The sequence below is a fragment of the Bombina bombina genome, chromosome 4 (assembly GCF_027579735.1).
Source record: "Bombina bombina isolate aBomBom1 chromosome 4, aBomBom1.pri, whole genome shotgun sequence".
Classification (NCBI taxonomy): Eukaryota; Metazoa; Chordata; class Amphibia; order Anura; family Bombinatoridae; genus Bombina; species Bombina bombina.
Genome location: NC_069502.1, coordinates 89,759,192 through 89,831,280, shown reverse-complemented (window position 1 = coordinate 89,831,280; position 72,089 = coordinate 89,759,192).

Sequence of the window (72,089 nt, the reverse complement as noted above, 5' to 3'; positions counted from 1 at the left end):
AATAGAGTTATATCATTTGAACAAGCATAAGGATGGCCCTATACAGAATATTGTCCTTGAGGTTCAAGCTCTAAAATCAAACCTGTGATTTATTACTTAATCTTCTTGACCACATGTGCAGCGTTATTATAGTATCATGTAGCTATCTTACATGAAACAGGCATCCAATACTGAGTTTATATGATTAGATAGTAGTATGACAAAGAAAGTTTTATAAAGTGTTTCTAATTTAAACAGGTGAGGTACTCATAGGAATAAACCTAAGCCATGGTCATAGAAACAATAGGGGCAGGTGAGCAAAGAAATAGTGTCAAAGAGTCAGCAGGGAAATAATTATATCCAGTCAGGGACTATTAGATCAGACAAAGCTGCACTATGTCTATGGTGTCTGAGAGCTCATCCTAGGGTATGCATACAAATACTATAACATTGGTCTGGGGGTCTTTTAATACAGTTTCCCACTTATTTGAGTAGATTTTACCAAGGCATTGGTGGAATAGCAGGTTACTTGTCACAGGGTAGTTAAAGAGAACCAACCTGTCATAAAATGTGCAAAATAAACAAATTTGAAATCTAAATAATAATCGCCAACAGGGCTAAACCAGACAATAAACAGCTCCAGATTAAGTCTATCAAAGATGAGCAGGAGGGAATCACAAGGGCTCTGTGTGTGCAGGGGCAAGAGTCTCACACGTTTTATAATGCACAAATTCTCGTATCCGATGCAACACTAGCCGATGCTTGTCACTGTGATGCTTTGACAACAGAGCAACGTTGTGCAGGGTTCCAGAGCTGTGTCCCATCAGAGCGGAGTCTCATAAACAAAGTCACCCAACACCGGTGGGCCAGTAAACCCCTGATTGTCCCCTCCAGCGGTCCCCCAAGCATGTAAGGTAGCATAGGGAATCTAGAGCTTCAGATGTGTAAGACTGTGATGCAGCAGCTAATCGCACCCTTCCATACAATCCGAGAGTAGGTGGAAATATCATGTTTGTATACTTAGCCAACCCGGATGATACGCTAGTAGGGATCTGCCTCAAGGTATGGGTTGAGTGTAACGGCGTCTCCGCGGGATAATTGCTGATCACTGAGGCTGGCTTTACAACAAGCATATAAAGAGGATCCTCAGAGAAACCCACCGCCGCCACTACTGGCTCTGTAATGCCGTGCGCAGTTTCCGATTCCTGGTGTGTCGTGAGATTGACGGCTGTATCTGGGTGCATTATCGGGCAGGGCGAGAGAGGTGTCGCTGAGCTTTTCAGTAATTGTCCCTCTGGTCTCTCTCCGTGCTCCATCCGATGCGTCTCCGGGTTCACATAAGCGTGATCGCCGAGGGGCTCTGTTAGGAGGCGGCGCCATTTTGGAGAGGGACCCGTAATCTTGGTATCTACCAGTAAGGTTTGCAGGGTAGATTCAAGTTTGTTCAGTGCTGGCAAGAGCCAGTCCTGTATGGCCATTAAAATGTCCTTATTTCGGAGTTCCATTTTAGCTGGGGGGATCTCCATGCTTGTGTCTATCTTCAGCTATGTAGCAAACAGCACGCACCACAGCTTTCTCCTTCTCTATACTTTTCCGTCGTTCCCGGGGCCAACAGATGTGAACCTTGATCCTTATGAGTGCCCGAACATCTGAAACCGTTAAGGGCTAGCAGGATGGCAAAGAATTGATCCTATGATAGGAAAATAGTTTGATCTCAAGCAGAGCCGGTCTGACTTGCGACCATCTTGATACGCCACCCACCGGAAGTCCTAGAGCAAGTAATTTTAAACAATTTTCCAATTTACTTTTATCACCAATTTTGCTTTGTTCTCTTGGTATTCTTAGTTGAAAGCTTAACCTAGGAGGTTCATATATTAATTTCTTAGACCTTGAAGCCCACCTCTTTTCAGATTGCATTTTAACAGTGTTTCACCACTACAGGGTGTTAGTTCACGTATATCATATAGATAACACTGTGCTCGTGCACGTGAAGTTATCTGGGAGCAGGCACTGATTGGCTAGACTGCAAGTCTGTCAAAACAACTGAAAAAAGGGGCAGTTTGCAGAGGCTTAGATACAAGATAATCACAGAGGTTAAAAGTATATTATTATAACTCTGTTGGTTATGCAAAACTGGGGAATGGGTAATAAAGGGATTATCTATCTTTTAAAACAATAAAGATTCTGGTGTAGACTGTCCCTTTAAATATAATGTTTCAGAATACCTCTAGATAAATACCTTGTCCAAATTCTACAAATATATATACTTTTGTGTAGCAGTTTTGAATTGACTGTTTAGATTACAGTCCAAGCATAACACATTTTAGAAGTAAACCAAAAATTCCTTCTCTGTAGTATTTGACCTATATTTGCTATACATTACTTGGAATCATAGACATATGGGGTCTTCCTAAACTTAGGACAACATAATTAATTTATTTGGAGGTATTTTTCTTTAGCTACACTAGTTTTGTAGAAATGTTTTAAAGAAAAAATAAATTCCAATGTACTGTTATTTCATGTACCCATATAGGGTATTGCTAGAAGCTCCTATTTGCCTGTTAAAAACAGTATATAATATGTATGGGTGAAAATAGAGCAGAGTGAAGCGCCGTATAGTTAACTTCGCTGAATTTGGCTGAATCTGAGTAGTCAATATATCCCTTTAAAAAAAATAAACATCTGCTTTGAATGTAAGAAGAAATTAAACCCCTCCCCCCCCCAGTAAATTACGATTTTGTCAATATATTATTTGGCTCTTGGCCAAACATTCTTACTATTTTAAAGGGACAGTCTACACCAGAATTTGTATTGTTTAAAAAGATAGAAAATACCTATATTACCCATTCCCTAGTTTTGCATACCAACGCAGTTATATTAATATATGTTTTACCTCTGTGATTACCTTGTTTCTAAGCCTCTGCAGACTGCCCCTTATCTCAGTGCTTTTGACAGACATGCAGTTTAGCCAATCAGTGCAGACTCCTAAATAACTCCACGGGCGAGAGCACAATGTTATCTATATGACACACATGAACTAGTACTGTCTAATTGTGAAAATCTTTCAAAATTCTCTGAGCCAAGAGGCGGTTTTCAATGGTTTAGAAAACAGTTTGAGCCTACCTAGGTCTAGCTTTTGAAAAATACCACTAAGATAACAAAGCAAATTTAATGATTAAAGTAAATTGGAAAGTTGTTTAAAATGTCATGCCCTATACGAATCATGAAAGTTTAATGTTGACTAGACTGTCCATTTTTTAAAATGTTTTCTGTAATTTATGTATGTTTTTCTACTTCCTGGGGTATATTCTTTACAATCCAGAAACCTGGTTAAACAACATTCTACACAGTGATTGCTTGAATAGTATCTGTCCTTAATTGGTCACTGCAAAGGATATAAAATAAAGATACTAAAGAGACTTGTTTAAACATTGCAAATTGTGCCAACCAAATGACACCTTTAACTATTTAATACTTGTTTTGTACACATATCTTTTACAGAGCAGTTCTTAATTGCTAGTGTATGTTATGTATATATATACAGCATATACATAATGCTACTGTCCCTTTAAAAGACAGCCATCTCTGTATTATATTTATTAACACATTGGACATTATTTTTCATGTCTGTAATACATTCTCAAGACACACTTCAATCCTGCATTTTGTTAATATGTTTGCAGAGGATCCCTCACAGTTCTTTTTCTGCTTCATTAAAATGGATAGCTTTACCTGTGAAGAGTGACAGAAGATGCTTGCTAATGCAGGTTTGAATGAAAGGAATTGGTAGCATAGATTTGTGTATAAAGCTTGCTGTCTATGATATCAGCATCCCTATGAGATTGTCATTTACTGAATAAAGAGAAACATATTTGTGTGTGTGTGTGTGTGTCTGTGCATATTGGTATTGTGGTGAGAGTGGGAGGTGACGTCACCGGATGGGGGCATAGCTTATAGTCGCAGTTACCAAGTTAGATGTGTTGTACAAGCTGTTTACTTCTATGCTCTGCAATAAAATAGCATTTTACCTTCTATGCTGTGTCCTGCATCTCATGACATTGTATCAGAAGTACTTGCCTGCGATTCTGCTTCCTGAGTAATGATGATGTCGAAGTTTACCCCACTTGAGCCTTTTGATTTCTCTCAGCCTGCAGCTTGACCCACATGGCGTCAGCAGTTTCAGCACTTCAGGATTGCTTCCAAGCTGGACAAGGAGAGTGGTGAAGTACAAGTTAATTCTCTTTTATACTCTATGGGGAAAGATGTGGAGCCAGTGTTCAATGCCTTTACATTCCAAGAAAGGGAAGGATTTGGCTTTGAAATAGTTATGAACAAACTCAGTGCTCACTTCGTGCCCAAAAGAAATGTGATTCATGAGAGAGCTTGTTTTCACAAACGTGCTCAGCGTGTGGGAGAATCTGTGGAGTCATTTGTGTGCAGCCTGTATAAACTAGCTGAATTCTGTGAGTTTGGTGTTGCTAAAGAAGAGCAAATCAGGGACAGAATAGTCATAGGAATTGCAGATGCTGAAGTCTCACTAAAGCTACAGTTGGAGGCTGAATTAACATTAGATGGCGTTATTAGGATGGCTCGCCAGAGTGAACTGGTAAAAAAGCAAAGTGCTGATCAGAGGTCTGAGAGCATTGTGGATGCAGTGCAGCAGTTCAGGAGAGCTGCAGGTAAAAGGCACAGTGTAGTAGACCAAGTGCAACAGATAGGCCCAGAAGTGGTTGGGCGCAGCAGGCTCGCTGCACGTGGTGTAACCGTACCCATGATCAGAATGTCGTATGCCCTGCTAAAGTTACAAAGATGTAGAAAGTGTAACCGAATGGGCCATTTTGAAGTGGCATGTAAAACTGAATACATTAAGGAGATGCAGGTGGATAGTGACCAGGAGGGTCATGAAGTGTCCTTTGTAGGGTCTGTTGTTGAACGGTCTGGTTTAGATGAAGATTGGTGGGTTACCCTTACTGTAATGGGAGCCAAGGTTGCCTTCAAGATTGACACTGGAGCAGACATCACTGTAATGTCCATTGCAGCATTCATAAAACTGCCTCAACAGCCTCAGCTGGCGAAAGTTACAACGAAAGTTCATAGTCATGATGGCCTCATCGATTGTGCGTGGAAATTTCTTGCCAGTTGTGAGTACAAGCAGAGGAAATTCACCATGTGGGTACATGTTATTAGAGGCCAGTAAGTTAACAACCTATTGAGCAGGAAACCAGCCTGTGGTTTAGGCCTTGTCACCAGAGTGAATGAGATTTCGGAAGACATGTTTGGGGAATTGGGCCTAATGAATTGCAACCCAGTCCGAATATCACTTAAAAATGATGCAGTCCAGTACAGCATTACCACTCCTCATAGAATTCCATTCTCGCTCATGCCTCAAGTGGAGAATGAACTTCTGCGTATGAAGAATATGGGAGTTATTGAAGAGGTTGTTGAAGCAACTGACTGGTGTGCCCCCATTGTGCCTGTTGCGAAGAAAAATGGGAAGGCACGCATCTGCGTAGATTTGAAAAGACTGAATGAGGTGATGAAGAGAGAGAGATATTTGCTGCTGATGCTTGAGGCTATTGAACAGATAAAAAGTCCTTCTGATGTACACGAGCTGAGACAAATATTGGGCCTTGTGTATTATGTGGGCAGGTTCCTTCCAGATTTATCCACAATACTACACCCTATCACAGAGATGTTGAAGAAAGATGTTGCCTGGGGCTGGGGTCCTCCACAAGAAGAAGCTTTTGTTCAGGTCAAGTACTTGCTGTGGTCTGCCCCAGTGTTAGGTTTCTATGACCCTTTTAAAAAGACTGTGGTTAGTGCTGATGCGAGCAGTTATGGGCTAGGGGCCGCCCTCCTGCAAAACTACAGAACAAACTACAGCTCATCGCCTACTGTTCCCGTACACTGGTGGCTGCTGAGTCGAAATACGCTCCAAATTGAGAAAGAGTGCCTGGCTGCAGTTTGGCCTGTAAGCGCTTCCAGCGTTACCTAATGGGTTTAAAGAAATTTAATCTGGAGACTGACCATAAACCGCTAGTCCCACTAATCAACTCTTATGATATAGCCAAAACACCCCTAAGATGTCAGAGACTTCTGATGAGGCTGCTCAGGTTCAATGTTCAGGCAGTGCATGTGCCGGGGAAACAACTGGTAGTGGCAGATACACTTTCCAGGCCCCCGCTGGTTTGCTGCTGAAGAATCTTCAACGGAATCAGATGTGAAGGTGTATGTGGATTCAGTTTTGGCATCTAAATCCATTTTGTCAGGAAAGCTAGAGCAAATAAAAAAGGAGACACGTTTAGATACAGACCTTCAAGAAGTTATTAAGTAATAAAAGAAGGTTGGCCCGAGAGCCCGGGCAGCCTGGATGTCTTTAAGTTCTTACCAGTCAGGGAGGTCGCAGCTCACGGAGCTGGATGATTTAGTACTTTTCCAAGACCGCATTGTCATTCCTGTTAGCATGCAGCAGGAGATGTTAAAGTGCCATAAAACATGTTGCGATCTGTGCATATTCTAAAGGGCTAATTAAGTAAAAAAATAGTTTGCATAAAAAAATTGTTTAAAAATTGCTGGCAAGTATTTTAAAATCATTTTCAAAAATAAGCAAATGACTTACATAGCTGTGGACTAGACCGATCCACCCCCCTTATCAGTGTTTAACATCAGAAACACAAGCATTGTATTTTAACTGAGTTCACAGAAGCTAATTTGCTTTTAGGCATACTCCAGCAGATAATGACTGTTAAAATCTTGCATTCTACCATATCAATGGTGGATAAATATGCAGCTTAAAAGGAATTGTGTGGGGGGGAGTTAGAGCTGTACAATTCGGACACTTAAAAGAAAGTGTTAATGGTGAGGCACTGCAGTATAAAATTGCAGGTAAAGTAATTAAAGGTTATATTATTATATTTTGTCTCTATCCAAACTTGTTTTATGTCCCTTTAAGCAAGATTCATGATGGCCACTTGGGCATTACAAAGTGCAGAGAAAGGGCAGCTGGAAGCCACGTGTCAAAATGTGTCTTTTGCCGGGAACGCCAGCCTACTCAGAGAAGGGAGCCCTTTATTTTTTACCCTGCTGCCTGCAGGCTTATGGCAGAAAATAGCTGCAGATTTGTGTGAACTGCATGGGAAAAAGTACCTAGTTGTGATTGACAACTATTCCAGGTATTTGAAGATTGCACCCTTGAATGAGATTACCAGTCAAGCCGTTATAACTCGTCAGTGGGGCATACCAATAAAGTTAGTGAGTGATAACAGAATGCAGTTTGCTTTCATGGAGTTCAGTTCTTTCAACAGTAAATATGATTTCCTCCATTCTACATCAAGTCCACATTACCCGCAGGCCAGTGGAATGGCTGAAATGGCAGTTCAAACATTAAAGTTCATTTTGAAGTAATCTGAGCCGTACATAGCTCTCTTGGACTATAGGGCGAATCCCATTCAAGCCACAGGCTTTAGCCCGGCACAGTTGATGCTAGGACGACAGATCCGCACTACACTACCCTCTGTGGGCATTTTCCAGCCAGCGCGCTCTGTTCTTCGGGACGAGGTCCTTAGGAAGGATGAAGAGGCAAAATGGGGCTACCGATTCTTCTACGACAGAAAACACTCTGTGAGGCCATTGCACAAGCTGAATGTGGGCTAAAATGTCAGAGTTAAGCTGGATTATGAGAAGAAATGGAAGATGCCTGCTACGGTAATAGGATGCTCTTCAGAACCAAGGTCCTATGTAGTCTTTACTAAAGGAGGGACAGTCAAACGTCGAAATAGAAGACATCTTCAACCAGAGCTACAGCCAGTGGGATCCCCTGTTTTAAAAGGAGTACCTTCCCCTCAGCAAGACCACAGTGGAGATACTTCTTTGCTTCCAGCAGACTCTCAATCACCTTCTTCTGTATAAGAGGACAGTTCATGTTAAAAAACGTTAAGTGGAAGAGTTTTGAAACTTCCAGCCCGCTACCAGGATTAGCATGTAGTTAGAGTAGTGACCAGAAGAATGGGCAGAATAATCATATGGTCACTGTGAACTAGGGTAGTCTACCCCGATGTTCAAGTCAGGATTGTATTTCTTGTTGTTCATATATATTCTCTTTAACTTGTTATTTGCTGTACACTAAACAAAACTATATTGTATGCTTCTTGTATACCTTGTTATTTGTTGTACTCTAAAAAAAAAAAAGTATGATTTGTCCTTTGAAAAAGGGGAAGATGTGATGAGAGTGGGAGGTGATGTCACCGGATGGGGGTGTGGTTTATAGCTGTTATAGTTTATGTCGCAGTTACTAAGTTAGATGTGTTGTACAAGCTGTTTACTTCTATGCTCTGCAATAAAATAGCATTGTACCTTCTATGCTGTGTCCTGCATCTCATGACAGGTATTGTTGTACATTTGTGTGTTTGTATGTGTGTGTTTATTTGCGTGTATGCGTGTGTGTCTGCGTATTTGTATGTATACATTTGTATTTGTGTGTGTCTATGTGTATTTGTATGTGTGTGTTCATGCATGTTTGTGTGTGTCTGTGCACATTTGTATGTATGCGTGTGCATGTATGTTTGTGTGTGTTTGTGAGCATTTGTATGTTTGTGTGTACATTTGTGTGTGTGTGTTTATTTGCGTTTATGCGTGTGTGTCTGCGTATTTGTATGTACACATGTGTATTTGTGTGTGTCTGTGTGTATTTGTATGTGTGTGTTCATGTATGTTTGTGTGTGTCTGTGCACATTTGTATGTTTGTTTGTATATTTGTGTGTGTGTGTATTTGTATGTGTCTGTTTATTTGCGTGTATGCGTGTCTGCGTATGTGTATGTACACATGTGTATTAGTGTGTGTCTGCGTGTATTTGTACGTGTGTGTACAGGTATGTTTGTGTGTGTCTGTGCGCATTTGGATGTGTATGGGTGTATTAGTGTGTGTCTGTATGAGTTACTTAATTAATTAGTTAATTTATGAGTGACTATGTGTATTTGTTTATGTCTGTATATTTATGTGTATGTGTATGTGTGTTTTTGTATGTTTGTGTGTACATTTGTGTGTGTGCATATTTGTATGTGTGTGTTTATTTGCGTGTATGCGTGTATGTCTGCGTATTTGTATGTACTTGTGTGTATTTGTGTGAGTGTGTGTGCATTTGTATGTGTGTGTGTGCATGTATATTTGTGTGCGTCTGTGCGCATTTGTATGTATGTGTGTGCATGTATGTTTGTGTGTGTCTGTGCTTGTGTGTGTCTGTGCACATTTGTATGTTTGTTTGTACATTTGTGTGTGTGTGTGTATTTGTATGTGTCTGTTTATTTGCATGTATGCGTGTCTGCGTATGTGTATGTACACATGTGTATTTGTGTGTGTCTGTGTGTATTTGTATGTGTGTGTTCATGTATGTTTGTGTGTGTGCGCATTTGTATGTCTGTGTGTGCATGTATGTTTGTGTGTGTCTGTGCGCATTTGTATGTCTATACATTTGTGTGTGTGTATTTGTATGTGTGTTTATTTGCGTGTATGCGTGTGTGTCTCCATATTTGTATGTACACATGTGTATTTGTGTGTGTCTGTGTGTATTTTATGTGTGTGTACAGGTATGTTTGTGTGTGTCTGTGCACATTTGGATGTGTATGGGTGTATAACTCTGTGTCTGTACGCATTTGTATGTGTTTGTATTGTTGTGTGTGTATTTATGAGTACCTGTGTGTATTTGTTTAAGTCTGTATATTTATGTGTATGTGTGTGTGTCTGTGCGTATTGGTATGTTTGTGTGTACATTTGTGTATTTGTGTGTTTCTAAAGACCGATGTTCCATAACTTGTCCGCCTGCTCTGAGGCCGCGGACAGAAATCCACCCAATTGAATATGATCGGGCGTATTTGTATGTGTGTGTTTATTTGCGTGTAGGCGTGTGTGTCTGCGTATTTGTATGTACTCGTGTGTATTTGTGTGTGTCTGTGTGAATTTGTACATGTGTGTGCGCATGTATGTTTGTGTGTGTCTGTGCGCATTTTTATGTGTGTGGGTGTATTAGTGTGTGTCTGTACGCATTTGTAAGTGTGTGTGTGTGTATTTTTGTGAGTGTATTTGTGAGTGTCTGTGTGTATATGTTTATGTCTGTATATTTATGTGTATGTGTGTGTATTTATGAGTGCCTGTGTGTGTGTAGTTGGAAGCAAACCTAGTGAATTCACATTGCTGCTCCTTTAATAAAGGATGCCAAGAGAATTAAGCACATTTTATAATAGAAGTAAATTCTAAAGTTGTTTAAAGTTGTATGCTCTATATGAATCATGAAGGAAACATTTGTATTGTATGTCCTATTAATAATAACCCTATTGGGTGGGGGGGTGTGAGTATATTGTACATGTAGATACAATGGGGCCGAATTATCAAGCTTCCAGGCTCGCCAGAAACAGAAGATATGTTCCATAACTTGTCTGCCTGCTTTGAGGCCGCGTACAGAAATCAACCCAATCGAATACGATCGGGTTGATTGACACTCCCTGCTAGCGGCTAATTTGCTGCAAATCTGCAGGGGGCGGCATTGCACCAGCAGTTTACAAGAACTGCTGGTGCAATGATAAATGTCGACACCGTATGCTGTCAGCATTTATCGATGTGCAGCGGACATGATACACTACATCGTATAATGTCCGCTCGCACTATGATAAATCTACCCCCATGTGTTATGTATATGTAAATATTTTAAAATGTATTTAAAATATTTTCTTTATTTAAATAAATGTGTTTTTAACTTTTGGCTTCTTTCTAGGAATTAATAGTTTATTGAAGAAAGTAGCCTCTGCTTTTTTGTTGTACTAAAGTGCATTTTTTCAGCTTTGCACTTTGTAAAACGTGTTTTTTGGAATTGATGGCTTTTTTAATATTTGGTTCTATAGCCAATGTAAGTTAACACTGTACTGATTGTGTTTTACTTCTAATGTTGTTGCTACACTGTAGCAAATGTGTTATTAATATCAGAAGCAGAACTAATCAACAGATGGCCCTAGGGCAAGTTTTGTTTCTGGTCCCCCCAAATTTAACGCAGTTATGCAGTAGTAATAATATACACCCTGCTCTGTATAATGATTTCTAGGATAGATAGACAGATAAGTAGACTGCAACCTGCACTAATAAAAGGCTTAATTATCCATTAGGATTGTACACATTCTGCACACACCTGTATTTAGACTGGCTGCTATGGGCCCCACTAGCCATTTGGGTCCTGGTGCCACTGTGCATGCTGCGCCAATTGTAGTTCCACCCCTGATTAATATAGAACACATTTAGTACAGTAGTACAGTAGCAATTAAAGAAGTAAAATACATCCAGTACATTGTTAACTTTGGCCATATTCTGCTAAGACAGTCACCAAGTTACATGGTGTTCCTATCTTAACTGGTCCTAACGCTACAATTATTTGCCTTTGTGGGCTGAATTGTTCCTGCTTCTCGTTTTATAATAGAATGAGACCTGGCTTTATATACAACTCCAATGCACTGTCATGAATACACCTGAGCTTGGGTGGGGGCTTTAGCCAATGGATTATAGCCAGTCTTCTTTTTTTTACAAAATACAAAGCCACAAAGTTTAGTTTAGCACCTTACAAAAATAGAGTTTAAATTCATCTTTGGGAGTGCTGATAAAGAGACCAAATAATTACACAAAACAGGGTGTACTGGCACACAAAACATTTTTAAATGCTGCAAATATCACCTGCAAGAATCACCTATTCTTATCTTAAAACATTTTACGTGCTTTTTTTTGCAGGTTATAATTACTAGCCTGGTGTTCCAGCGCAAAAGAGTTTGTCCTTTTTCTCCTCTTGTAGCTTTAAGAGCACTAAGCCTAGGTAGCCTCCTATAACCCTAATTAAAAAGAACAGCTACAATAAAGTTAGTGACTACTGCCTTTTATCAGCTAGCCGCAAAATAACTGGCCCAAGTTATGCTCTAAATTATCAAAAGCTCCCCTGGAATGGAGACCTCACAGGCACAGTCTTCTCTGAATTTTCTAAGAAAACAGGTTGAACCTGGATGTCCCCTGTGAACTGTAAGTTGCCTCCCACAGAATTTAACAAGACTCCCTGGAAAGTATGTACGATGTTCAAGTCAGGATTGTATTTCTTGTTGTTCATATATATTCTCTTTAACTTGTTATTTGCTGTACACTAAACAAAACTATATTGTATGCTTCTTGTATACCTTGTTATTTGTTGTACTCTAAAAAAAAAAAGTATGCTTTGTCCTTTGAAAAAGGGGAAGATGTGATGAGAGTGGGAGGTGATGTCACCGGATGGGGGTGTGGTTTATAGCTGTTATAGTTTATGTCGCAGTTACTAAGTTAGATGTGTTGTACAAGCTGTTTACTTCTATGCTCTGCAATAAAATAGCGTTGTACCTTCTATGCTGTGTCCTGCATCTCATGACAGGTATTGTTGTACATTTGTGTGTTTGTATGTGTGTGTTTTATTTGCGTGTATGCGTGTGTGTCTGCGTATTTGTATGTATACATTTGTATTTGTGTGTGTCTGTGTGTATTTGTATGTGTGTGTTCATGTATGTTTGTGTGTGTGCGCATGTATATTTGTGTGCGTCTGTGCGCATTTGTATGTATGTGTGTGCATGTATGTTTGTGTGTGTCTGTGCGCATTTGTATGTTTGTGTGTACATTTGTGTGTGTGTGTTTATTTGCGTTTATGCGTGTGTGTCTGCGTATTTGTATGTACACATGTGTATTTGTGTGTGTCTGTGTGTATTTGTATGTGTGTGTTCATGTATGTTTGTGTGTGTCTGTGCACATTTGTATGTTTGTTTGTACATTTGTGTGTGTGTGTGTGTATTTGTATGTGTCTGTTTATTTGCGTGTATGCGTGTCTGCGTATGTGTATGTACACATGTGTATTAGTGTGTGTCTGCGTGTATTTGTACGTGTGTGTACAGGTATGTTTGTGTGTGTCTGTGCGCATTTGGATGTGTATGGGTGTATTAGTGTGTGTCTGTATGAGTTACTTAATTAATTAGTTAATTTATGAGTGACTATGTGTATTTGTTTATGTCTGTATATTTATGTGTATGTGTATGTGTGTTTTTGTATGTTTGTGTGTACATTTGTGTGTGTGCATATTTGTATGTGTGTGTTTATTTGCGTGTATGCGTGTATGTCTGCGTATTTGTATGTACTTGTGTGTATTTGTGTGAGTGTGTGTGCATTTGTATGTGTGTGTGTGCATGTATATTTGTGTGCGTCTGTGCGCATTTGTATGTATGTGTGTGCATGTATGTTTGTGTGTGTCTGTGCTTGTGTGTGTCTGTGCACATTTGTATGTTTGTTTGTACATTTGTGTGTGTGTGTGTGTATTTGTATGTGTCTGTTTATTTGCATGTATGCGTGTCTGCGTATGTGTATGTACACATGTGTATTTGTGTGTGTCTGTGTGTATTTGTATGTGTGTGTTCATGTATGTTTGTGTGTGTGCGCATTTGTATGTCTGTGTGTGCATGTATGTTTGTGTGTGTCTGTGCGCATTTGTATGTCTATACATTTGTGTGTGTGTATTTGTATGTGTGTTTATTTGCGTGTATGCGTGTGTGTCTCCATATTTGTATGTACACATGTGTATTTGTGTGTGTCTGTGTGTATTTTATGTGTGTGTACAGGTATGTTTGTGTGTGTCTGTGCACATTTGGATGTGTATGGGTGTATAACTCTGTGTCTGTACGCATTTGTATGTGTTTGTATTGTTGTGTGTGTATTTATGAGTACCTGTGTGTATTTGTTTAAGTCTGTATATTTATGTGTATGTGTGTGTGTCTGTGCGTATTGGTATGTTTGTGTGTACATTTGTGTATTTGTGTGTTTCTAAAGACCGATGTTCCATAACTTGTCCGCCTGCTCTGAGGCCGCGGACAGAAATCCACCCAATTGAATATGATCGGGCGTATTTGTATGTGTGTGTTTATTTGCGTGTAGGCGTGTGTGTCTGCGTATTTGTATGTACTCGTGTGTATTTGTGTGTGTCTGTGTGAATTTGTACATGTGTGTGCGCATGTATGTTTGTGTGTGTCTGTGCGCATTTTTATGTGTGTGGGTGTATTAGTGTGTGTCTGTACGCATTTGTAAGTGTGTGTGTGTGTATTTTTGTGAGTGTATTTGTGAGTGTCTGTGTGTATATGTTTATGTCTGTATATTTATGTGTATGTGTGTGTATTTATGAGTGCCTGTGTGTGTGTAGTTGGAAGCAAACCTAGTGAATTCACATTGCTGCTCCTTTAATAAAGGATGCCAAGAGAATTAAGCACATTTTATAATAGAAGTAAATTCTAAAGTTGTTTAAAGTTGTATGCTCTATATGAATCATGAAGGAAACATTTGTATTGTATGTCCTATTAATAATAACCCTATTGGGTGGGGGGGTGTGAGTATATTGTACATGTAGATACAATGGGGCCGAATTATCAAGCTTCCAGGCTCGCCAGAAACAGAAGATATGTTCCATAACTTGTCTGCCTGCTTTGAGGCCGCGTACAGAAATCAACCCAATCGAATACGATCGGGTTGATTGACACTCCCTGCTAGCGGCTAATTTGCTGCAAATCTGCAGGGGGCGGCATTGCACCAGCAGTTTACAAGAACTGCTGGTGCAATGATAAATGTCGACACCGTATGCTGTCAGCATTTATCGATGTGCAGCGGACATGATACACTACATCGTATAATGTCCGCTCGCACTATGATAAATCTACCCCCATGTGTTATGTATATGTAAATATTTTAAAATGTATTTAAAATATTTTCTTTATTTAAATAAATGTGTTTTTAACTTTTGGCTTCTTTCTAGGAATTAATAGTTTATTGAAGAAAGTAGCCTCTGCTTTTTTGTTGTACTAAAGTGCATTTTTTCAGCTTTGCACTTTGTAAAACGTGTTTTTTGGAATTGATGGCTTTTTTAATATTTGGTTCTATAGCCAATGTAAGTTAACACTGTACTGATTGTGTTTTACTTCTAATGTTGTTGCTACACTGTAGCAAATGTGTTATTAATATCAGAAGCAGAACTAATCAACAGATGGCCCTAGGGCAAGTTTTGTTTCTGGTCCCCCCAAATTTAACGCAGTTATGCAGTAGTAATAATATACACCCTGCTCTGTATAATGATTTCTAGGATAGATAGACAGATAAGTAGACTGCAACCTGCACTAATAAAAGGCTTAATTATCCATTAGGATTGTACACATTCTGCACACACCTGTATTTAGACTGGCTGCTATGGGCCCCACTACCATTTGGGTCCTGGTGCCACTGTGCATGCTGCGCCAATTGTAGTTCCACCCCTGATTAATATAGAACACATTTAGTACAGTAGTACAGTAGCAATTAAAGAAGTAAAATACATCCAGTACATTGTTAACTTGGCCATATTCTGCTAAGACAGTCACCAAGTTACATGGTGTTCCTATCTTAACTGGTCCTAACGCTACAATTATTTGCCTTTGTGGGCTGAATTGTTCCTGCTTCTCGTTTTATAATAGAATGAGACCTGGCTTTATATACAACTCCAATGCACTGTCATGAATACACCTGAGCTTGGGTGGGGGCTTTAGCCAATGGATTATAGCCAGTCTTCTTTTTTTTACAAAATACAAAGCCACAAAGTTTAGTTTAGCACCTTACAAAAATAGAGTTTAAATTCATCTTTGGGAGTGCTGATAAAGAGACCAAATAATTACACAAAACAGGGTGTACTGGCACACAAAACATTTTTAAATGCTGCAAATATCACCTGCAAGAATCACCTATTCTTATCTTAAAACATTTTACGTGCTTTTTTTTGCAGGTTATAATTACTAGCCTGGTGTTCCAGCGCAAAAGAGTTTGTCCTTTTTCTCCTCTTGTAGCTTTAAGAGCACTAAGCCTAGGTAGCCTCCTATAACCCTAATTAAAAAGAACAGCTACAATAAAGTTAGTGACTACTGCCTTTTATCAGGCTAGTCGCAAAATAACTGGCCCAAGTTATGCTCTAAATTATCAAAAGCTCCCCTGGAATGGAGACCTCACAGGCACAGTCTTCTCTGAATTTTCTAAGAAAACAGGTTGAACCTGGATGTCCCCTGTGAACTGTAAGTTGCCTCCCACAGAATTTAACAAGACTCCCTGGAAAGTATCACATTTAACAAGAGAGTACACTGATAAAAATGTTCCATTTAAAGAAAATCTATTTCAGTGCAGTTTTACTATTTTTCTATTAGTGAAGAGATCACTCAATGCAATGAGATCTCATCAAAGGTATATACATTTATACATATTAATATGTTTAAATTTGTCACCACTTTTGCCTTGTCCCCTGAGACTCCTGGTTGTCAATAGCCATTCACAGATGAGTACACTTGCTTGTGAACATTCTCATATTGTGTACAAGGTTTTGGTGATGTCATGGATATGTTTGGCAATTAGTAAGGGGCTTGTGATGAGCATTGTGACAGCAAGTGATAGGACGAGTGATAGCTTCTATTAACAAATGATAGCTTTTGTCTGTAACTTGTATAGAGCATTTAAGCCAAGAAGGAATGGCTGTAGCTTCACTGACAAGACGGCTGTGCTCTCCCCTTTTATATGCTAATGTCCATGCTCCTAAAGCTCAAGGTGTGCCGTAAACAAGTACATGCATGTACACTCACTTTGCATATTAAGAGGGATATTTATCAAAGCCTCAACTATGCTGCATTCGCCGGCACCAATACGATTGCCTAACATCGCGGCCGCGGACCTGAATACGCTCTCCATAGTTATAAAAAAAGCTGCGCACCAAGTACGGGGCGAAGAGCATCGGACTGTTGTTAACTAGCAGTCATCGAGCTCGCTGCTATTCGGCTTTTTGCGAATTTATACCCTGTCACTAAATGCCTCCACTATACTAAAATATTTACCCCTATCTCGCCGCTCCCCCACACCGCCACCACCTAAATAAATGTATTAATCCCTATTCCGCCGCTCCCGGACCCCGCCGCAACTTTAATAAAGTTTTATTTTTAGATTAGGGTCTGGGCAGGTAAAAAGAGCTAAATGCCCTTTTAAAGGCAATGCCCATACAAATGCCCTTTTCAAGGCAATGGGGAGCTTAGGTTATTTTAGATTTTTTTAGATTTTTTTACTGTTGGGGGTGTTTGTATTTTTTTTTACAGGTAAAAGAGCTGATTTCTTTGGGGCAATGCCCCACAAAAGGCCCTTTTAAGGGTCATTGGTAGTTTAGTTTAGGCTAGGTTTTTTTTTATTTTGGGGTTGCTTTTTTATTTTGATAGGGCTATTAGATTAGGTGTAATTAGTTTTTATTTTTGATACTGTGGGTTTTTTTTAAACTTAGTGTTTGTTTTTGTAATTTAGCGTTTTTAGTTTGTAATTTAGTAATTTTTGAGTAGGGTTAGGGTTTTTTAATATGTAATATAGTTAATTTAATTGGTAGCTTAATGTGCATGGGGCGGGAGCGGGTGGGAACGGCTACACTACAGCAAATTTGTTATACAAAAGTGGGCTAGAGTAGGTTAATAATTTAATTTAAAAAAAAGGATCTAAGGGATCTGGGAGGGGTAGAGGATTGGTCTTTGGGGGGGAAGCTACACTACAGAAAAAAAAAAAAGTTAAAAAAAAAGCATTTTTTGGTAAACTGGGTACTGGCAGATAGCTGCCAGTACCCAAGATGGCGCACAATAAGGCAGAGGGGTAGGGTTAGAGAGCTGTTTGGGGGGGATCAGAGAGGTTGGGGGCTAAGGGGGGATCCTACACAACAGCATATGTAAATATGCTAAAAATAATTAAGGCCTAGATTATGAGTTTTGCGTTAGAGGCTATGTGGTGCTAACGAGCAGTTTTCCCTCACCGCTCACTTACCTACAGCGCTGGTATTACGAGTTTTCAAAAACCCGTCGTTAAAAGACAAGAAGTGAGCGTTGAGCAAAATTTTGCTCATTACCGCACTCCAATACCAGCGCGGTGAGCTGGTCATACATGCTTGTGCACGATTTGCCCATAGGAATCAACGGGGAGAGCCGGCTGAAAAAAGTCTAACACCTGCAAAAAAGCAGCGTAAAACTCCTTAAATCAGCCCCATTGATTCCTATGGGGAAATAAAAGTAATGTTTACACCTAACACCCTAACATGAACCCAGAGTTTAAACACCCCTAATCTTTCACTTATTAACCCCTAATATGCTGCCCCCGACATCGCAGACATCTACATTATAATTATTAACTCACAGTGTAAAATCTCACCAAGCAAGGTGAAATGAACCAGACCTTCAATGAGCCGAGGTATAAAACGTAACTTTTGTTTACGATACATGTAAAAATTCTTTGAGTATAGTACTAATATCACAGCTAGTGAACCAGCTTGCTAGCATTCACTTACTCCAACATGTTTCGTGCCAGACCGGCACTTTGTCAGGGATAGGGTTAACTCTGATAGGTTCAGTTTAAAAGACATACTCTGTCCAATCATACGTGGTGTAAATCTCTCAGCCTATCAAATGATATTTGGTGTGACGTAAAGCTTACTTAGCTGATAGAGAGCCGTATTATATGGTATGTCTAGTAATTCATAAAAATATATAACATAAATTAACGCTATTGCATAGGTGGCAAAAAGAAAAAAGAAAAAAGAGGACCTGAATAATGTATTGGGTTGTTAGTGACATTTACGAGCGCATAAGTAAAAGCCATACATATACTTGCTGTAAACACTGACATGCAGTGTTATATAGGCTGTTAATTTAAAATAAATGCGCTAAAAATGTTTCGAAAGGCCTAGAACTGATCGGGGGAAATTGAAATGCTAACATTATCAAGGTCTTTCATTAAAATATATATATGTACAGAACAATTGATATAAGTGTGATTAGTAATTGTGATACAGATAAAGACGTCAGGACTATACATCGTATTTACAGACCACTGGCAACATAGGCAATGAAAATAGCAACCTTGTGCAATAATAAAGAGTGACATATCTATATATTATAGATGTGTGATTATATAAACACTTCAACCACAATAAGAAATAAAAAATTATATTGATCTTCAAATAGTATTCCGCAAATAAATGTATAAAATATAAGTGAACTCGCGGATACATATTTAAATTAATATTTTGAATAATATTATAAGTGCCTGCTAGTGACATATTTTAAATAATTCATCAACTTCAATTTCTTATTTATATATATATATAAATAATGAATGTAATAAATAAGTAAATCAATATTCAACATTAAGTGCTAAACTACTAAAACTAATAAAAAGGAACTCTGAGTGGTATATGCAAAACAGTGTCATGATTAAGGAAAGAAGTTTTTTTGTGTGTATAATTGTATTTATAATTATAATACAACATTAGATATCAAAGTGATCTGACTTGTCTATATAATCAGTCGTGTAAAAGTTGGCAATATTGTCCTAATGTAACTTTCAACAGCATTATTGTCCAGTGTATAGTTTAATGTCTGATTTTTCGTTAATCCCTTTGGGGGCCCCTGTTTGTAATTTAAAAATCCAATATATTTCACTTTTATTTAGTTTAGTTTGTCTATTCCCCCCTGTTATTGCTTTAGGAATATGATCTATTGCCTTGAGAGAAAAGATGTTAAGTGGAATTACATTGTGAGAACGAAAATGCCTCGCTACTGGGGTTTTAGGTAGTTCTTCATCAAAGGATAAGAGATGCATTCTGGAGGTGCGTCCTACATATTGTTTTTTGCAAAATTAACATGTAATAAGGTATATTACAAATGTGGAATTACATGTAAGATTATGCTTCCTCCTTTGTTTAACTTGAAGAAAAACAAGTGTCTATGTCAACATACTCGCATGTTTTACATAGTCTCGTTCTACATTTGAAGAAACCTTTTTTAGGTTCCAACCCTGTTCTTTTTTTATCAAGATTCTTATTACCAAAATGTCTTTTGAGACTACCTTCAATTGTGTTTGCTCTTTTAGGGACACATTTTATATTATCTAGTATATCCCTGTCAAGTAATTTATCTGATAGAGCAGATTTGCTGGTACTGTCTGCTATATGAAGTGGTAAATACTACTGTATTCTGAAAAGAATCTAGATTCGTATGTGTTTTATCTATCAATAGATCACTTCTATCCATTAAATTAACTTGTTGTGCAATATTCTGAAGAGTAGTTTTGTTATAACCTCTATTCTCTAGTCTCTCAGTAAGTTCTTCAGCTTGTTCTATGTATCTTGTGGTTTCCGTACAGTAGGCGCATATATTGCCCCTTAGGGATGCCTTTCTTAAGATGTTCTGGGTGGTGGGAATTGGCTCTTAATATAGTGTTGCCTGATGTGGGTTTTCCATAAGTTTCAGTTATAATCCTATCCCCTGATAGTGTAAGTAAGACATCTAGGAAAGGAAGTTCACTGGCACTATTGTGTGTAAATTTTAAGTTCATATCGTTGTTATTGATGTAATTCATAAATAGCTGTAGTTGTTCAGTACTTCCCTTCCACACCAATAAGAGGTCATCTATGTACCTAAAATAGGCTTTTATATGCTGTTTGAACTGATTTGTTTCAGTAAAAATTTTAATCAGTTCAAAAAAGCTTAGGGACAGATTTGCATAGGATGGGGCAAATTTTGCCCCCATCGCTGTGCCACATTTTTGTACATAGAAATTTCCCATGAACACAAAATAGTTATGTGTCAATAGGAATCCTATGGCTTCAATTAGAAATCCAATAAATTCAGTATTGTAGTTAGTTAATACACTCAATGGCCTCTAACAAGGTCTGGCGGACCTGATCCAACAGTGTGGATCAGGTCCTCCAGACCTTGCTGAATACGGAGAGCAATACGCTCTCCGTATTCAGCATTGCACCAGCAGCTCACAAGAGCTGCTGGTGCAATGCCGCCCCCTGCAGACTCGCGGCCAATGGACCGCCCGCAGGGGGGTGTCAATCAAGCCGATCGTACTCGATCGGGTTGATTTCCGGCGATGTCTGTCCGCCTGCTCAGAACAGGCGGACAGGTTATGGAGCAGCGGTCTTTGTGACCCCTGCTTCATAACTGCTGTTTCTGGTGAGTCTCAAGAGCTTGATAGATAGGCCCCAATATCTGTTGTAATGCGAACAGCCCTTGAGCATGTGGAATACAAGAGTAAAGTTAAGAGATGTCTATTGAGACCAAAATTCAGCCATTATCAACAATTGTTTCATTTAACATTTTGAGAAGGTGTTTAGTGTCCCTTACATGACCTGGAATAATAGATACAAATGGTTGAAGTTGTTCATCAATGTATGCTCCCAATTTTTCTCCTAGACTGCCTATATCAGATATGATAGGCCTACATGGAGGTTGGAGGGGGTCTTTATTAACTTTTGGAATGTGTTTAAATACTGGGATTTGAGGGTATTCAACTGTGAGTCTTTCTGCTGTTGTTTTGGTAATGAAACCCCTATGTACAGACTGTTTGAGAAAACTATCTAGTTCCTTCTGGAATTTAATAGTTGGGTTGAACGTAACTTTGTATAGGTATTTGTATCATCTAGCTGTCTCAGTGCTTCAGAGGTATAATTATCCCTGCTTTGAACGACAACTGACCCTCCTTTATCTGAGTTGGTGATTACTAGATTATGATTGTTTTTTAATCTATATAGTGCTCATCTCTCTTGTACTGTTAAATTATTTGTCTTTCTATTTTTCTCTTTTAAAGTTTTCTGGTGTAAATCTATTATCTCATTTTCAACAGCAATGTGAAAGGCCTCTAATAAATCACCCCTCATTTGTACTGGGTAAAATATGGCTTTTACTAAACCGTTGGCAACAAAAGTGAGTACACCCCTAAGTGGAAATGTCCAAATTGGGCCCAAAGTGTCAATATTTTGTGTGGCCACCATTATTTCCCAGCACTTCCTTAACCCCTTTTGGGCATGGAGTTCACTAGAGATTCACAGGTTGCCACTGGAGTCCTCTTCCACTCCTCTGTGACGACATCACAGAGCTGGTGAATGTTAGAGACCTTGCGTTCCCCCATATTCCATTTGAGGATGCCCCAGAGATGCTCAATAGGGTTTAGGTCTGGAGACATGCTTGGCCAGTTCATCACCTTTACCCTTAGCTTCTTTAGCAAGGCAGTGGTAGTCTTGGAGGTGTGTTTGGCGTTGTTATCATGTTGGAATACTGCCCTGCGGCCCAGTCTCCAAAGGGAGGGGATCATGCTCAGATTTAGTATGTCACAGTACATGTTCTCATTCATGGTTCCCTCAATGAACTGTAGCTACCCAGTGCCAGCAGCACTCATGCAGGCCCAGATCATGACAATCCCACCACCATGTTTGACTGTAGGCAAGACACACTTGTCTTTGTACTCCTCACCTGGTTGCTGCAACACACGCTTGACACCATCTGAACCAAATAAGTTTATCTTGTGGTCCTTATTCTGCTTGTCTTCAGCAAACTGTTTGCAGGTTTTCTTGTGCATCATCTTTAGAAGAGGCTTCTTTCTGGGACGACAGCCATGCAGACCAATTTGATGCGTATGTGTAAGGGTGCCAGGAATCAGACTTAGAAGAGAAGTGCAAAAATAATCACACCTTTATTAATAACAAAAAAAATAAAAAGTCCACAAGTCAAATAACAAGCCAGGTGTCAAAACCAGAGCTGGTAGTCAGATGAGCCGAGTCAGGAGCCAAAGCGAATAGTCAGATGAGCCGGAATCAGGAACAAGGAAATCAGCAGAGTCAGGAACAAGCCAGGGATCAGGAACCAGGAAGGACGTCAGACAGCCAGGTAATACACAGGAACTCTCACAAACAGGTCTGAGACAACGCAAAGACAAAGCATACTGAACAGAGGCCCTTTAAATAATAAGTGATGACATCACAATTCTGAGACTGCATCCTGTCTCACACAGATGATGCACACCAGTCTGGCCATAAAAAGAAGTGCAGGAAATGAGCAGCATCCCCTACAATGTACCATAGTCAGGAAGAGACGTGAATAAAATGGCTGCCAGCAGCACATGGCAAACAAAACAGGGAAAAAACCCTGACAGTACCCTCCCCTCAACGACCCCTCCCCTGCGGGAGGACAAAAGGCTTATTGGAGAAACGGGGATGGAAGGCATGGAGGAGGGCGGGAGCATGAACATCAGAGGAGGGAACCCAAGAACGCTCCTCCGGACCGTAGCCCCTCCAGTGAACCAAATACTGTACATGGCCCCTGGACATACGAATGTCAATAATGCTGCTGACCTCATACTCCTCAGGGAGCTCGACAATGAAGTCCATGGAAAGATGTGACAAGGATGCTCACCATTAGCAATAGGTTGAAGAAGACCCACAGGAAGATGTTGAGGAGTCTTATTCTGTGCACAAACTGAGCAGGAGGCAACATACACAGCAACATCAGAACGAAGTCCTGGCCACCAGAATTGTCGAGTGACAGACCAAATCATTTGGTTCTTGCCTGGGTGACCTCCAGCTTTAGGATAGTGGTAAGTGTGCAAAAATTTAGTTTGAAGATTCTCAGGAACAAAACACTTACCACTAGGTTTCTCAGGAGGTGCATTGGTTTGTGCAGCCAGGGTCTCCTCCCCCAAGGGAGAAGTCAAAATAGTACGTATGGTAGCTAAAATATGGTCAGGAGGTATAACAGGAGTAGGTACAGACTCCTGCTTGGACAGAGGCGAAAATTGTCGAGAGAGGGCATCAGCCCTACCATTCTTACTACCAGGCAGGTAGGAGACCACATAATTAAACCAAGACAAAAATAGCGCCCATCTGGCCTGTCGGGGGGTGACAAACGTTTTGCTTCAGATAGATAAGTTAAATTCTTGTGGTCAGTAAGAATGAGCACTGGCACGCTAGTACCCTCGAGAAGATGCCTCCATTCCTTGAGTGCCAAAATTAAGGCCAGTAATTCCCTGTCGCCAATTTCATAATTGCACTCCGCTGGAGACAATTTTTTAGAGAAGAAACCACACAGATGCAAGGAACCGTCAGGCGTAGGATGTTGAGACAAGAAGGCACCTACTCCAGTCTCAGATGCATCAAACTCAAGAACAAAAGGCAGGACAGGGTTAGGATGAGCCAGAACTAGAGCAGCCGCAAAGGCATTCTTAAGACTATCAAAGGCCTTAATGGCAGTAGGTGACCAATGGAGTGGATCATTCTCTTTACGGGTCATGTCTGTGATAGGTTTGACCAAGTAAGAAAAGTTTTTAATAAACTTTCTATAGTAATTGGCGAACCCCAAAAAACATTGAATAGACTGAAGACCAACTGGCCGAGGCCACTGCAGAACTGCAGATAACTTGTCAGGATCCATAGAGAACCCTGCAAAGGAGATAACATAACCTAGGAAGGTTACTTGAGTCTGATGGAACTCACATTCTCGAGTTTACAAAATAGGCCATTCTCACGTAGTCTCTGAAGAACCCGTGTAACATCAGAACGATGAGCCTCAAGTGTGGGTGAGTGTATGAGGATGTCGTCTAAGTACACCACAACACACTGTTGCAACATATCTCGTAGGACATCATTAATAAATTCCTGGAAAACAGCAGGAGCATTACATAGGCCAAAGGGCATTACAAGATACTCATAATGCCCGCTCCTGGTGTTAAATGCTGTTTTCCATTCGTGGCCCTCCTTGATCCTAACGAGATTGTACGCTCCTCTCAAATCAAGTTTAGTAAAGACCGTAGCTATCTTGAGGCAGTCAAAGAGTTCCGTAATGAGCAGAATAGGGTAAGCATTCTTAATGGTAAGACGATTAAGACCCCTATAATCGATGCTTGGTCTTAACTCGCCACCCTTTTTCTTCACAAAGAAGAAGCCAGCCCCTGCAGGAGAGCAGGATTTGTGGATGATCCCCCATGACAGAGCATCGGCAACATACTCCTCCATAGCACAATTCTCTGCAACAGACAGAGGGTAAACCCGGCCCGAGGAGGAAAGGCTCCGGGTTGCAGGTCTATGGCACAATCGTAAGACCGGTAAGGAGGCAACGTACCGGCACGCACCTTGTCAAAAACGTCTAGGAACTCTCGGTACTCCTCTGGCAATTGAGATACCGAAGAGGTGCACAAGACTTTAACTGGTTTCCGAAGACAAGTGGAAATACATTGCGGGGACGACAAAATTTTGGACCTCGCCAGTCGAGACAGTCGAGACTGTGCTTTTGGAGCCAGGGATAACCCAGAACAACCGGAAAATGCAGAGAATTTATCACTTGGAACTGGAGGGTTTCAAAATGGAGAGCCCCAACAGCCATGGACAACGGAGCAGTTTCGTGAGTAACGAGTGCGGGCTGAAGGTGCCTGCCATCAATGGCCTCAATAGCAAGCGGAACGGACCAAGGCAAAACAGGAATGGAGTGCTTTGATACAAAAGCACTGTCAATGAAATAGCCCGCAGCACCGGAGTCAACAAGAGCCTGGGTGACTATGGAGGAGTCCACCCAGGAAATGACAACTGTGACCAAAGGTTTCTCCTTAAGCGGTTTCCGGGGACGAGGATAAACCTGCCCCCGACAGGACCTTAGGTGTGAGCATTTCCTCACCGTGTAGGACAAGACTTCAAAAGGTGGCCCTGTAACCCACAATTGAGGCAGAGCCCCTCCCTCCTCCTAAAGTCCCTCTTCGCCACAGAGAGATGCATTAATCCCAACTGCATCGGCTCAGCAGTACCTGGTGACTCGGGACCAGGAGGCATGGGAGGAAAGGGAGGCATGGGTGGGAACGAACATGTAGGAGACAACGGAACAGGAGGCTTCCCTAAGTGCTCTTTGAAAAAGGGTCTCTCTCTGAGTCTGATGTCAATTAGGATCAAAAAGACACCAATACCTCAAGATCCTCTTGTAAATCTCTGGCAGCAACTTTGTCTTTAATCGCATCCGAGAGCCCATGAAAGAAGGTGTCAACAAGGGCTTAATTGTTCCAACCAACCTCTGCGGCAAGCGTACAGAACTCAATAGCATACTGAGCCACAGATCTTGTACCTTGCTGAATGGACATGAGTCGTTTAGCAGCAGAGGAGGAGCGAGCTGGAACATCAAATACCCTTCGAAAGGAGGCCACAAATTCAGGGTAATTTGAAATCACAGGTTTATTAGTCTCCCACAAGGGACTAGCCCAGGCAAGAGCTGTGTCAGAGAGTAACCAAGATGAGAAATCCCGCCTTAGCTCTGTCAGAGGGAAACGCCTGAGGTAACATCTCAAAGTAAATGCCCACCTGGTTCAAAAACCCTCTGCACTGAATAGGATCGCCTCCATGTCACTGAGGTAGAGGTGCAGAACTGGACATGCTCCTGGTAGGACTAGGTGCAGCAGCGGAAACAGGAGCAGCCATAACTTGTGGGACACTTTGGTCCAAATGTGCAGTGCGAGTCAGCAGGGTTTGCAGGGCTAGTGCAAATTGATCCAAGCGGTGATCCTGTTCATCCATCCTGGAAATGATGGCAGGTAAAGGTGGATTATTAGCACCATCAGGATTCATGGTCTTTGCGTAATGTCAGGGTGCCAGGAATCAGACTGAGACGAGAAATGCAAAAATAATCACACCTTTATTAATAACAAAAAAATTATAAAAAAAGTCCACAAGTAAAATAACAAGCCAGGAGTCAAAACCAGAGCTGGTAGTCAGACGAGCCGAGTCAGGAGCCAAAGCAAATAGACGAGCCGAAATCAGGAACAAGGAAAACAGCAGAGTCAGGAACAAGCCAGGGATCAGGAATCAGGAAGGACATCAGACAGCCAGGTAATACACAGGAATTCTCACAAACAGGTCTGAGACAACGCAAAGGCAAAGCTTACTGATCAGAGGCCCTTTAAATAATAAGTGATGACATCACAATTCTGAGACTGTATCCTGTCTCACACAGATGATGCACATCAGTCTGGCCATTAAAAGAAGTGCAGGAAATGAGCAGCATCCCCCACAATGCACCATAGTCAGGAAGAGAGGTGAGTAAAATGGCTGCAAGCACATGGCAAAGAAAACAGGGAAAAAACCCTGACAGTATGGTCTGGGCACTGACAGGCTGACCCCCTCCACCCCTTCAACCTCTGCAGCAATGCTGGCAGCACTCATACGTCTATTTGTCAAAGACAACATCTGGATATGACGCTGAGCATGTGCACTCAACTTCTTTGGTCGACCATAGCGAGGCCTGTTATGAGTGGAACCTGTCCTGTGAAACCCCTATATGGTCTTGCCCACCATGCTGCAGCTCAGTTTCAGGGTCTTGGCAATCTTCTTATAGCCTAGGCCATCTTTATAGAGAGCATCAATTCTTTTTTTCAGAACCTCAGAGAGTTCTTTGCCATGAGGTACCATGTTGAACTACCAGTGAACAGTATGAGAGTGTGAGAGAGCGTTAACACCAAATTTAACACACCTGCTCCCCATTCACACCTGAGACCTTGTAACACTAACAAGTCACATAACACTGGGGAGGGAAAATGGCTAAATGGGCCCGATTTGGACATTTCCACTTAGGGTTGTACTCACTTTTGTTGCCAACGTGTTAGACATTAATGGCTGTGTGTTGAGTTATTTTAAGGGGACAGTAAATTTACACTGTTATACAGGCTGTACACTTATTACTTTTAAAGAAAGTGAATTTGGAGTAACAGTGCTTAAACCTATATGAATATGAATGTATTTAAATATGAGTATCAATTAAGTATGTGAAAACAATTGTTTAGTCACTCCTTATTATTAGTTGCAGGATATAGCACATCTGTGTGGGCCTAAATACATAAATAATAAATTAATAGGTTCTAGACTTGTATAAAATAATGAGATAAATAATTTATTAATTTAAATTAATCCTTAAAAATAGAAATTCTAAATTGATGCGATGCTAGAAATCTAAATTATTACAATGCTAAAAAGTATGTTAAAAGTTAGTGAAGCTGGCCGACTTAATACACAATACACAAATTTACGCCTAGATTTAGAGTTCTGCCTTAGCCTTAAAAAGCAGCGTTAAGGGGTCCTACCGCTGCTTTTTAACGCCCGCTGGTATTTAGAGTTTGGCAGGAAAGGGTCTACCACTCACTTTTCTTCCGCGACTTTTGGCTACCGCAAATCCTTTTACGTCAATTGCGTATCCTATCTTTTTAATGGGATTTGCCTAACGCTGGTATTACGAGTCTTGGAAGAAGTGAGCGGTACAGCCTCTGCCGCCAAGACTCCTACCGCCTAAAAAAGTCAGTAATTAAGAGTTTTATGGGCTAACGCCGGAACATAAAGCTCTTAACTACAGTGCTATAAAGTACACTAACACCCATAAACTACCTATGAACCCCTAAACGGAGGCCCCCCCACATCGCAAACACTAAAATAAAATTATTTAACCCCTAATCTGCCGACCAGCATCGCCGCCACCTACATTATACCTATGAACCCCTAATCAGCTGCACCTAACATCGCCGACACCTATATTATATTTATTAACCCCTAATCTGCCCCCCCAACGTCGCTGCCACCGACCTACACTTATTAACCCCTAATCTGTAGCTCCGGACACCGCCACAACCTACATTATAGCTATGAACCCCTATTCTGCTGTCCCTAACATCGCCGACACCTATATTATATTTATTAATCCCTAATCTGCCCCCCAACGTCGCCGCCACCTACCTACACTTATTAACCCCTAATCTGCCGACCGGACATCGCCGCCACTATAATAAATGTATTAACCCCTAAACCGCCGCACTCCCACCTTGTAAACACTATAATAAATTTTATTAACCACTAATCTGCCTCCCTAACATCGCCTCCACCTACCTACAATTATTAACCCCTAATCTGCCGCCCCCAACGTCGCTGCTACTATAATAAAGTTATTAACTCCTAAACCTAAGTCTAACCCTAACCCTAACACCCCCCTAAATTAAATATAATTTAAATAAAACTAAATAAAATTACTATAATTAAATAAATTAATCCTATTTAAAACTAAATACTTACCTATAAAATAAACCACGAGATAGCTACAATATAACTAATAGTTACATTGTAGCTATTTTAGGATTTATATTTATTTTACAGGCCACTTTGTATTTATTTTAACTAGGTACAATAGCTACTAAATAGTTATTAACTATTTAATAGCTACCTAGTTAAAATAATTACAACATTACCTGTAAAATAAATCCTAACCTAAGTTACAAATACACCTAACACTACACTATCAATAAATTAATTAAATAAATTACCTACAATTATCTAAAATAATTAAACTAATTAAACTAATTAAACTAAACTAAACTATAATACAAAAACAAACACTAAATTACAAAAAATAAAAAAAATACAAGAATTTTAATCTAATTACACCTAATCTAAGCCCCCTAATAAAATAAAAAAGCCCCCCAAAATAATAAAATGCCCTACCCTAAACTAAATTACAAAGTAATCAGCTCTTTTACCAGCCTTTAAAAGTGCTTTTCACGGGGCATTGCCCCAAAGTAATAAGCTCTTTTACCTGTAAAAAAAATATAACCCCCCCCAACATTACAACCCACACACCCCTACTCTAAAACCCACCTGATCCCCCCTCAAAAAAACCTAACACTACCCCCCTGAAGATCACCCTACCTTGAGCCGTCTTCAGCCAGCTGGCCACCAATGGGACAAAAGAGGAGATCCAGACCGGCAGAAGTCTTCATCCTATCCGGGCGGAAGAGGACATGCGGACCATCAGACATCTTCATCCAGGCGGCATCTTCTATCTTCATCCTTCCGGAGCGGAGCGGAGCCATCTTCTATCCAGCCGACGCGGAGCCATCCTCTTCTTCCGATGTCCTAAGGCCGAATGAAGGTTCCTTTAAATGACGTCATCCAAGATGGCGTCCCTCGAATTCCGATTGGCTGATAGGATTCTATCAGCCAATCGGAATTAAGGTAGGAAAAATCAGATTGGCTGATTGGATGAGCCAATAGAATGTGAGGTCAATTCTATTAGCTCATCCAATCAGCCAATCGGATTGAACTTCAATCTGATTGGCTGATTAAATCAACCAATCAGATTTTTCCTACCTTAATTCGGATTGGCTGATAGAATCCTATCAGCCAATCAGAATTTGAGGGACGCCATATTGGATGACATCATTTAAAGGAACCTTCATTCGGCCTTAGGACATCAGAAGAAGAGGATGGCTCCGCGTCAGCTGGATAGAAGATGGCTCCGCTCCGGAAGGATGAAGATAGAAGATGCCGCCTGGATGAAGATGTCTGCCAGTCTGGATGTCCTCTTCTGCCCGGATAGGATGAAGACTTCTGCCGGTCCGGATGTCCTCTTTTGTCCCATCGGTGGCCGGCTGGCTGAAGACGGCTCAAGGTAGGGTGATCTTCAGGGGGGTAGTGTTTTTTTAAGGGGGGATCTGGTAGGTTTTAGAGTAGGGGTGTGTGGGTGGTGGGTTGTAATGTTGGGGGGGATTGTATTTTTTTTACAGGTAAAAGAGCTGATTACTTTGGGGCAATGCCCCACAAAAAGCCCTTTTAAGGGCTGGTAAAAGAGCTGATTACTTTGTAATTTAGTTTAGGGTAGGGCATTTTGGGGGGCTTTTTTATTTTATTAGGGGTCTTAGATTAGGTGTAATTAGATTAAAATTCTTCTAATATTTTTTTATTTTTTGTAATTTAGTGTTTTTTTTGTATTATAGTTTAGTTTATTTAATTGTATTTTATTTTAGATAATTGTAGGTAATTTATTTTATTTAATTAATTTATTGATAGTGTACTGTTAGGTGTATTTGTAACTTAGGTAAGGATTTATTTTACAGGTAATTTTGTAATTATTGTACCTAGTTAAAATAAATACAAAGTTGCCTGTAAAATAAATATAAATCCTAAAATAGCTACAATGTAACTATTAGTTATATTGTAGCTATATATTAGGGTTTATTTTATAGGTAAGTATTTAGTTTTAAATAGGATTAATTTATTTAATTACAGTAATTTTAGTTTTTTTAATTTAAATTATATTTAATTTAGGGGGGTGTTAGGGTTAGGGTTAGACTTAGGTTTAGGGGTTATAACTTTATTATAGTAGCGGTGATGTTGGGGCGGGAGATTAGGAGTTAATAAATTGTAGGTAGGTGGCGGCGATGTTAGGGAGGGCAGATTAGGGGTTAATAAAATTTATTATAGTGTTTGCGAGGTGGGAGTGCGGCGGTTTAGGGGTTAATACATTTATTATAGTGGCGGCGATGTCCGGTCGGCAGATTAGGGGTTAATAAGTGTAGGTAGGTGGCGGCGACGTTGGGGGGGCAGATTAGGGATTAATAAATATAATATAGGTGTCGGCGATGTTAGGGAAAGCAGATTAGGGGTTCATAGCTAAAATGTAGGTTGCGGTGGTGTCCGGAGCGACAGATTAGCGGTTAATAATATTATGCAGGTGTCAGCAATAGCGGGGGCAGCAGAATAGGGGTTAATAAGTGTAAGGTTAGGGGTGTTTAGACTCGGGGTTCATGTTAGGGTATTAGGTGTAGACTTAGGGAACAATGGAACTGCGTTAGGAGCTGAACGCTGCTTTTTTGCAGGTGTTAGGTTTTTTTCAGCCAGCTCAGCCCCATTGTTTCCTATGGGGAAATCGTGCACAAGCACGTTTTTCCATCTTACCGATACCATAAGCAACACTGGTATTGAGGGTTGAAATGGAGCTAAATTTGGCTCAACGCTCACTTTTCTGAGGCTAACGCAGCCATTCAGAAAACGCGTAATACCAGCGTTGTTTAAAGAGTGCGCTGGAAAAAAAAGGCTTGTTAGCACTGTAGGTCTTTACCGACAAAACTCTAAATCTAGGCGTTATAGTCTTAGTTTACCTCAGAGTCAAAAATGAAAAAAGTTAAAAACTTGCTTAACTTCCCCGTACAAAGTCTCGTATAATGGGATCAGTAGATTTTAAAAGGTTGTAGTTTCAACAGTCCCGGTGGTTTTATATCCTTGATAATTAATTAAACATATTGAGACACGGTTCATTTCATGCTGTTATATCCATTAGTGATAGAAAAACAGGATTATGCAATCTTCTTTGGAATATAAGATATATCCGTTTAGATATCTTTAAATGGAAGAAGTCAGTACTCACTGTCTGCCCAAGGTGGTCATGCAAACCAGTCCTGGAGCCCGTTAGTAGTGCTCCTGCTGGTTAAAGATGTTCCAGATTTCCTCTGTGTTGTCATTAGGCCCTACGGTCCTACGTGTACTCACCCGGGTTCAAGTGGTGTTATTTGACAATGCTTGAAAGGTTGTTTGGCAGTTTTTAGCGTCAAATATTTAAATGCAAATGTCTTCTGTTTCCAAATATCCTCGGTGTGTTCTAAGCAGTTAAAGCTACGCGTTTCAGCCATGTGATTCGGCCTTTTTCAAGCTATACTGCTTTAGGTCTGTGCTCTTTGTATTTTATACCCTTTCTGGGTTTTTATTTAATTGGGCACAGCTGAAAATTGGTAGAGGTGAGTAATCACCAGCTGTGAGCTTCTAGTTTATGATCGTATATAGAAAAGACGAGGATGTTTTATTCCTAGAGATTATGCAGCAAACCTTCATTGTTACATATGTTTGTTTGTTAACAGTAGAATATGTAGGAGAAAAAAAAAATATTTTTGTATCTATAATTGCCCTACATTATGCAATGTTTAGTATTATAGGAATACATTTGCTATCAAAAGAGTAATAAAGAAATATTTTTAAATATGAATATTTCTTAAAGCATACGAATAGTTGTTAAAACATATTTTAAAAAAACAAACAAACATATATAAATTCACTTAAAAATCTTTATAGAAATTTCACCTTTTTGTCTACACTCATTACTTTACATTGTAGCAAAGTGTCATTTCTTTAGTGTTGTCACACGAAAAGATATAATAAAATATTTACAAAAATGTGAGGGGTGAACTCACTTTTGTGAGATACTGTATATATTTATATGAATATATAAATGTATAGATATTTACATACTGTAGATATACACTGTAAATATATATTTAAAAATAAAAATAATTTTTTCTCCTAATGAAGAACATAGGAATTTGAAGTATTTGGATTAAAAAAACCCCATAAAAACATATTTTTAAATATGTATTATATATGTGTTATATGTGTATGTGTATATATATATATATATATATATATATATATATATATGTAAAATTAAAGTAACATTTTGAAGAACAAAAGTAGTTGAAGTTTTTCTATTAAAAAAAATACAAAAGCTGTCATCTTGGCAAAGGGAGGTACAATAAAGTATTGACTAAAAAGGTGCCAATATTGTTTTGGTGATAAACCTGTGTTGTGTTTGCAATTGTTTGATATCTATGAGAGCAGAGTATTTTTGTGTATTTTCTTAACAAAAGATCAAAAGGTTAAACAATAAAGACACAGCCTTTTTTGCTCATATTTACCAAGGGTGCCAATATTAGTGGAGTCTTTTCATTTGCAATATAAAGTTTGTATTATCTGAAATTACTGTAATAAAAGCTGTATCAGTGGCAAACACATGTATTCTGTTCATACCCTGTGTTATAGTTTTCAACCACAACTACTCAGGGACTTATTAGTGTTATTAGTTCATGATGACTAATTTTCATTATAGAAGCCACTATTAGCTCTCTATAAATGTGAGGAGTTTTATTATAGTTGCACAGGCTATCCAAGGCATGTGTGCAGGGCCGGCATTAGGCCTTTAGGCCCTCCTCTCTTTCATCTCCATTACTCCCTCCCCTTCCATATCTATTACCCCCTTTTATCAACAATACCCCTCCTTTCGTCTTAATTTTCCCTTTCCTTCATTTCCATTACCCCTTCCTTTCATGTCCATTAGCCCCCCTTCCATCTCCATTACACCCCTTTTACTCCCCAGTCATCTCCATTCCCCCCTTTCAGGTCCATTAGCTCCCAATCCATTTCCATTATCCCCCCTTCCCTCCCCCTGCTATCTCCATTTCCCCCTTTCCTCCCCTTTCATCTCCATTCCCCCTTTAGCTCCCATCTCTCCCCCTTTTAGCCTCATCTCCCTCCCTTTAGCCCCAATCATTCCACCCCCTGTTTAAGCCACATTCGTTCCACCCCCTTTAAGCCCCATTCATTACCCCCCTTTAAGCCACATTCCCCCCTTTTATCCCCATTCATTCACTCTCCCCTCCTTTAAGCCCCATTACTTCCCTCTCCCCTCCTTTAAGCCCCATTCCCTCCCCCTCCTTTAAGCCCCAATCATTCCCTCCCCCCTTTAAGCCCCACTTATTCCCCAAGACTCCAGTATGCCTGCACCACTCTTTTACTGTCTTCCAATGTGCGGCGGCTGGCAGAGTAGTGAAGGGGCGGGGATTATCCTCGCTTCCTTCACTAGCATTTGCGTGTCGGAAGATTATTCACACTGTGCCCTTCACTTGTTCTGGGCGCAGCATGAATAATCTTCCGACACGCAGCTGCTAGTGAAGGAAGCGGTGATAATGCCCATCCCTTCACTACTCTGCAGCCACTGCGCAACGGAAGACAATGGAGCAGGCGCACTGGAGCCCTGGGTGACAGTCCTGAGGGACAGCGAGCTGTGACGGACGCACAGGAAGCGGTACGCTCTGCCTTACCCACTCTGTGAAGATTTGCGGCACACAGGAGAATGGGGATGACGTCATACGTTCCGTGGATGTGTGCAAGATATGGCGTCTTCGTCCAAAATGCCAGAAAGTGAAAATACAAAGTACAAAAAGTCCCAAGCACACTCCACACTGTGATAAAACTTGCAAACTTTTATTTGAATCCATTAAAAACAGAAGAGTATACAGCTCATAGAACCACTAGGAGAGGACAGCTGGGCTCCTATGCAGACATGTTTCATGCTGGTAAGCGGACGCACAGCTCGCACACCCCAAATGTCCCCAAATTGGGCTAGATTATGAGTGGTGTGCTGTTGTGCGCGAGCAATATCGGTTAGCACGTCAGAAGTAGAACGTTAATTACGAGTTGAAATTAAATGCATGAGCACAACTTTAGAGCTCTGGTTAACTGACACGAGAAACAAAAAAGTTGCATAAAAGACATCAAAAAATCATTTAAAAGTACAGTTACAATCAAGATAAAACTTTCTGATAAAAATTATTAAAAGAATAATGCATTAAAAAGTTATAAATATATGAGGTCTCAGGTGTTAGAAATAAAAACACAGGCAAAGGGCTTTAACATAGAGATACATACATACACATGTCTAAATATGTATATATATGTATATACAGTATATGTGTGTGTACATATGTTTTATGTATTGATATGTGTATATATGTATTTACAGGCATATAAACACATAAATACATATGTATACATATATAGACATAAATAAGTGCATTGTAGCCCTTTGCAGTCAAATTACTGAAAACATGAAAAATCATATTTATGCAATATTCATATTTAATAAAGTGATTAACTGTGTATGTACTGTAAATATTTCACATTCCAATGTTCTTCACATAGGGGAATATGTTCTAAGTATTTTTAAATATATATATATATATATATATATATATATATATATATATATATATATATATATATATATATATATATATATATATATATATATATATATATATATATATATATACAGGGAGTGCAGAATTATTAGGCAAGTTGTATTTTTGAGGATTAATTTTATTATTGAACAACAACCATGTTCTCAATGAACCCAAAAAACTCATTAATATCAAAGCTGAATAGTTTTGGAAGTAGTTTTTGGTTTGTTTTTAGTTATAGCTATTTTAGGGGGATATCTGTGTGTGCAGGTGACTATTACTGTGCATAATTATTAGGCAACTTAACAAAAAACAAATATATACCCATTTCAATTATTTATTTTTACCAGTGAAACCAATATAACATCTCAACATTCACAAATATACATTTCTGACATTCAAAAACAAAACAAAAACAAATCAGTGACCAATATAGCCACCTTTCTTTGCAAGGACACTCAAAAGCCTGCCATCCATGGATTCTGTCAGTGTTTTGATCTGTTCACCATCAACATTGCGTGCAGCAGCAACCACAGCCTCCCAGACACTGTTCAGAGAGGTGTACTGTTTTCCCTCCTTGTAAATCTCACATTTGATGATGGACCACAGGTTCTCAATGGGGTTCAGATCAGGTGAACAAGGAGGCCATGTCATTAGATTTTCTTCTTTTATACCCTTTCTTGCCAGCCACGCTGGGGAGTACTTGGACACGTGTGATGGAGCATTGTCCTGCATGAAAATCATGTTTTTCTTGAAGGATGCAGACTTCTTCCTGTACCACTGCTTGAAGAAGGTGTCTTCCAGAAACTGGCAGTAGGACTGGGAGTTGAGCTTGACTCCATCCTCAACCCGAAAAGGCCCCACAAGCTCATCTTTGATGATACCAGCCCAAACCAGTACTCCACCTCCACCTTGCTGGCGTCTGAGTCAGACTGGAGGTCTCTGCCCTTTACCAATCCAGCCACGGGCCCATCCAGCTGGCCCATCAAGACTCACTCTCATTTCATCAGTCCATAAAACCTTAGAAAAATCAGTCTTGAGATATTTCTTGGCCCAGTCTTGACGTTTCAGCTTGTGTGTCTTGTTCAGTGGTGGTCGTCTTTCAGCTTTTCTTACCTTGGCCATGTCTCTGAGTATTGCACACCTTGTGCTTTTGGGCACTCCAGTGATGTTACAGCTCTGAAATATGGCCAAACTGGTGGCAAGTGGCATCTTGGCAGCTGCACGCTTGACTTTTCTCAGTTCATGGGCAGTTATTTTGCGCCTTGGTTTTTCCACACGCTTCTTGCGACCCTGTTGACTATTTTGAATGAAACGCTTGATTGTTCGATGATCACACTTCAGAAGCTTTGCAATTTTAAGAGTGCTGCATCCCTCTGCAAGATATCTCACTATTTTTGACTTTTCTGAGCCTGTCAAGTCCTTCTTTTGACCCATTTTGCCAAAGGAAAGGAAGTTGTCTAATAATTATGCACACCTGATATAGGGTGTTGATGTCATTAGACCACACCCCTTCTCATTACAGAGATGCACATCACCTAATATGCTTAATTGGTAGTAGGCTTTCGAGCCTATACAGCTTGGAGTAAGACAACATGCATAAAGAGGATGATGTGGTCAAAATACTCATTTGCCTAATAATTCTGCACTCCCTGTATATATATATATATATATATATATATATATATATATATATATATATATATATATCTATAGCTATACTTATATATCATCATATAGATATATATTTTAAAAAAGAAATAAAGAACAGCTCCTCATAGTGCAGTTATCCAATATAAGAAAAGTGGGTAGGTAAATGCTGTCAACTGCTTAATCTCAAAGGTGTTTGCACAAAATGTATTGCAAAATGGGCAGGCTGGGCTGATAACGGCAGCAACTCCTTTCTGTTTGTATTAGTATGTATTTAGGGTAAGGTTACCTTTTAAGAAAACACAAGGCTTCTCATAGTGCAGATGTGACTGATATTTGTGGTGACTTCAAATAAATGTGAAAAAGGGGTACTCACATTTGGGTATGCATGGTGTGATCGTGCAAGCAGGCAGGCTGGATATTGTAGATACCAGCTGTCTAAACTGATCAGTCAGTTTGGTCTCTCTGGAAAGATCAAAACAATGTCGCAAATAAGAATTATGTGGAGCGCTTCAAATTGTGTATAAGTAGTAAAAAAGGAGAACTACTTAAAAATACAAATTTATTGTGATAAAATCATATAAAAAGCATGCAAAACATGTCTCAGCTTTCTGGCTGTTTCGCATTTAACAATTAAAAATGAGGGGCGCTTTATATATATATATATATATATATACATCATCCAATTAGTTGTCATGGAAATCAATACTAACAATAAATATGTATATTCTGGTTTGTAATATACTTTTCTCAAAGGTAAGATCTGTATATATATATAAAAGTATTGAGTGGCAAAGAACATTTAAATTGGATATATATAATATACAATAGTATGTAACGTGAATCATAATTAGCATTTACAATAGCTATCCATTATACAAACAGAGTGCAATTTTTTTACGGATTACCATTGGTTTGTAGTGAATCACATGGTAGCTTCAAAAAGAAGCGTGCTTGGTTAAGAACAAATTACTATAGAATATGATCCAACCGTTTACCAAAAAAAACATTTTATATATATATATATATATATATATATATATATATATATTTATATATATATATATATATATATATATATATATATATATATATATATATATATATATATATATAAAACACAAAAAACCCAGCACTCACTAGCAGATTCACAGCAATGTTTAAAAGCAAAACTGGGGGAAGTCAGTTACATTTGGCGCCAAAGGATCAAGCCCAGGACCACGACAAGGTCTCCCCCTTCCTGGGACCCTAAACCAGCACCCACACGATGCATACTTCCAAACAAACCAACTGGGAACCTCCCAGGGTGACACAGGCTTTTGTAACCTCCCCTATGTAAATACAAAACACAGGAATGGACCGCACTCACAGACTGGACTGGGTACACATTCTAAGCCACTGTTAACTCCACAGCCCTGAACACTGACAGACAGCTGCAAAGTTCCCAGCAACCCAGGCAGTTAACCCCAGAGCAACCTGGGTGTCAGGTCCGCAGGGGAGCATTACAAACATTAACACAAAACACAAAAAACCCAGCACTCACTAGCAGATTCACAGCAATGTTTAAAAGCAAAACTGGGGGAAGTCAGTTACATTTGGCGCCAAAGGATTAAGCCCAGGACCACGACAAGGTCTCCCCCTTCCTGGGACCCTAAACCAGCACCCACACAATGCATACTTCCAAACAAACCAACTGGGAACCTCCCAGGGTGACACAGGCTTTTGTAACCTCCCCTATGTAAAAACAAAACACAGGAATGGACCGCACTCACAGACTGGACTGGGTACACATCCTAAGCCACTGTTAACTCCACAGCCCTGAACACTGACAGACAGCTGCAAAGTTCCCAGCAACCCAGGCAGTTAACCCCAGAGCAACCTGGGTGTCAGGTCCACAGGGGAGCATTACAAACATTAACACAAAACACAAAAAACCCAGCACTCACTAGCAGATTCACAGCAATGTTTAAAAGCAAAACTGGGGGAAGTCAGTTACATTTGGCGCCAAAGGATCAAGCCCAGGACCACGACAAGGTCTCCCCCTTCCTGGGACCCTAAACCAGCACAATGCATACTTCCAAACAAACCAACTTGGCGCCAAATGAAACTTACTTCCCCCAGTTTTGCTTTTAAACATTGCTGTGAATCTGCTAGTGAGTGCTGGGTTTTTTGTGTTTTGTGTTAATGTTTGTAATGCTCCCCTGCGGACCTGACACCCAGGTTGCTCTGGGGTTAACTGCCTGGGTTGCTGGGAACTTTGCAGCTGTCTGTCAGTGTTCAGGGCTGTGGAGTTAACAGTGGCTTAGGATGTGTACCCAGTCCAGTCTGTGAGTGCGGTCCATTCCTGTGTTTTGTATTTACATAGGGGAGGTTACAAAAGCCTGTGTCACCCTGGGAGGTTCCCAGTTGGTTTGTTTGGAAGTATGCATTGTGTGGGTGCTGGTTTAGGGTCCCAGGAAGGGGGAGACCTTGTCGTGGTCCTGGGCTTGATCATTTGGCGCCAAATGTAACTGACTTCCCCCAGTTTTGCTTTTAAACATTGCTGTGAATCTGCTAGTGAGTGCTGGGTTTTTTGTGTTTTGTGTTAATGTTTGTAATGCTCCCCTGCGGACCTGACACCCAGGTTGCTCTGGGGTTAACTGCCTGGGTTGCTTGGAACTTTGCAGCTGTCTGTCAGTGTTCAGGGCTGTGGAGTTAACAGTGGCTTAGGATGTGTACCCAGTCCAGTCTGTGAGTGCGGTCCATTCCTGTGTTTTGTATTTACATAGGGGAGGTTACAAAAGCCTGTGTCACCCTGGGAGGTTCCCAGTTGGTTTGTTTGGAAGTATGCATTGTGTGGGTGCTGGTTTAGGGTCCCAGGAAGGGGGAGACCTTGTCGTGGTCCTGGGCTTGATCCTTTGGCACCAAATGTAACTAACTTCCCCCAGTTTTGCTTTTAAACATTGCTGTGAATCTGCTAGTGAGTGCTGGGTTTTTTGTGTTTTGTGTTAATGTTTGTAATGCTCCCCTGCGGACCTGACACCCAGGTTGCTCTGGGGTTAACTGCCTGGGTTGCTGGGAACTTTGCAGCTGTCTGTCAGTGTTCAGGGCTGTGGAGTTAACAGTGGCTTAGGATGTGTACCCAGTCCAGTCTGTGAGTGCGGTCCATTCCTGTGTTTTGTATTTACATAGGGGAGGTTACAAAAGCCTGTGTCACCCTGGGAGGTTCCCAGTTGGTTTGTTTGGAAGTATGCATTGTGTGGGTGCTGGTTTAGGGTCCCAGGAAGGGGGAGACTTTGTTGTGGTCCTGGGCTTGATCCTTTGGCGCCAAATGTAACTGACTTCCCCCAGTTTTGCTTTTAAACATTGCTGTGAATCTGCTAGTGAGTGCTGGGTTTTTTGTGTTTTGTGTTAATGTTTGTAATGCTCCCCTGCGGACCTGACACCCAGGTTGCTCTGGGGTTAACTGCCTGGGTTGCTGGGAACTTTGCAGCTGTCTGTCAGTGTTCAGGGCTGTGGAGTTAACAGTGGCTTAGGATGTGTACCCAGTCCAGTCTGTGAGTGCGGTCCATTCCTGTGTTTTGTATTTACATAGGGGAGGTTACAAAAGCCTGTGTCACCCTGGGAGGTTCCCAGTTGGTTTGTTTGGAAGTATGCATTGTGTTGGTGCTGGTTTAGGGTCCCAGGAAGGGGGAGACCTTGTCGTGGTCCTGGGCTTGATCCTTTGGCACCAAATGTAACTGACTTCCCCCAGTTTTGCTTTTAAACATTGCTGTGAATCTGCTAGTGAGTGCTGGGTTTTTTGTGTTTTGTGTTAATGTTTGTAATGCTCCCCTGCAGACCTGACACCCAGGTTGCTCTGGGGTTAACTGCCTGGGTTGCTGGGAACTTTGCAGCTGTCTGTCAGTGTTCAGGGCTGTGGAGTTAACAGTGGCTTAGGATGTGTACCCAGTCCAGTCTGTGAGTGTGGTCCATTCCTGTGTTTTGTATTTACATAGGGGAGGTTACAAAAGCCTGTGTCACCCTGGGAGGTTCCCAGTTGGTTTGTTTGGAAGTATGCATTGTGTGGGTGCTGGTTTAGGGTCCCAGGAAGGGGGAGACCTTGTCGTGGTCCTGGGCTTGATCCTTTGGCGCCAAATGTAACTGACTTCCCCCAGTTTTGCTTTTAAACATTGCTGTGAATCTGCTAGTGAGTGCTGGGTTTTTTGTGTTTTGTGTTAATGTTTGTAATGCTCCCCTGCAGACCTGACACCCAGGTTGCTCTGGGGTTAACTGCCTGGGTTGCTGGGAACTTTGCAGCTGTCTGTCAGTGTTCAGGGCTGTGGAGTTAACAGTGGCTTAGGATGTGTACCCAGTCCAGTCTGTGAGTGCGGTCCATTCCTGTGTTTTGTATTTACATAGGGGAGGTTACAAAAGCCTGTGTCACCCTGGGAGGTTCCCAGTTGGTTTGTTTGGAAGTATGCATTGTGTGGGTGCTGGTTTAGGGTCCCAGGAAGGGGGAGACCTTGTTGTGGTCCTGGGCTTGATTCTTTGGCGCCAAATGTAACTGACTTCCCCCAGTTTTGCTTTTAAACATTGCTGTGAATCTGCTAGTGAGTGCTGGGTTTTTTGTGTTTTGTGTTAATGTTTGTAATGCTCCCCTGCGGACCTGACACCCAGGTTGCTCTGGGGTTAACTGCCTGGGTTGCTGGGAACTTTGCAGCTGTCTGTCAGTGTTTAGGGCTGTGGAGTTAACAGTGGCTTAGGATGTGTACCCAGTCCAGTCTGTGAGTGCGGTCCATTCCTGTGTTTTATATATATATATATATATATATATATATATATATATATATATATATATATATATATATATATATATATATATATATATATATTCTACCTGAAGAACATTAGAATGTGAACTATTAATATTTCATGTCAGGCTAGTGGGGGAATACGTTAATGAAGTTGGGATATTCCAACTTTTTATTTTAAACTTGTAGGGAGACACACAGACAGAGGCAGAGAGACACAACACAGAGAGAGAGAGACATACACACACAGAGCCGTCCAGATAGCTCTCCCTTCGGCAATCAACTCGGTCAGCTGGAAACCTTCAATGGCTCTGTAGGTAACTGGTAACAGCCTTCTTAATGCTAATATTGCTCTAATGAGAAAATATCAACAAGGCTCTTCTGTTTTAAGCCCAAAGTATGATCCACGCTATTCAAGTGCGATATGAATAAAAATCAGTAAAAAGTTGTGATAAAAAAGTTGCAATATGAAATATAGACTTTAATAAAAGCAACAAGTATATAACAATGCTTTTCTTGGTCGTCAATGACCCTTTCTTCAGGTGTATACACTACAAAGAAAAAACACTGCTTATAACCCCTAATTTGGTGTCTAGTAATATTAAGTATGCATGTGCAAAGGTTCCCCTACGTAACAATGCTATCATCATTCTTGACAAGGTGTGAACTGATTGGGCAGAAGTAAACCAATACAAAGTGAGATAGAGCGTTACACACCCATTTCTAAGATCTGCCAATTAAAGTATCAGAATGTAGCAGTTAAGAATAACGAAAAGCCACAATTTTGCCTAATTAAAAAGAAAAAACTTACAATGGCAATAGAGGTAATAATAAAATACAAATGCCCAAGTTAAGAAAAAAAACAAACGAACATTATTATTTAAAAATGTATATCCGGATCCTTTGCACATGCCTCTTAATTGTATATTTAAAAGAACCATCTGATCTGGCATATAAAACACCCTAGCTGAAGCCCTAGAATAACTATCCTAAGATATCAACGATTGACAACGATAATGACAAAACCAACAATGTAAAAATGAATTTGCCAAAATCTATAAAGAACACTGTTAAATTAAACTATGATGCTGATTCACATGGAACAACAAAAATTCTATACAAAACAAATCGATTGGATAGTTATTAGGAAACCCTAAAAAAAGGAATGTTTCTGTATATGTGATAGAGAAAATGAAATATATATATTAAAATATTGAAAATACCAAATGTATGCCTAAAGAACTAAGGAATGAATATAATATAATATATATATATATATATATATATATATATATATATATATATATATATATATATATATATATATATATATATATATATATATAAAAATTATATATATATTAAAAATTAATATTTTTAAAAAAACATATATATAAAAAAAAACATAAAATCAATTAAATGCTGCCATAATAATAATAAATAATATATATATATATATATATATATATATATATATATATATATACATACAATCAATTAAACACTGCCATATCAATTTCATTTAAGCCAAAGGGATTGATGGTCCATGATTGATGATTGATTTCCAGATTCAAAACATTTCTCTTTGTCTTAAATGAAAAAATCTATTTCTACCCAATTTTTGAGTGACATGTTCTATTGGAAAAAATCCTGAAAATATCTGATTGACCAGTCTTTAAACCAGTGGCCAAAGGACAATTTATTCGTTTAAAGCTGATTTGCTTAAATGAAAAAACATATCAACAAGAAGCTGATAACCTTTCCAAAAAATTGAGAGAATGAGGTTACTCTAGGAAAGTGATAGAGCAAGCTAGAAGGATAGTGAATAAAATTCAGCGAGAGGACCTGCTCAAGGAAAAAAAGAATCGTATGAACCAGAGAGCCCCTAGACAGACTATGGATGTGGGGGGAAATAGGGCCCTATTCTTAACTGACTATTCTAATCAATATGAGGAAATATGTGGGATAGTGAAATCTCACTTTACAATGTTGACAGCAGATGATGGCCTGGTAGATGTAGTGAAAAGTGGCTGTAAGTTTGCCTACAGGAAGAATGTCTCAATAGGTAATATGCTGGCACCTACAGAGCTAAGGCCTAATGTGACTGAAAGTGGCTCCTCGTAGTTAAGACTAAATGGAAAATATAAGTGCAATTTTGCAGCCTGTAAGGCTTGCGAAAAGGTGACCACGGGAGACCAGTTTCAGTCCTTAGTTACTGGAGAAACTTTTTGTAAAAAGAATTGCTTGAATTGCCGCTCGACTTATGTATTATTATTATTATTATTATTATCGGTTGTTTGTAGAGCGCCAACAGATTCCGCAGCGCTTATGTATATACCTCATTACTTGTACAATGTGCCAACTACAATATACAGGTCTAACTACAAGAGAGGCTAGAACTAGAATAAAGGAACATTTGCTAGATATTAAACAGGAAACATTAACAACCCCACTAATCAAACACTTTACATAAATACATAATAAAAAGACAGATAGTTTCAATTGGACCATTATTGAGCAGGTAAAAAACAAAAGTAGAGGTGGGAATAGAGCGGCTATGCTGGAAAAAAGAGAGATCTATTGGATCTTTCACCTTAAAACTAGAGTTCCATGGGGACTAAATTCCCAATATGACCTCATTATTTCTGGTGATGCACTTTGTTTTGTTTTGTTCTATTTATTTACTCAAATATTTATTACAATTTAGGATGGTTATTCTTAATAATAATGAGTATCAGTTCTTGGCAAAAAGGTTCACTTGGAACAATGTATAAAACTACACTGTATCGATCCAGATGAAGGGCCCTTAGTTTAAGTAAAAAGAGGCTGGATACTATGGATAAGGATGATCATAATAATATTTTTATATGTACTAAGAACAAGTGAGTTTTCTCACTTCAAAAGGAAAGTGTAAATATTAATTGGTATTGGTCTGTAGTGTATCGCAGTTTAAATATTTCCCAAGTATCCATTTCAGTAAATTGCAGGATTAAACCAATTTAATATTGAGACCAATAACTAGAACATAATACTATAATTAAGGTCAATGGGATCTTACTTAGCATAACATAACAAATAAAAATAGGATGATGGCTCTAGAAACATATAGAGAAATATACCCATATATAAGTATAAGTTCGCTATGGAGTTACACTATGGAAAGGTAATAGTTAAATAATAGCGGTAATTGTATGGTTGGAATTGTGACCAATCAGAGAACTAGAATATGATTTTAAAAGGGCACTCTTGCAGTTTTTTTTACATGGCTTGGAGTACGGCATAAAGCCATAATGCGTCAGCCGTTATTTCTGCCTAGTAAGGAGGATTCTGTTCCGGTCCCTCCTTTCTGTATGCTGAAAGTATTTATGACGTTTTAACTTTGTCTTCAAATAAAAGAAAGTGACTTTTATTGATCCGGTGCTCCTACCTGCTTTGTTCATATGGATACCTGTTGATGGGGCCACACAGTGAAGCACGGATCATTGCACTATTGATTTGCTAAAGAATGATTTGATTGGCTGTTTCTACTCACACCCACCTATCCACCAATCAATGTTCACATCGATCCCGAGCTGAAGTTACGTCACCTGCAATATTGGAGGAAGTATCCCTGCGGTAAGAAGCTGGTGGAAGCCGACACCCTGCACGTTTGACTCATGGAGTCGAAGTAAGGATACGTTATACGCTGCAAATTGGGGAAGTGTCTCTGTAGTAAGAAGTTGGTGGAAGCCGGCAACTTGTATGACTGACTCGTGGAATCGAAACAAGGGGTAAGATCATTCCAAATATTTATTTGGCAGTTGTGTACTACACCATCACGTATATATGCACAGAGGGCCATATATATACATGAGCTTAGCCGTATTTGTTACCCCGGAGGGGAAATAATTTTGCTGTTATCTGCCTGAACTGAGTGATTGACACATCTGTGATTTTGAAACATATTGTACTGCTTACCTATGAATGGGACTTGATTTTTGTGAACAATTAATTTATAAAGTACTAAGGGTAAACTATTGCCTAATTTATTGAGGTTTAACTACAAGCATTGACACACAAATGCTGAACATCACTATGTTTACAATTTTAGCTGTATATTCGGGAGAATTACCATGAGCTGTATGAATGTAACAAAAGATTGATGTTTTACTAAAACAGTTGCTGTGTGAGTGGTTTAACCCTATTAACCCTTCTAACAAGATACATTGACAAGTGGGTGTGAGAAGCTATAAGCTCAAAACTATATATGCCTATATGGACTATACATTTTTTTTATATATACCGTTATTGGAATGGTTAGTGACACCTGTTACCCAATATAACTTTCTTATTATTTTAGTATACACTATGGTTAACTATTGTTTTTTTTTTTAGGTTCCTAGTGTGTTCACCCCATCTTTTTTTCAGAGGTCTTAAGGTCCTACCTACATATTGAATGCCACATTTGCATTCAAGCAGGTAGACCACAAAAGAAGAATCACAGATGAAATGCAATTTAATTTTAAATTGTTCCTTAGTTGAAAAAGAGCTAAAGCATGTCCTATTACCATATGTGTAGGCACATAAACCACAGTTATGTTTATTACATTTATAGAAAACTGGTTTACCCAATAACAGACTGATCTTATAATCTATCTTTTTTTTTTTTTTTTTACAACATTTTTTTCTCATTACAACCTTGCTAGGTGCTAATTTATTTTTTAGGGTGGGCGCTCTTCTAAAAGTGCAAACTGGATTTTGACCTATAATTTCCTTGAATAATGGATCTTGTAATATAAATCAATATTTTTGGCAGAATGTTTTTATTATCTCTATGGTTATTACTAAATTGTGTAATAAATCTTAAACTCTGCCACTGCCACTGATCTTAGAGTCAATTTGCTGTACATTTCCCACATATAAAAATATATTCTTAGTCTTATAAAATTCGGACCTATCTTTGTTTCTTGCTTTCATGTAGCTCTCATGTATGAGTTCAATGGGATATTGTTTCTCTGTAAATCTATCTATAAGGATTTTAGATTGTTCATCATAGGTGTCCAAATTTGTACAATTTCTAAAAATTCTGCAGAATTGGTTAAAAGAGAAATTTATCTTCAAAGGCTTATGATGGTTGCTATTATAATTCAGATACCTATTTGTATCAACTGACTTAAAAAAAAAGGTTTTTGTGAGAATGTGTCCCTCTTTATATCAGTCAAGTATGAGGTCTGAAAAATCAATATTGTCCTGCCTAATCTTTGAAGTGAAATTCAGGTCCATATCATTGGCATTCAATGATTTAACAAAATCTGTAGCTGACAATTCTGTACCCTCCCATATAAATAGGAGGTCATCAATGTAACGGCCATAGAAGATGAGATTTGCCCTATGGGTAGATGCATATATGTATCTTTCATCGAAAATCCCCATAAACAAATTTGCAAAACTTGGGGCAAATCTGGTCCCCATGGCCGTCCCCTTGATCTGCAGTAAAAATTGTCCCTGAAAAAACAAAATAATTGTGTCTCAGCGCACAAGTGATATAGCATCCAATAAAAAAATCCTCTGTTTTTCCGGCAGATATATATCCCTTTTTAAGAAATTATCAATGGCCTCCAAACCCAATTTGTGTGATATGTTGGAGTATAATGATGATACATCACACGTCAGTCACAAAAGCTCTTGTTGAGATTTATTTATTGCTGACAATTTTAAAATAAGATCTGGTGTGTCTTTAATATAGGACTGTAAGGCAATTACCGACTTCTTCAAAAATTGATCAACATATTCAGATTGCATGTTAGATTCCCTATCCCCAAAATGACGGGTCTACCCGGGGATCAGTTGTAGATTTATGTATCTTAGGGAGGTGGTAGTAGTACGCAAGATTAGGTGTAATGGGTATCAGGAAATCTTTCTCTTTTTTAGTGAGTATACCGTCCAAGAAACCAGCATCCACCAGCTTAATTAGACTGGTGAGAAATTGTTGAGTGGGACTAAAAGTTAATTGTTTTATAGTAATCAGAGTCTAAAATCTAAAATCCTGAAGTACTGCTCCACCTCCCTTGTCAGCTTGCCTGATTACTAACTCTTTATTGGCAGCCAATCTAGATAGGGCCTTTAACTCATATATGTTTAAATTAGATTTTTTTTTTGTTACAACAACTGGTAGTCTCCCAAATTCTTCCAAAATTAAATTTTGGAATAATTGGATACTATAACTCGTGACTGGGGGATTAAAATTAGATTTTGACACTAGCCTAAATAATGTAATATTAATGGGGCCAGGGTAGCCTTGACCTACCTTTATCCAATCTGTAGTGCATCAGGCCAGCAGTCAACAATCATCCATCCTTGCTTCCTCCTCACAATATTCAGTGTGAGTTTTCCACACACTATATTTTTCCTGTCCCTTAGGTAGACAGTAGCTGCTTTGAGTGACTGAGTGGGTCTGCAGTTGCGAGGTTGGCTGGGCTGGTCCCGGGTGGGTTTGCATGACCAATGATGTCATCATGATGTAGCAGCAGCTGGGCCTGGGACTGCCCACTCCCTATATTTCTCAGAGATCCCATTAGGACTATTAGGACTCATGTAAATAAGGAATATGGACACCAAAATAGTGTTAAGTTTTTTTAATTAAGATATTTCAAGACTATGATGACATAAGTTTTATGTCAAATCTTTTTCATCACACATTTAAATAAAGAAGATGAAGACACAAGATTCATGTCAAATGTTTATACTCAGAAGATGTTTTCTTTAAAAATTAATATCTGAGATATGAATATTATTAATGAGACATCATGGTGAATAAATGTAAAAATGTATTGTATAGAAAAAACAACAAGGAAAAGGCGCCAATGGTGCAGATCAATGGTGGTTCTTATAGTGTGCTGACAGTATATGAACACAGGGTACTCACAATTGGTAAAGGCAATCAATTATGCCAGTAGGGGCAGGCTGGATTTCAACAGCAATCCAGCTGGCTGATCGTAGAGGCAGCTCTCTACCGGCATCCAACAGGAGAAAATCTAAAAGTAAAAGCAATAGATAGAGGCGCCAATGGTGCAGATCAATGATGATTCGGTAACACTAGTAGCCAATGATATTCAGGATACTCATGTATCATTTCTACTTGATAGACTATCAAGGAGTATAGGTGTAGAGATATTTTGCCCTTAAGTCGCTTAGAAAAAACAACATTGAGGGTACACCTATACTCCTTGATAGTCTATCAAGTAGAAATACATCCCCCATCTTATATTGTGAACCTGAGCATCTTACTGAGGAACTATTTGATTCCGTCATCCACACCTCACTTTCACCAATATCTACATTTAATCCACCTAAAGATGATGTATCATATATAGATTTATTCCAGCAATTGGTATTGGATGATTGGGAGACCATCCCTAATCATATTGTTGGTAACAAGAAAATATGGCCAAATGAAGAGAGAGCCCTCAGACGCCTGACGGGTGACAAAAACATTGTCATCCGTCAGGCTGATAAGGGTGGAGCCCTAGTAATTCAGAATTATTCTGATTACACTAGAGAAGCCGAACGTATCATATACGATACTAATTATTACAGGAAATTAGCTCAAGATCCTACCCCAATATTTTCAAAAAAACTGATTAAAATCTTGGAAGAGGGGAGTAAAATAGGCATTTTAAGCAAAAAAGAAAAAAGGTATTTACTTCCGGATCATCCCAATGTACCTTACTACTACCACCTTCCAAAATTGCATAAAGATGCTCTTAAACCGCCGGGGAGACCCATTATAGCGGGTAGTAATAGCATCACTGACAGGTTAAGCGAATATGTGGACACTTTTTTACAAAAATATGTTCAACATCTCCCCTCTTTCATTAAAGATACTACTGATTTGTTACAAAAATTGACACAGATACAGTATAAACACAACTATATATGGCTATCCTGTGATGTGGGAGCTTTATACTCCAACATCTCACATGAGTGGGGGTTGAAAACCACCTCGATCTTTTTGCATTGTTTCCTTACATACCACATACAATTTGACACTAAGATGAGTGGTAAACTTTTTTATATGTTTTAATAAACCTGTTTTTATACAAACCCACTCTTAGTGCTATGTTTGGTATCTTCTTTGCTATGCTACTTCTAGAGTGTTAACGTGCTGACACCCACTGTATTGCCATTACACCTTGGATCAGCTAGCTGGATTGCTGTTAAAATCCAGCCTGTCTCTATAGGCATAAGTGATTGCCTTCAACACATGTGAGTATCCTGTATATCATTGGCCACTAGTGTTACCGAATCATCATTGATCTGCACCATTGGCGCCTCTATCTATTGCTTTTAAAACAATTGAGCAAACTAAAAGCTGTGTCCTTAAAGGGTTAAAAATGTATTGTACATTGCCAAGGGAATACTTGCCTTGTTTTGTTTGGAAATTAATCCATTATGCAGGAGAATACAGGAACAGGCCAGAGGGTCAAAATCAGGAAGCAACCCAAATAAGTCTCTCTTGTTTTGTTTGGAAATTAATCCATTATGCAGGAGAATACAGGAACAGGCCAGAGGGTCAAAATCAGGAAGCAACCCAAATAAGTCTTTCAGCAAGGGATCTAGCTTAAAGGAAATCCAGTAGCAGGCCTAGGTCATATACCATAAAAATAGTCCATCAGCAAATTAAAAATAGGGGTAAGGCAGCACCAGAGTCTAGTGAACTAGCTAGGGTCAAACACAGCAATCAGTCTTTAACAAAACTGTCAAAACAAATGGGATGAGGTAAAGGAAGAATGCAGGAAGGTTAGCCAGGTTTAGGAATCCAAATGCAGAAAAGTAATCAGGATGCAAATGCTAAGAAACAGGTACAAATTACGCAAATTACACTGAGTGCAAAAAAACATGGAGGATTTAAAGAGACAGGCTCCACCCTTAAGGTCTGAGCCCTGAGTGCAAACAACATGCAAGATTTAAAGGGACAGGTCCCTGCATCAGAGAAAGGGCAGCAGGTAAAGGATCCTGACATAGCCCCCTCTCAGACGCAATATCTGGGTGCGTACAAGAGATGGATGATCAGGATGTTCATCATGGAATCTTTATGCTAAAAGTGGTGCATGAACATGGATAGCAGGCTCCCAAGTTCTTTCCTCTGGTCCAACCGCTTTTCCATGAAACAAAACACTCTAAGCTCTCACATCTTCTGCGAGAATCTAAAATGGGATCCACCATGTATTCCTCTGCACCATTCACCAAAATGGGAGGTGGTGGAGTGTCAGTTGAAAATGATGGCTTCCAGGGTTTCATTAAAGACACATGAAAGATGGAATGTACTCTATAAGAAGCTGGTAAAGCAAGTTTACTGCTTTACTGTGACTGGATTAATGATTTGTGTGATTTGGAAAGGACCTATATACAGTATCTGGGTCCCAACTTCTTTGAAGGGCAGGATAACTTAAGATTTAGGTTGGATAGCGATATCTCTACATTGATATGCTGGGACAGGAATTCTCTTCAGCTTGTTTAAACCTTTCCCAATTAGTAAGTAATGTCTATCTAAGAAGTTGAACATTATTTTGTAGTTGCTGAATATGAGTATTGAGTTCAGGAACAGGTGATTCTCTTGGTAAACCAGGTAATGTGGAAGGATAGAAGCCATAACAAACAAAAAATGGTGTTATCTTACTGGATTGATTAATAGGTCTGACTGTTATAGGTGATTTCTGCAATCGGTAAAATTGAAAGCCAATCGTCCTGAAGGTAGGATGTGTAACATCTTAAATACTGCTCTAATATTTGATTGGTGCTTTCTGTTTGCCCATTATTTTGTGGATGATAGGTAGATGACAGTGCACAAGTAATCTTGAGGCTTTTACAGAAGGATACCCAGAAGTGTAAGGTAAATTGTGTACCCATATCAAAAATAATGGTCCCAGGTAATGCATGAAGGCAAAATACTTATTTTAGGAATAACATGTCAGTGGTTCTCGCATTGTGAAGACTTACAGTTGGAATACAATGTGGCATCTTAGAGAAATGGTCTACTATAACCAAAATGGTGTTGTGCCTTACAGAAGCTGGTAAATCCAGCATCAATCTAGGTGCATTTGCTGGAGTCAATACACTCGGGAGACAACGCTGCAGCAAATCTACATTCGACTGTTAAAAACACTTGTGTCAAGTCCGGCGCGATGAGCATCAGACTGTTGATAAATAAGAGCCATCGTTGTGGTGGATATTCAGTTTTTTCCAAATTTATTTATACCATTTCTGTCCACGAACAAGCACATTTCTGTAAAGCTAATCTTTTATTTTTCTTCTGTTAATCTCCAAGAAATAGCTAGATTTATACCTGAACAAACAAGAATAGCTCATAGAAAGCTATTTTTCTATTTATTTGTTATACAAAAAATATGATATTTTCACATAAATTAATGTGTATTTGTATTTCTAGAAATCATGATATGCCTATCTCATGTTTTTTTCTTTTTTTTAAAAAAAAAAATGATTATTAAGGCTAGAATTTGCATATATATATATATATATATATATATATATATATATATATATATATATATATATATATATATATATTATATATATATTTATGTGTGTGTGTTATGTCAGAAATCTTTTGCAAACATATTTACATGTCCCTGAATTCTTTTCTTTTTTTAAAACAATGTTCTCTTTCATATCTCTGTGTTTATTTACTGTATACCACTATATGTATATAGTGTAAATATATTATTATTCTGAGCAAGAATATAACATGATAACATGTAATCAAGGTATCATATGTATTTATTTGCAAACAATGAATATTTTAAGAGCTGAGACAGTTTTCTTTCTGCACCTGTGCATCACTTCCTGATTGAAGTCTAGTTTTAAACACCACTCCTACACAAGTGTTAAAAAATGGGCTGGCATATAGGATGACATTTCTTAATAAAAATTAAATTCAAGAGAAGGAAGAAAAACACTGAAAATAGCATGACAGTAAAGAGGTGATTTTAATTTCTGCTGTATCTGATTCATGACAGTTTAATGTTAGGTAGACTATCCCTTTGAGCTATCATTTTAAGATTATATTGAATCAAACATCATTCGATTATTAAAATCATTTTCAAAAATATTACACTGTGTGTCCTAATGTCATCATCAATTATCTTTAATACAAATTTCACATATACATACTTTCAAAGTATAATACACAATGTAACAAATGGCACTTACAAGTTCTGATGAGTGATCAATGACACAAGTATCGAGCAATTTGATTCTTTAGTGATAGTAGAACATGTATATTTAAATCAGATTGGCTGATATTAATCATGTGATTATCCATTTAATAATAAAAAGTGGTGGTAGATTTTTTTTTGAAGCATGTACAAAGTTTAATACAAAACAAGTGATTTAAAGTTACATGCCTGTACATATGTAAGCTTTACAATATGATAATAAAGAACAATAAAACGTATTAAACAAAACAGAACATTTTGTGTCTCATCTTATACAATCATTTATGTCAGATATCGTAGTCAAATCTCAATAAAATATTGAATTCTAACTATACTTGTCACGTTACTTGGGATTACTCTTTATGGAAGGCGCTCAAGTATGCTATGTCTTTATTCCATGCCCTCTGTCTCATGGGTGGGAGGCCTAGAGCAGTAAAGAGGTCTTTAGGCATAACTAAGTGGTGGGGACCAATACAGGTGGTGCTTTAAATTTGGTTGATAGGTATTCCTCCCAAGAGGCAGATAGCAGTGCATATCCTGCAGTGGTGTGTTATATAAAAATACTCTTCCATTCAGATCGAATGGTGACATTCTTGTATCTATTGGGCAATAGTTGGGATGGCAGCACTTTTCCATTGTCTAGCAATGAGGATCTTAAAACTATTGCTTGTGATATTAATAAGTTTGTGTTACGTGATAGAGAATTTTTTTGGCATCTTATTGAATAGCCAAAGACATGGATCTAATGCGAGTGGGATCCCTATCAGTTTGGAAGTTTCCCTTGAGATTGCGGACCACATTGGTACTATTTTAGGGCACTGCCACCATATATGAGCCATTTGGGCTACTGGGCCATTACATCTCCAGCAGTTTACAGAGGGGAGCTTATAGATGTTACCACATTGTGCTGGAGTAAAGTACCATCTGTGAAGAATCTTCAGGTTTAATTCCAAATATTTACTAGAGATAGAAGATTTCTTCACAAATTGGAAAATCCGAGAGGATCATTCCATCTATCTATGTAATATGGTACTGGGAGTTTTTTACTTGAATGCCTGATATCTCTGGGAGCAAGCGTATTTTCAGTTCTAGGGTCTCTATGGTACACGCAAATAATAATGGGGACAGGGGGCACCCTTGTCTGGTTCCATTAGAAATAGAAAAGGGGGCAGAAAGACAACCGTTTATACGTATATTAGCTGTGGGGGATGAATACATGGCAAATAGTCTAGATACAAACATAGGACCCAAGCCCATTTTGAGCAAAGTGTGGGTTATTTAGGAGTTTAAGTATTGAGAAATAATGAGTATTGGTGCAAAATATTGCGTCCAATTTGCTACGAAATATTGTGAAGTGTAGAGTGGGACTTGGTATTCCAAGCGTTAAATATGGTGCGAATAGATTTATCCTAAAAAGGATGTTAGCTATATTACGTAATGTATTTATTTAATTTATATCCCTATATCTACTAGTGCTGCTGCCAGCCAGGCATTACCTGTAATTATAGGTGGTTTAGTCATTATAATAAGAATAAATAAGAATAAAGCAAAGATTTCTAGAAATGCTTTTGAAATTAATCTGTCCCTTGAAATTACATGGGATTAGTATATTGTTATTTAACAAATTATTTAGATACTGAACATGCGTCTTTGTTGGCTTTGTTTTAATCAACTTTCTAATTTACTTTTATTATCTAATATGCTTCATTCTCTTGCAGCATTGAACATAACTTTTCTGTGTTTTCAGACTCCCATTGATTTCTATGGCATTCGCGGCCTCAAGGGTTGCAGTTTGAAGGATAGGTATGCTGCATTGGAATAGACGCAAGCGTAACTGCTGAATGTTTGATAAATTGGCAAGAGGGTCAAATAGAGTTGAATGTGATGGGGGATGATCAGAATTCCGCTCGAATAAGGCAAGCATTAATCTGTGTTGGATTGATCTTGTGGGAGCGTATAATACGTCACACATTTCAACATTTGCCAATCTTGACGTTTACTACTGTGGATCAACTTTGCGTCTAATTTGACACGGAATTCCAGCATATTATCAGTTGAAGCATTGATAAATCATCCCCTTAAAGTCCATTGCCACATCACTCCAATTATTATTTATTATTATTATCGGTTATTTGTAGAGCACCAACAGATTCTGCAGCACTATAAACATAGGCGGGATACAAGGTAACATTTATAGTGATCAAATGGGTAGAGGCCCTGCTTAGAGTTGCACTGTTGTAGTCAGTTCTTATGAAGGTGATCTGCAAACAGTTGGGCTCTTAGATTTACATGCTAAGGGGGTTCATGGTGGATAGTAATGGAGGAGAGGAACTAGTATTAGGAAAAGTTCATGTAGGTTGTATGCATCCCTGAACAGTAGAGTCTTTAGGGAGTGCTTGAAGCTTTCAAAACTAGGGGAGAATCTTGTGAAGCAAGGCAGAGAGTTCCACAAGATGGGAGCCAGTCTGGAGAAGTCCTGTAAATGGGAATGTGAGGAGGTAACAAGAGAGTAGGAGAGAAGGAGGTCGTAAGCAGAGCGAAGGGGACTGGAGGGAGAGTATCTGGAGACAAGGTCTGAGATATAGGGGGAGCAGTGCAGTGAGTTGAGTTGTCAGAGTCAAAATTTTGTGTTTAATCCTGGAGGCAAGAGGAAGCCAGTGAAAGGATTGGCAGAGTGGTGCAGCAGATGAAGAGCGATGTGTAAGGAAGATGAGCCTGGCAGATGCATTCATTATGGAATGTAAAGGAGCTAGGCGGCAGCTAGGAAGACCAGAGAGGATGGAGTTGCAGTAGTCGAGGCGGGAAAGGATGGGATGAGAGAGTGGATTAAAATACTAGTTGTGTCTTGTGTAAGGAAATGTCTAATTTTGGAGATGTTTTGTATGGTGGAAGCTACAGGATATAGCCAAGGACTGAATGTGAGGAGTGAAAGAAAGATCTGAGTCAAATGTGACCCCAAGACATCGGGCATGCGGGGTAGGGGTAATGATTTAGTTGTTGATAGTTACAGAGAGATGGGTGTGGAGATTGATGACGTATCAAGAGGAGTCTGAATCCTCATCAAATGTATGTAACAATAGTATGGTTAGTTAGTTTGGAGAAGATTTAGCTTAAGGTAGTGAGAGGACATCCAGGAAGAGATGTGAGAAAGACATTTAGGGGCACTCTAACGAATATTACTGCCATCTGCCTAATAGCTACTCCTAATACCCCTAAACCGAAGTACCACACTAACACTAAACTAATAAACATCTAAACATACCCACCACAAATCTCTAACTATTAACTTCTAAACCAATGCATACCCACCACAAGTACTATCTATTAACCCCTACATCGCCATGAACCCACCGCAAGTACTATCTATTAACCCCTACACAGCCATGAACCCACCGCAAGTACTATCTATTTACCCCTATGCCGCCATGAACCCACCGCAAGTGCTATTAACCCCCTATGTTACCATGAGCCCACCCCAAGTGCTAACTATTAACCCCCTCCAAAAAAAAATCTGTTCCAAAAAATAATAAACTACATTATCCAAAATAAAAAATAAGTATAATTAACACTAAACTACATACTCCATAAAATAAAATAGCCCCCCCAAAATAAAACAAAACCCCAAACGCTAACTCTAAAATAAATTATAATAGCCCTTAAAGGGGCCTTTTGGAGGGCTTTTTTTTTTTTTTTACAAAACCCCCACCTACATTAAAGTAACCCCCCACCCCCAAAATAAAAAAATTCTAACTTTAAAAACCTAGGCTACGAAATAAACTTAAAAATAACAAAGCCTATTCTAAAAAATAAAAATATCACCCCAAAAAAAACCCTATCTAACCCCACAAGGGTTACTCTGATGGAGACTCCAGCACCTCTTGATCCATCATGGGCACATCGTCATCCAGGGCTCCAGGCACCATGGGCCCATCTTTGCCATGGCGGATGCGGACTTCGGCGGCCACATTTGCCACCTCTGCTCCACAGTGGTTCATCTTTGCTGCCTCCGCTCTGCATCTTCTTTTCTTCGGCTCTCTTTGCAATCTCTACCGCACACTGAAACCTGGAAGCGTGGAACCCCAATATATAGGGGTACCCATTTCTTCCAATTGGCTGTTTTCAACTCTGTCAATACCTATTGGCTGATTTGAATCAGTCAATAGCAAGAGCTTTTTAAAATTTAAATTCTAATTATCTATTAGCTATTAGCTAATTCAAATAAGCCAATAGGGGATGACTGAATTGAAATCAGCCAATCAGAAGTATGGGGTACCCCATATATTGGGATTCCCCGCTTCCAGGTTTAAGATGAGCTTGATGACGTATCAAGAGGATCCTGAATCCTCATCAAATTTATGTAACAATAGTAGGGTTAGTTAGGTTTTTTTTGGGGTGGTTTATTATTTTTCAGAATAGGTTTTGTTATTTTGGGGGGTGGGGGGGGTTACTTTAATGTAGGTATTTTTTTTTTAACAAACATTTTATGCAAAAGAGCTGTGATCGCTTTAGGGCCTGGGCAATGCCCTACAAATGGCCCTTTTAAGGGCTATTGTAATGTATTTTAGAGTTAGGGTTTAGTTTAGTTTTTTAATTTTAATTTTATTTTATGGGGCATGTGTTTTAGGTTAGATTTTGTTATTTTGGGGGGTTACTGTGATTGCTTTATATTGTAATGTATTTTAGAGTTAGGGTTTAGGGTTTTTTAACTTTTATTTTTTTTTATTTTATTTTATGGGGCATGTAGTTTAGTGTTAGGTATAATTGTTTTATTTTGCATAATGTATTTTTTATTTTCTGTGAATTAGAACTGTTTTATTTTTTGTAACTTAGTGGGGTCAGTTTAGAGGGGAGGGTTAGTTTAGAGGGTGGTTAGTTTAGGGGGGGTTTGTTGTTAGTGTAGTTGTAGTTTGCATTGGGAGGCTTTAATCTACTAACCACCCCCATACCTGAAAGGGGGTTAATTAGTTAATTACTGGTAGTTATTATTTGTAGGCTTTAATATCCTAACCACCCAATATCTCTATGGGGGTAGATTGGGTGATTAGTTTAGGGGGGGTTTGTTGTTAGTGTAGTTGTAGTTTGCATTGGGAGGCTTTAATCTACTAACCACCCCCATACCTGAAAGGGGGTTATTTAGTTAATTACTGGTAGTTATTATTTTATAGGCTTTAATCTCCTAACCATACCTGTATGCGGGCTGATTGGGTGATTACTGTTAGTTATGATTCTGTAGGCTTTAATCTTCTATTTGCTCAATACTGAAGGAGATGTGGGCTGAGGATTGTTGGTGTGTTTACAGTAACAATCCTGTGATGAGGGACAAGCCCACCTCCCCAATCTGTCTCTAAGGTCTGGGTCCTCCTACCCCCTCTACAGACCAAGGACTCCCTCTCTCTGTCCCTACTGCAGATCTAAATATCCTATGGTGGGACACACTAACTCCCTCCTCCCTTCCTTCTGGTCCTCTACCACTAGGTAGAACAAAGCTACCACCACCCCTTACTCAAACCCTCCCTCTTCCTATCCATGTTTCTACTTAACAACCTAAACCTTATTGACCGCCCCTAATATTTCCGCTAGCACCTAATTTTGAAATTGAATTTCTGCCACTCGGAGCAGGCAAAGATACCCCAAACACCAAGCGCTTTTAAACTCTCCCACCTCTCTGTATATCTCAATTTATCGTATAGCTGAGCAAAGGAAAAGGTTAACAGAAAAGGTAGTAAAGGCAAAATAGTAGTATGAAGAGGTGCAAATAAAGACTGCTGCCAAAATATAAGAAAAAACCATGAAAGAATTTAATATATCAGGTAAGTATAAATTATGTTTTTTTCATAAGGTCCATTAGCCTTGACGTGTGGGATCTAATACGCAAACTGTGGCATCCACGAAAAAAGGTGTGGTACAAAAGAATAAAGGCAGTTCCTATTTGCTAGACACTGTGGCCTAAACAACTTTTCTGCCAAAAACTGCCCCGAAGAGGCAAAGACATGAAAATGATACAATTTAGTAAATGTATGTAATGAAGACCAAGTTGCAGCTTTGCAAATCTGTTCAACAGAAGCCTTGTTTTTAAAAGCCCAATAAGTAGAAACTGATCTGGTGGAATGGGATGTAAAACGTTTTAGAGGGTGGCCTTCCAGCCACCAAGTAAGCTTTGTGAATCGCCTGATTTAATCAAGAAGCTAAAATGACCGCTGTAGCCTTTTGTCCCCTTCGAGGACCCGAGAAATGGACAAATAAATTTGAACGTTGTCTGAAATCTTTAGTAGTTCCTAGGCTTTGGACATAAGGAAGGAGCTACAATTTCCTGGTTTATGCTCTCTCAAGAAACTACCTTCAGAAGAAAGCAATATTGAGTTCTCAATACTGCTTTACCCTTGTGAAAAATAACTAAAGTTAATTCACAAGAGAGAGCGGACAATACAGAAATTCTCCTGGCTGAGGAAATTGCTAAAAGAAACAAGACCTTCCATGGCGGAAGCTGAATATCAATATCATGCATGGTCATTATCATGCATAAGCTCAAAAGATAGGAGCTTGCAGAACAGAGAGGAACAAATTAAAATTTCAAGGAAGAGGTATTGGGGCCTATTTATGAAAGGCCTGTCGGACAAACCTTGTTGAATGTGGAGAGCAATACGCTCTCCGCATTCAGCATTGCACAAGCAGCTCTTGTGAACTGCTGGTGCAATGCCGCCCCCTGCAGATTTGCCGCTAGCAGGGGGTGTCAATCAGCCCGATTGTATTTGATCGGGTTGAATTGCGGTGATGTCTGTCCGCCTCCTCAGAGCAGGCGGACAGGTTATGGAGCAGCGGTCTTTAGACCGCTGCTCCATAACTTGTGTTTCTGGCGAGTCTGAAAGCTCACCAGAAACACGGGCCCTCAAGCTCCATACAGAGCTTGATAAATGGGCCCCATTAGCTTGATAACAGGCCTGATTCTAACCAAAGCCTGAACAAAGGCTTTAACATACGGAAACGTGGCTATTTTCTTATGATATAGAATAGAAATAGCAGAAAGTTGGCCCCTTAAAGTACTGGCTAATAAACCCTTATCTAATCTATCTTGTAGAAACTAAAGGATCCTTGGTATTCTAAAGGAATGCCAATGAAAACCATGACCCTCACACCCAGAAAGAAAAAAATTCCTAGTCGTATGATACTTTTTTTTCAGATACAGATTTCTTAGCCTGAAGAAGAGTATCTACAATAGTGTCAGAAAAACCTCTTTCAAAATTAGGCATTCAATCTCCACAGAGATTTAAGATTGTAAAAAAATAATACCTTGAGACAGGAAATCCTGATGCTGTGGAAAAGTCCAAGGTGGAGAGCTGGCCATCTGTATTAGAGCTGCAGTAAAGATCCTGCGCGGCCAGATGGGAGCAATCATAAAAACAGAGGTTTCTCTTGTCTTATCCAAGCTATTGTTCTTAACAGAAGCACAAATAGAGGAAATATGTAGTCTACATAAAGGACCAGGGAATCACTAAAGCATTTACCAATGCTGCTCTCGGATTCCTGGATCTGGCATAGTATCTGTGAAGTATGAAATTTAGATGGGAGGCCATCGGGTCTATTTCCAGTAGTCCCCATCTCAAAACAATTTGATCGAAAAACTCCTGATTGAGGAACAACTCCCCTGGGTGCATAGACGGACATCTGAGATAGTCTGCTTCCCAATTGTTGACCCCTGAAATGTAAATGGTTGATAAGGTACATAGATTGCATTCTGCTCATGTCAAGATTCAAGCTACTTCTTTCATTGCTTTCCTTTTTTATGAGGGCCATGGCTGGAGAACTCAAAAAATCACCCTGAGTCCCAAGATGTTTATTGGCAACCTCGCCTCCTGAGGAGACCAAACTCCTTGCGTTCTCTGAATTCTCCAAATCGGTATCTGGCATCTGTGGTCATGATAACCCAATATGGACGAAGAAAGGATTTCCCGTGGGCAAAGGAATTTTTGTCTATCCAATAGAAGAGGACGTAAGTGAAAACGAACAAAAGGACGCCACTGTCAGACCAATTTCTTACTTCCATACATCAAGCTACTGTTGGAATTATGATGACTGTAGACTGGCACAAGCCCTCTGTAATTTGAGTCTATGCAGCTCAGTGAGGGAGAGGCACATGGAAACTGAATCGATAGATACTCCCACAAAATAAACCTTGGTACTCGGAGACAGAGCGCTAATTGCACTAGAAGTAAGATTTTTGCACTTGCCAAGTTTTTCTCATATTCAGGCGCCGGATCTGCCAGGCTGCTGGCATAGGCATTGAAGCAGTGTGAAAAATTATTTATGTGCGCACGGCACACACTGACTGTGTCAGGACACAGTATACAGACACAGGCAAGGGCAACCAACAGAAGAAACATTTAGCAGCAGCTCACCAATGAAGCATAAAATTGACCTGCTGATTACTGACCTGCCCCCGTGTGTGATGACACATCACTCGCCACCAATGAGTTACAGATGGGCTGCTGACAGGCCCCATGTTTTTTCACCAAAGACCTGCAGCCTCCTCCCCACTAGCCACCCTCTTCCCTGTGTGCGGGTTTTTCCAGGAGCCAGGCTAACATGTAATACGAGCGACTTGCTGTGCGGAGCCAGAATGTGCACCATCCCAGAGAGAATCTCTTCCTACCGCAGGAACTTTGAGGAGTTGGACAGCAGCTATGTTCTAAGGGTGAGAGTGAGCAGTCCATCCCCTCTCAGGCAGAGGAGGTCAGCCAACTACACCCGCAGGGCATGTGAAGAATCTAGAGATCAGTGTGGCAAGGGGGACTGCTTCAGCTAGCCGCAGGCCGCTCAGGTGAAATGTACCACTTTTTTTTATCTAAAAAAGAGTGTTTATGAAAATGTCTCAGTAATTATGACATACGAGTCAAATACATATTGAAATAAGTAGTACAAAAATAGAATAAACATTTTGGGTTTATACCAAAGTGTTGAGATATTTCAGAATCCTGTAACCAATATATTCTATATAATTTTTATTTTAATTTGCAGTAGTACTATTTACAAAGGTCTTTCTATCTAACCTTTCCTTTCAAAATTGACATTCAACTTAACATCCCTCACTTATTTAATTCGACATGTTATCATGTTATGATTAATTATATGTAGTAAAACATTAAAAAAATCTTTGCAATATAATTTTACTTTGCATCCTGCAGTATTCAATATATATATATATATATATATATATATATATATATATATATATATATATATATACAGTATATATATATATATATATATATATATATACACAATGGTATTTGTGTGGAAGCAGGGGCGTATTATGACCTAGGCCAACAAGGCCGGTGCCTAGGGCAGCAGATTTGGGAGGGGCAGCACATCTGTCCTATCCTCTCTCTAAAACCCAGCACACAGTACAGTGAGCGATAAAGTGCAGGCTTTTACAGAAAAGACAAGGCATGTGTGCTGATTAAGGTCGCTCTTCACAGGCAGTGCTCCTTTAAACCGTTGCTTCATTTAGAGCCACCAGCATTTTTGCAGAGGAAGCGTTCTTGGTGAGAAACTTGCCCAGGGATATGCTTACAAGGTGAGGCTGGAGGAGAAGACCTTGTGCTGATATGCTGCCTCCCCTTGTCAGCTGTGGTGAGTCTGCGAGCGTAGTGCTTATTGCAGGTCTTAGTAACTAACAGACGGGATGCATCTGTGCACTGCTTAGATCAGCTTGTGATGTCTAATCGTAAAATCTCAGCACTAATGTATGTTAGCTAATAATAGCTAGCTTTCCCTGCATTCATTAACCCATGGAGTAAATAGTAAACGGACACTTAAAAAGTTTAATTACTTGAATGATGGCAATTACTGTATGTTGTTGCATGTGAAGGGCAGTGATTGTTTCAAAAGTGTATTCTTCTTTCCTTCCTTTTCTCTCTCCCTTCTTTCCATTTCTCTTTCCCTTCCTCCCTCAACTCACTCCCTCAACTCCATGCCTTATTTCTTTCCCTCCCTTCTTTCCCTCCCTCCCTTCTTTCTCTCAACTCCCTCCCTTGCTCCCTTCTTTCACTCCTTTCTTTACCTCCCTTCTTTCCCTCCCCCCTTTTCTCCTCTCCCTCCCCACTTTTCTCTTCTCTCTCTCCCTCTCTTCCTTCTTTCTCTCCCTTTTCAACCCTCCCCTCCCCTTCTTTTCTCTCCCTTCTCTCAGGGAGAAAATGGTATGAGATGCATGCAATTCAACCCCCCTGTATGCAAGTGTTTTTGCTAGCCCATTTTCTTTTGAATTGTTATGAGAAAAAAAAAAAAAAATTACAAACTGACCCAAAAAAATAATAAGAGGAAAATAGGCAGTGCCTAGGGCAGCACAAAACCTAAATACGCCACTGTGTGGAAGGAAGGAATGAAGAGCGCAGAGATGAACAACAGGTAAGTATGGTACTTGCAGAAAATCGCTGCCTTGTGGAACTGGCATTAAGGGGGAAATAAAATGTTGTTCTATGATGTACTGATGGTACAAAAAGTTTAAATCACTTCTCCCATTAGAACATAGGAGTTTAAATGATGATGTATGTGTTTTGGGTTTAATTTTAAAAAAAAAAGTAAAATTAGTTTTTGTTAAAGTTGAAAGTTTGTGATATATAAATATGCATGTGGTACAACTAGATGTGACATATAATACTAATATATAACTTTCACATTTAAATCTGCTGGACAAACGTTAGGACATACTATAATATAGATAGTAAAATGTATGTCAGTTTAATGCTTTTTTTAAAACAACAAATGATTGGCGTTCAGTCAGGGGGGAAACTGCAGGGGATGCAGAGGTTGCAACTGTGACTGGGCCCCTGAGGGTGGGGGCCCAGCTTAAAAAAAAATCCCCCAATAAAAAACGTTGACCTGCCACTGCCTGCACTGATATCATGTGAGTGTGACATGATGCTTTACTAGTGTCTCTGACTACAGGGGTTAGTGTTTCTGTTTTACCCATTGGTGTTTATGTGTGTGTGTATATGTATGTATGTGACTGTGTGTGTATTTATGCATGTATATGTGTGTGTATGTATGTATGTGACTGTGTGTGTATGTATGTGTGTGTGTGTGTATGTTTGTGGAACCAGCAAAATACAGACCTAGTTACTACACAATGGGGGGGCAGGGGGTAAACAGTGTCAATATACAGTACCACTATATACAGTTAGGGTTGCCACCTCAGCCATGTTTTCCTGGACACTTATGAGTTACACATGCTACAGGGTGTGCAGGGAGGAACATGTATTGTGTTTCTGGACAGCACTATTCATATTCCTCCCTGCACACCCTGCAGCATGTGTAACTTATAAGTGTTCTGTATTTTAAGGGACGGGTGGCAACCCTAATATACACTATGGGGGGGGGGGTGGATCATGTCACTGACTACTGTGGTCACTTTATAAAGTACTGGGGGGGTAGGGTCAGGCCAGCCATCTCCCCGGCAGATTACAGACTGTCACTAACTCACTATATACAGTACTGGTGTGTTAAACAGTGTCACTATATACAGTAATAGGGGGTCAGACCAACTCGCAGACTGTGGGCACAGGGTACCTCCTTTTGCAGACATGTAATCTGATTCACATTTTTTTTCTGTGTTAAATGTAAAAAAAGAAAAGAAAAAAAGATATGTATCAAATTCGCCTTTTTTTGGGGGGGGGGGCTTCTTAGATTCTTGCACCTGGGCCCTGTGGTTTCTAGTTACGCCTCTGCGTTCAGTTCATTCACATTATTTATTTTGGAAAGGGTGATATCAAGCACTTATTACATCAGGGTATAAGAAGAGGTCAGTGTGCCACTGTTAATATCATTTCAGTGTTTATATTATAGATGTGTAGCTATAGATGTAGTACCACTGTTTGATTTGCCATGCAGCACTACCACTGTCTGATTTGCTATGCAGCACTACGACTGTCTGTTTGTTATGCAGCACAATCACTGGTCTGATTTGTTATGCAGCACTACCACTGTCTGATTTGTTATGCAGCACTACCACTGTCTAATTTGCTATACGGCAGCACCACTGTTTGACTTGTTATGCAGCACAACCACTGTCTGATTTGCTATGCAGCACTACCACTGTCTGATTTGTTATGCAGCACAATCACTGGTAGCACCACTGTTTGACTTGTTATGCAGCACAACCACTGTCTGATTTGTTATGCAGCACTACCACTGCCTGATCTGTTATGCAGCACAATCACTGGTCTGATTTGTTATGCAGCACAATCACTGGTCTGATTTGTTATGCAGCACTACTACTGTCGGATTTGCTATGCAGCACTACCACTCTTTAATTTGAATTTAGCCACCAATCAGCAAGCGCTACACAGGTGCTGAACCATAAATGGGCTGGCTCCTTAGCTTACATTACTGCTTTTTCAAATACAGATACCAAGAGAACAAAGAAAATTAAAAGTAGGAGTTAATTAGAAAGCTGCTTTAAATGTCATGCTCTATCTGAATCATGATATAAAAACGTGGGTTTCATATCCCTTTAACTAGCAATGGGATGGTACGCAATCGGTGTGGGGGGGGGGCAGCAAAGTGTATCCTTGCCTGTGTGGCCAAAAATCCTAGCACCGGCCCTGCTCATATTATGAGTTAAAAGTATACTGTTTTCCCTCTTGTGCTAACTCAACAAGCTCAAAAAGCTGAAGCTAGAATATTGCTTGCAAGTTTCTCCCATAGAAGTTAATGGAGAAAGAAAAGTAGGAAAAAAAATCACTCAAACCCAATCGCATATTCTCATTTGTGCTAACCCAATATGAAAATATGAATATTTCACATTCCAATGTTCTTCCCATAGAAGAAAATGTTCTATTTATTCATAAATAAATATTTTTACGTATATATCTGATGTTTTTATTTTGGTAAAATATGTAAGATATGATATAAGATATATATATATATGAATATCTATTTAGAAATACATAGAACATATTCTGCTATGTGCAGAACATTGGAATGTGAAATATTTACAGTAAATACATAGTTAAAACCGTTATTAAAAATGAATATTGCATAAATATGCTTTAACATGTTTTCATCTACTTAACTGCAAAGGGTCTCAATGCACTTGTATATATTTCTATATATATGTACATATGTATTTATGTGTTTATATGTGTATATATGTCTGTAAATACATATATACACACATATACATCTTTACATATGTATATGTACAGTATGTATCTCAATGTTAAGGCCGTTTGCCTGCCTTTTTTTTCCTTACACCTGAGATCTCATATCTTTGAGCGTTTATAACGTTATTGTGCAATATATATATATATATATATATATATATATATATATATATATATATATTAATAATTGTATTAGATGGTGTTATTATGAGTGTAGCCATACTTTGTAATGTATTTTTGATGTGTTTTGACACTTTTTTTATATTTTGCGAAACAGTTAACCAGAGCTCTGAAGTTGCAGTAATCATTCTAGCATAAATCAATCAAATGATCGCATTTACTTTCAACTTGTAATACTAGCGGTAAGCTTGACGAGTGCAATCACCCGTGATAAACCCCTTATCGCTCGGGCGAAAATGTTTGCGCTTTGTAATCTGGCCCATAGTGAGTGAAAAATTCTGGTTTATTGATCTCCCCTCTAAGGGATCTGAAAAGGTTATTGTGGGGACAGATTTATTTGCCTCCATGGAAAGGAAAATGAAAGAAGCGTAAACATACAGAAATAAATGCTAATGTAAGGAAAAAACAAGCACAATGCTTTACCACATTAATGCTTTATTGAATTCAATTTCTAGTGAAATGCTTGTGCAATGCCGCCCCCTGCACATTCACGGCTAATCGGCCGCTAGCAGGGGGTGTCAGTCATCCAGATCATATCTGATCGGGATGATTGCTGTCCACTGCCTCAGAGTGGCGGACGAGTTAAGCAGCGCTGCTTCTTAATTTATGTTTCAGGGGAACCTGAAACTACAGGGGTAGATTGCAACATCCGCTGCTTGTTAAATCTACCCCTGGGAGCACTCTTCCTATTAATAGCACACATACAAACTCCGTCTGGGAAAAATATAAAGCAAAAGAGGCTCTATAAAAGCCAGCCAGTGCTAACAAACTTAATACAATATGACCAGACATCAGAAGAGTTCTCTGTACCTGAACAGCACCAACTCCACATGCGCTGCTGCCTAGATTTAAAGGTACCAATTCCTAATTACCGGAACTCCCACCTGGAGCCAATAGGGTGGGAGTTCCTATAAAAGGTTACTCAATCCATCACTCTGGGATGAGCTATTGTTGATTACCTTGATCATGAAGCCTGGTTACCTACCTTATACCTGCAAATGCTCTCCTGGTTCCTGAAAGCCAAAACATACTTACCTGATATCTGTGTATGATCACCTTGTTCCAAAGACCATGTATACCCACATTGTACCTGCATATGCTCTCCTGGTTCCTGAAAAGCCAAGCATACTTACCTGATACTTGTATATACTCACTTTTATCCGGACACCAAGCATATGCTCTCCTGGTTCCTGAAAGCCAAGCATACTAATCTGATACCTGTGTATGCTCACCTTGTTGCAGATTCTAACAATACTTACCTTGTACCTGCATATGCTTTCCTGGTTCCTGAAGCCAAGCATACTTACCTGATACCTGTATATGCTCACATTATTCTAGAGACCAAGTATATTTACCTTGTACCTACATATGCTCTCCTAGTCAAGCATAATTACCTTATACCTGTGTATGCTCACCTTGTTACTGAAGCTGTACCTACCCGCTAGGTATCCGGTGTCTGCTGAGTATCCTGTATCTACTATACCAGTGACAGCCTTTCTCAAACCAGATGTGCCTGCTGTACTTACCTGGTATCTCGTGACAGTCTCACCAACAGTACCCGCTTGGTATCCTATGCCTGCTGAGTATTCAGTGTCTACTATACCAGTGACAGCTTTCCTCAAACCATCTGTGCCTGCTGTACCTACCTGGTATCCCGTAGCAGTCTCACCAACAGTACCCGCTGGGTATCCTATGCCTGCTGAGTATCCAGTGTCTACTATACCAGTGACAGCTTTCCTCAAACCATCTGTGCCTACTGTACCTACCTGGTATCCCGTAGCAGTCTCACCAACAGTACCCGCTGGGTATCCTGTGCTTGCTAAGTATCCTGTGTCTACTATACCAGTGACAGCTTTCCTCAAACCATCTGTGCCTGCTGTACCTACCTGGTATCCCGTAGCAGTCTCACCAACAGTACCCGCTGGGTATCCTGTGCTTGCTGAGTATCCTGTGTCTACTATACCAGTGACAGCTTTTCTCAAACCATCTGTGCCTGCTGTACCTACCTGGTATCCCGTAGCAGTCTCACCAACAGTACCCGCTGGGTATCCTATGCCTGCTGAGTATCCAGTGTCTACTATACCAGTGACAGCTTTCCTCAAACCATCTGTGCCTGCTGTACCTACCTGGTATCCCATAGCAGTCTCACCAACAGTACCCGCTGGGTATCCTGTATCTACTATACCAGTGACAGCCTTCCTCAACCCAGCTGTGCCTGCTATACCTACCTGGAATCACGTGACAGTCTAACAAATAGCATCCGCTGGGTATCCTGTGCCTGCTGAATATCCTGTATCTACTATAATAGTGACAGCTCTCCTTAAACCAGCTGTGCCTGTTGTACCTACTTGGCAACAGTCTCACCATCTATACCATTGGGTGTATTGCACAATTCAAGTATCAGTATCCACTGGACTTCTGGTATTCTGCGTTCCACACACCCTAACCTCCTCACAGCACTAGTACTATATTAAGTTTAAGGTGCTGTCCAGCTGCTGCTCTGCTGCCATGAAGTCCTTGCTCATAGGAATTGGTAAGTGAATGTTTTTTCTTTAGCAACAAATTCCAATTGACCCCATAAACCAATATCAGATAAATAAAAATATTGTTTGTGTGACAAACAATCCACCCATTGTACAGCAGCCAAGATATGCTGTATGATCAGATCAAGGCTATAGAATTAAACAAGTCCAAAAAGTCATGTGAAAAGCTTATAAAAAATAATTATCTGAATTATAGGGACATGAAACCCAAAAATATTCTTTCATGATTCAGATACATTATACACTTTTAAACAACTTTCTAATTTACTTCTATTATCACATTTTCTTCAGTCTCTTGGTATCTTTTGTTGAAAAGCAGAGACATAAGGTCAGGAGCGTGATCATGTCTGGCGCACAATATGACAGCAGTTTTGCAAGAATGTTATGCATTTGAAAAAGCACTAGATGGCAGCACTGTGTCCTGCCGTGTAGTGCTCCAGATGCCTACCTAGATATTTGTGAGTTTCAAATCCCTTTAATATAATTCAAAGCTGCTGCAAAACCATTCCATAGAGAACTCTTTTGAATAGACTGGAATAGCCTAAAAATTAAAAAAAAAAAACATGAAAGAAACTTAGAATACACCCAATAATTAGTGACGTTTGGTTATTTGTAAAATTGAGACAAAAAGCGAAATTTTCTATTTTATGTTATGTAAAATATTTATCATAGTGAGCATTTATTCACATACTTCAGAAATGGTTAGTCTGAATCTTTCAGAACTAATTTCCCTGAATATTCGTCTGCTGCACTATTCGGTATTCGTTTAGTTTTAAACAAAGTGAATACTGAATATTCATGGAACACTTACATTTTTTTTAAACTAATGTAAATGTTCCTTTTCTAGAGGTGAAAAAGCTCACCTGTAGCATTATACTTCCCTCTAGTGCACTGGAGAGGCGCGCTAACCCTGATCCTTCTTCTCAGAGCCGCAAGCCACGCTAATATGAGGCTTAGGGGCCAAATTATCAAGCTCTGAATGAAGCTTGATGCCCCTGTTTCTGCGCAAGCCTTCAGGCTCAACGGAAACAGCATTTATGAAACAGCAGTCTAAAGACCGCTGTTCCATAACTGGTCTGCCTGCTCTGAGGCTGTGGACATCAATCCACCCGATCGACACCCCCTGCTAGTGGTCGATTGGCCGCGAATCTGCAGGGGGCGGCATTGCACAAGCAGTTCACAAGAACTGCTTGTGCAATGATAAATGCCGACAGCGTATGCGGATCATGTCGGACAGACCGATGATAAATCAGCCCCATAGAGCGGCAGATCCCAGGGCCTGCGTTAAGGACCTTCTGGGATCTGTAACTAAACAAATGCACATCTCTAATAGAAATCATAAATTATATTCACTACAATTTTTGGCAACCTTTTTTTTATGTGCTGTTAACTTTTAAGTTAGACTTTTAAACCTGTTTAAAACAAGTAGACCGACTGGTAAGTGTAATTTATGATTGCTGTGTCAAGCAGGAAAGGTAATTTACATTTCTACAGTTCTCCATTAAACTAGCAGAATCCTCCGTCAAAAGTCTTCCCAGTATCAGCTATGGTTCTGCTCCACAGGAATGTTAAAGCTTTTAAATAAATTAAGTCTCTCAAATACATCCAGTGATAAGCAAGAAGTCCTAAGAAATATTAATTAGTTTCTTGCAAACTTCCACCAAAGAGTTTCAACGCATTTCGCTGATTTCCAGAGCTCAGAGGTTAATTAGTTTTGCATTGTCAACTGTGAAAACAAAAATGCAGAAGCGCTATATATCTTGAGTTAAAAGTGATGCTACGACAATATCATTACAATCTTTACCTTCCTGCTTGCACATTAAAAAGGCTTTATTTTCTGGGATATTAAAGTTAAATTCCTTGACATAATACTTATTTTTCACCAGCAAGCAAAATCCTAATTATTTTTTTCTTTTTAATATTTTGTTGGAGAACACACACTGCCTTTGAGATGAAAATCCATACAGTTTTCAATTGATACATTCCCAGTATCTGCTTTCCCTTTTTTTAAATGACTAGTTGAAAATAAAAGAGAGAAAAAATAGCATGTGTAAGATGAAGTCAACATTACCTCTGTGTCTTGCTTTATCTTTCAATCTTTCATGCCGGCAGAGTGGCAGTACTATAACAATATATGAAGGTCAAAGAGTAATTGACTGTTCCTGAACATACAGTATTCAGTAGTAGAAAGTTACAGTAGTAGCTGAAAGGTTTCCTGAGGCTACACCTCTGAAAAATGTGTTGAAAATCAAGCAGGGACATTCTTACATGGGAATTGTAAGCCCAAAATATATGCAGTAATAATTGGTGCTTACCATAACCTGAATATTGCTACTAGCTCTTGGTTTAATAGTGTAGACACTATGTTTTATTTATAATGCGCCTTAATAAAGTGGAAAAAATACAGAAGTCAGAAATAACAAGTATTATGTCAGATAAAGAAATAATATATTTATATATTTTTTCTTAAAACAACCATGCAGTTGAATCTAATGGCTGATAATGTTTATTTATGTAGTTTTAAACTTTAAGGGATTGTAAAGTTTCTTTAATTATTGCACAGTTTATACAAATACGCCTAGATTTAGAGTTTTTTCGGTAAAGACCCGCGTAGCTAACGCTACTTTTTTTTTCAAGCGCACCCTTAAGATAACGCTGGTATTTAGAAGTGTCTGAGTGGCTGCGTTAGGCTCAGAAAAGGGAGCGTTGACCATAATTTAGCTCCACTTCAACCCTCAATACCAGTGTTGCCTACGGTAGCGGTAAGCTGGAAAAACGTGCTCGTGCACGATATCCCCATAGGAAACAATGGGGCTGAGCTGGCTGCAAAAAAACCTAACACCTGCAAAAAAGCAGCGTTCAGCTCCTAGCGCAGCCCCATTGTTTCCTATGGGGAAACACTCTCTAAGTCTGCACCTAACACCCTAACATGAACCCCGAGTCTAAACAGCCCTAACCTTACACTTATTAACCCCTAATCTGCCGCCCCCGCTATCGCTGACACCTGCATTATACTATTAACCCCTAATCTGCTGCTCCGGACACCGCCGCAACCTACATTATAGCTATGAACCCCTAAT